Source organism: Azolla caroliniana, unplaced genomic scaffold, assembly GCF_043228905.1.
Source record: "Azolla caroliniana isolate FFs.n. ecotype wild unplaced genomic scaffold, voAzoCaro1.0.p SCAF_7, whole genome shotgun sequence".
In the NCBI taxonomy this organism is placed as follows: domain Eukaryota; kingdom Viridiplantae; phylum Streptophyta; class Polypodiopsida; order Salviniales; family Salviniaceae; genus Azolla; species Azolla caroliniana.
In genome coordinates this window covers 1,922,980-1,994,687 of record NW_028230442.1, presented here as the reverse complement: position 1 = coordinate 1,994,687, position 71,708 = coordinate 1,922,980, and the positions used below count along the sequence as shown (strand labels likewise).

The window sequence follows — 71,708 nt, the reverse complement described above, 5'->3', positions numbered from 1 at the left end:
ATGCATGCATATGCCAAACCGTTGTCCAACACCTTTGTTTCCATCCGTGCCGCCGTGATGTACGGTTCCCCGAGTATAACCGGATGCGAGGACGTCTCCTGCACGAAGTAGTGCTGATTGATCTCGACATCGCTGATTTTCACTCGTACATTCGGGTAGGCTCCATGCAGCTCTTCTGTGGCGCGCGTTGCTGCACATATTTTCCGCCCGTGCTTGGTGTTGATCGACCACTTCCCCTTCTTGTAGAAGTCCACGGACATCAAGCTGATTTCTGAACCGTCGTCCACCAACGCCACCACCAGCTCCTGAACATTTCCGATCTTAACGGGGGTCTCCGTGGTTGCTCTGGCCCAATGTGGCCTTGAATAGTGGCTCTCCGCCAACTCGTCTTCTAGAGCCATGTCTTCTAGGTGCGTCATTCGCACCTCCACCGGCTTCTCCGGCTCCGGCTCTGTCGAAAGCCTTTTCCGCTTCACCAAGTCCACGATGGAGTCATGGAACTCCTTATGTGGCCTTGAATAGTGGCTCTCTGCCAACTCGTCTTCTAGAGCCATGTCTTCCAGGTGCGTCATTCGCACCTCCACTGGCTTCTCCGGCTCCAGCTCTATCGAAAGCCTTTTCCTCTTCACCAAGTCCACGATGGAGTCGTGGAACTCCTTCTTCGCGATTCCGAGCACTTCCCTCAGTGACAGCTCCACTTTGTTGTCGAGGATACGTTCCTTGAGGACCTTTCGCAGGTCCGTGGTCCTCTCGATCTCCGTGCTCAATCGATACCTAGCCCTCTTGGCTTTATCTCGTGCTCCGGTCGTACCGGCATCATTCTGCTTTTGTCTGAACCGGGTCTCATACCGTTGTGAGGGTTCGGCCCCTCCGGTCTTACCCGCACGCTTGTCCTCCACCAGAACCTTGTTGTTTTGGCAAGCGGCTTCAACGAAGCCCGTCTTCTCTTCGACCGGCTCACTCCACCCAGTTGCCTCCCGGACCCGTCTTTCCGCGCAGTCCGCTTCCTCTTTCCTCAGTCGTACGCCGGCAAGGCCTTCCAACATCAACGGCCAGAATCCTTCTTCCGGACTTCATCACTTCCGACCCGGATTCCAGCCGACGCCGAGTAGTAGACGGTCTCCGCTTGGCGAGCCGCCGCTTCTTCCATCAGTCGTTTCATACCCCCTTGTCCAACATTCAGATCCAGGGCCCTTCAGGTCTCGCTAGCGTTCACCCGACCGTTCCATAGGTACACCACATTAGCTCTTATCGCTTCGGTGAAGTCCCCGCAATCCTTTCGAGCGTGGCCGACCGCATCGCACCACAAGCACCGGTTCCCAGCCGTAGGCCTTCAATCACGGACTTGTTCGCCGCCGTCCCTCCGTGCTTGTGCAATCTGGAGGTCCCTCACCATCTGAGTCAGCTCCTCCAGAGCCGCTCCTCCGGACGAGCCTTTGACCATGTTGGTCGAAGTCAAGCCGGTCTCGAGCCAGTCTTGGGTCTCTTCCCTTCACGCCGGTGGGGTTACCTCGACCTTCCTTGTCGAAACAGAACCCGCCCCCGTGAAGCCTTTATCGACCCACTCACGCCGTTTGTCAAAACGGCCGCAGACTCTCTTTGCCACGACCCAGTCGGTTGTTAGGCCGTCATCAGTCTCCAGCAGGAAGCTCACTTGCTCCCGGTCCCTTACGTCCACTGATTTAACGAACAATAGGACACGACTTGTGTTCAATACGGTCCAGTCCAACGCCGAAAGACGTGCAAAGCGTTCTCCTCTGTCTTCTCCCCTTTCCGGGGGTCTCCACCCATTCCATGAACTCCCACTTCGATAGCCGAAGCACGTCATCAAGCCCGTATTTTTCAAGGAGCCGACCTTCAAACTCTTCCTGGGTCTGACTCTCAGCCCGTACCTCAAGCACCTCCCCATGGATGCCCGGCATCACCACCCGAGGGAATCCGGCCAGTCGCCTGTCCTCCAGGATGTCCTTCATCACCATTTCGGCTCGGTAAGCCTCCAAATAGTTTGTGGCGTCCTTCCCACCGAACCGGCCTATCGTGTCGACGAATACTTCAATAGCCCTATCGAGGGCACCTGTGCCTTCGCGTGCACTCACTATCCGATCCATAGTCGAAGCCATGGCTTCTGCAAGATCCGACCCTCTCATCTTTCTATTCCTCTACCGCCTGTTCACGTCGGGTTCACCAAATATGTCGCGTTGTTACGCGCGTGCGTGGAGAACGAGGCGGGACCACGAGGGCCTTGGACCGAGAAATAACCGAATCAAAAGAGGGGAAGGAAACTACCGATGTACTTCACACGCGCACAAACACACAGATTCACAGGAGTTGCAACTAACTCTGAACAATGGAGACAGAACGAATGTATATGTATATATAAATCAAGGAGTTACAACCGGCAAGCCGGCGAGTGATAGGCTCCGACGCCTGCACACATGCACACACACACGCACGCACGCACAAAACGTGAGATGGAGACTCTGCCGGAAGCACTCGAGCGTCCCGCGGAGCAGAGTTAGCCTCCCGAAAACTTGCACAGAACGACTATGGAGAAGACAGAGGAGAAGAGCTCGGTTCCAGTCCGGCAGCACTTCCTCCTCCACAAAAACGCGATACCCTTTTTACTATACCTCTCCCTCTCTTTTATAGCCCAAGGAGGGAGGCCGTTACCACCTGTTACATCATGTTTATTCCCTGTCCTTTCGGACAGGGATACGCCTCAATTTTCTCACTAATGAATGCGTGCTACCTAGGATTTCACCTTAGCCTACTTGTACCTATCTACGTACTATACAACAAAACTTGTGCCCACGTGTAAGGGCCGGTTTACACACATTATACCCTGTTTCCACCTAGGGATGGTTTTCTCCACGACAACACGGCACCACGATGGCTCACAAATCAATGAACCCTAGGCCACAAAAAGAAGAAAATAGAAGGTTTTCTGCACAATACAGAAACCAATCTTCAGCCTCTAACCCTCCTCGCTCTCGTCGCTCTCCTCACTCACCTTACTCTCCATCATACCACAGAGCCCACGTTCGCTATAGCCAGCAAACCTCACCCACTCCCCACGAGTCTCACCCACCTACAATGTCGATGCCGATCACTATTTCTACCGCCTTGCGTAGATGGCTCGCCGAAAAGTGAGTGGATGGATACATCAAAGTCGCTAAGGCACCTGCTGATCCTAAAGCCTTGGACATTGCTAGGAAACTCAATATAGACATGGTCACCAACAAATCCATCTGGAAGAAGCTCGACTTGTCATCACTTGGAGAAAGACATTTCGACATCCCTCCTGCGGAAACCTTGCAGAGGTATTTCAGGGCATATTCAGCGTCTGCCAAAGCATACAGGACGAAGGACATCCCCGACCCCTTCTTTCGCGAAATAGCCAAGTTCTTGTTGGAGGTAGGATGTGTGCATGTAAATGCCTATGGGATGCCAAAGCAGAAGGTAGGCATCATCATTGATACCTTCGAAGGGCACGCGGTCGATTGGGGGGTAATTACGGGACCAACGTTACGGGAAGGCCTGCACGCATATCAAGGCGGCAAAAAGCTAAGGCCAATCATACAACAGTATCTAACGATACTGTTTCCACCCCGTTGTCGCGTTGTTACGCGCGTGCGTGGAGAAGGGCGGAACCACGGGGGTCTTGGACTAAGGAGAAGGGGAGAAGGAATAGGACTTCGGAATGGAGCTTAGCACAAGAAGAGAAAGAATGAACAAGAGGAAGATGGAGGCCAAATGCTCAACAAGATATATTAGAACCGAAAACCGATTACAAAATGGCGGCCGCGTAGGCCGCACCAAACGACACAAGAAACCCTAACTAAGGAACCCTAAACGAAACCCTAACCCTAAAACGAAATGGTATACCTCACTCACACTCAAAAATAAGGCAACCCCCACAATGGTGCTCTTCCTCTCCCTTTATAGCACAAGGAGGGAAGACCGTTACATAAAAGGGTGCTACAAAATATCCCCTTTCAATCAATGGGGATATTTCCCTTGATTTTAGGGGAGGTGGGAAGGATGGGTCTTAACTCCCACTTCTACACGAACTACTATGTACCTATCTCTCTCTCTCACGTGGATGTGCGCGCAAAAGCACATCACCTTTACACTTTACAAATCCTAAGGTGCATTTCTAGCACCATACTTATCACTATCGATAAATAGAAATACAACATGTTGATGTGCAACGTTGCACATCGCGGGTTTGCTTGCTTCGCTCGGTTTTCCGCCTATGGACGAAAATCTTCACGACATCCGCCCCCACCTAACCGCACATCCACCGGTATGTGCCAAAAGGGGAACAAAACGAGAGATTTTCGGCCAAGGCGGCCAACCGAGCCCTTGACAACCTCGTGGGCTTGCCCGGCTTCGTCTTCCACTTCGAGCAAGTCCACCCCGTCCACACGAACCACCGTCGCCTTCCGGCCCACCATCTCCGCCGAATGGTCTCGAACCGTCGGCTCCATCCGATCCGCCACACTTGACGACGTTCGCCGAGTCGTTGCCTCCACCCGATCCGCCACGTCCACCGTGTTTCCTCGAACCACCGACTACACTCGGACCGCCATATCCGATGCCCGCGCTTTCCTCCCCGTTCGGTCCTCCCGAACGCCGTTGCCGACCCTTTGTCCGCCTCGCATATCCTCCGGATCCGCCTTTTTCGTGCCGCGCACCTCGTCGTGCCGACTCTTCTCGCTCCGCGCTTGCCTTCCGTAGGCTTTCCCCGTACGTCGGTGTCGTCCTCCGAATGCGTGCTCGTGCTTCGGTCCTTCAATGACCCCATCACGCATTTTTCGCCTTCCCCTTGCTTGCCGTGCTCTCTCGCCGTAGAGCATACCATCGTTCCCGTGCTCGTTGCTTGGCCCTCATGCGGCCGTATTGCACGTTTCGCATTCCGCTCCTCTTCGCGTACCCTTTCGGAAAGGTACCCTTCTTCCCCGACCTCCGTTTCGCTCGGAGGAACACCCTCTTGGCCCTCTTGGCCCGCTCGACCGCACACATCCTTCGTGATGTCGTGTTCGTTCCTTTGGGCGCATACATCTTCGTTCACCGCGACCTCCCGTATGCCTCTCTCGGTGCCTTCATCCGTTGTGGCCTTCGTCCCCTCGCCTCCACCGTCCGCCACTCTTGGTCTCACGTCGGCACTCGCGCCGACCGCCGGAGTCTCTATAGCCGGTGTGGAGGATCCCTCTCGGGTCTTATCTTCGTGGCCGCCGGTCTTAGCCTCTCCGTAGGCCACCTCTTCCCACCAATCTTCCCTAGCATCGTGCCGGGTCTCGTCGTCGCCGCCTTCCTCCTCGTATTCGCCTCTCGAAGGCGTGATCCGACCGTCATCTTCAGTCGCTCGATGTGGCTCCTTCGTAGGCATGCTTGTGTCTTGGCCCTCCAGCGGCCGTATTGCATGCATCTCGTCTCGCTCTTCCGCCGTAGACCCGACCTCCGTGTCGGTCTTCTCCTCCTTTGTCGCCGTAGCCCGTTCCGACACGGGCTCGCCGTCTTGGACCCACCCGTCCACCATCTCGTACCGGATATCCGTTCCGGTAACCTCGTACGCTCCGGCCTCTGACTCCTCGCCGCCACCCGCCGTTTCTCCGATCTTATGTTGATCCGCAACCGCCGTAGTCTCTAGAGTGGGTATGGAGGGTCTCGTTTGTTTCCGTTTTTCCCCCGAACCATGGTCGTCGTGCCCGGTTAGCCTCCATCTCGCGCTTACCGGCTCCCATCGTAACCGTAACCGTAACCGGCCAATCGGTCTCGCCGGCTTCCTTCGGTTTGGGCCCGGTTCGCCGGCCCTTACTCTCTTCTTCTTCCGTGCCGTATTCCGGTCGGGTCGGTTCCCGACTCTCTCCTCGTTTCCGCTCCGGTCCTCTCCGTCGGACCCACCGTATACGCCCATTCCGGGCCCCGCATACTCGTCTTCGTATGCGCTCTCTCCGGGCCTCACCTCCTCACGGTCACCGCCCATCTCTCCGGTCTCACGTTGGCATTCGAGCACAACCGCTGAAGTCTCCGGCCCCGGCGTCAAGGGGTCTTGCCTCCGTCCGCTCCAATCTTCCTTCTCGTTTCCGTTGCCCGCCTTGCCGCCGTCACCTCCCGTCGCACTAAGCCTCATGCCGGCACTCGGGCCGGCCATTGGAGCCTCTAGGATTGGTGTGGGTAAGGACCCGGCACCGCCGCTTGTTGTCTCCGTAGCCGCTTTCGTTCGGACGTCGTTGTCCGCGGCTCCCCCATCTCCGATTCCGTAAGCCTCTAGTATGCTTGCCACCACCTCTTCTTCGCCGTTCTCCGCATCATTTTGTTTGCCCGCCTTGCCGCCGCCACCGCCCGTCGTTCTAGGTCTCGTGCCGGCACTCGGGCCGACCGCCGAAGCCTCTAGGGCCGGTGTGTGGAAGGTCGCGGCACCACCGCTCGCCTCCTCTCCGCTCGATGTTTGGGCCACCGTGCCCCGAATCTTCCGCCCACTTTCGAAGTGGCGCTCTCCGCTTTGTAGTCACCGGCCTCATCCTTGGCCGTCCATTCGCCGCAAGACGAGAGGGTTGCTCGCTCCGCACCCTCTCCCATGTCGTCGTCGTTTCGGTTGCCCGCCTTGCCGCCGCCACCGTCCGTCACTCTAGGCCTCTCGCCGGCTCTCGGGCCGGGTGCCGGAGTCTCTAGGACCGGTGTGTGGAAGGTCGCGACACCACCACTCCTCTCGTCCGTAGCCACCTCCATTCGGACATCGTCGTCCGTGGCTACCCCGTCTTCGGTTTCGCAAGCATCGAGTATGCTTGCCGCCGCCTCTTCTTCGCCGGTCTCGTCCTTATCTCGGTTGTCCGCCTTGCCGCCGCCACCGTCCGTAGCTCCAGGTCTCGTGCCGGCACTCGGGCCGACCGCCGAAGCCTCTAGGGCCGGTGTGTGGAAGGTCGCGACACCGACGCTCGTCTCCTCTTCCTCCTCCATTTCGCAAGCCTCGAGTATGCTCGCGAAATCCTCGTAGAACGTTTCGGGCAACCGCGTCCCGAAACTTCCGCCCACTCTCGAAGTGGCGTCCATCGCTCCGTAGATATCGGCCTCGTCCATGGCCGTTCTTTTTCCCCGAGATGAGACGGTCGCTTGCTCCGCACCTTCTCTCGTGTCGACGCCGTGGTCGCCCGCCTTGCCACCGCCACCGCCTTTCACCATAGGTCTTACGCGGGCACTCGGGCCGGCCACCGTGATCTCCAGGAATGACGCGTGTAAGGTCGCGGGACCGCCGCTCGTCGATGTAATGTCCGTAGCCACCTCCGCTCGGACGTCGTTGTCCGTGGCTACCCCGCCTCCATATATGCAAGCATCGGTTATGCTTGCCGCCGCCTCTTCCGCGGTCTCCTTACCGTTGTCTCGGTTGCCCGCCTTGCCGCCGCCACCGTGCTTTTCCCTCGGTCTCACGCGGGCGCTCGGGCCGGCCGCCGGGGTCTCTTGAACCGGTGCGTGGAAGGTTGCGGTACCGCCGCTTGTCTCCTCCGTACTCGATGATTCGGGCCACCATGTCCCGAATCCGCCATATCCGCTCGAATCGGCGATCGCCGCCTCACCGTCCCCGACCTCGTCCTCGGTCGTTCTTTTCCCCCATGTCGAGAGGGCGGCTCGCTCCGCACCCTCTCCCGTGGTACCGATGTACCATTCTCTTTCGGCCTCCGCATAGGCCCCGTCCTCCATGTGTGAGGAAGCTCCTTCCTCCGCGTCCTCCGATCCGCTCGGGCCCGACCCCGCAATAAGCCATTCTTCGACTTCGATTTTCGCCATTACGAGCCCGCACGCCTCCCGTATTAGCGCTTGTAGGTCGAGCCCCTCCAAACCGGTTCGCGATGAGCTCTCGTCCGGCGGCATGGCGTAGTCGGTCGTCGCTCTCTCTTCTCCCCAGCTCGCGGGCCGTGTTGTGGCCGACCGCCTCGCCTCATGTTGCCGACACACCCATTCCACTTCGGGCCACTCCTCGGTGAGACCATGCGCCCCATAATCGTCTTGAAGCTCGAACATGATGTCCATCCTCTCCTCATGATGGACCGTCTCCAAAAATAGGAGGACTTTGTCCGGCCCCACCGATCTTCGTTCCCACTCCGAGAGTTGAGAGAAACGACGCTCGAACTCTCGGAATGCCTCTATTGCGCTCCGATGGCGCCTCGCCGACGCCATCCACCGATCGAACTCTCGCCGACCTCTTACCTCCGATTCCGCGCACCCGTATGCCTCCATTAGAGCCCCTTCAAAGGACTCCCACGATTCGTGAGCTTCTTGGAGCTCCTTGACCTCCTCGTACTTTGATGCGGCCGCCGCTCGACGAAAGAACTCTAGCCTCGTCGCTTCGTCCACGCCCATCCCCGTCATTTCCGCATCGTAGGCTCTCAAAAATTTTGGGACCTCCTTCCCATCGAACCGGCCGACTAGACGGACCACCCTTTCGACCGCTTGTTGAGCCGCCTCTCGCCTCGCCCTCTTCCGTCCGGCGTCCATCAAGATCTTTGTCATCATCTCCTCGAAGTCGAAGCCTTCCTCCATCTCTTTCTCCCTTGCCGCCCTTCACGTCGGGTTCACCAAAGATGTCGCGTTGTTACGCGCGTGCGTGGAGAAGGGCGGAACCACGGGGGTCTTGGACTAAGGAGAAGGGGAGAAGGAATAGGACTTCGGAATGGAGCTTAGCACAAGAAGAGAAAGAATGAACAAGAGGAAGATGGAGGCCAAATGCTCAACAAGATATATTAGAACCGAAAACCGATTACAAAATGGCGGCCGCGTAGGCCGCACCAAACGACACAAGAAACCCTAACTAAGGAACCCTAAACGAAACCCTAACCCTAAAACGAAATGGTATACCTCACTCACACTCAAAAATAAGGCAACCCCCACAATGGTGCTCTTCCTCTCCCTTTATAGCACAAGGAGGGAAGACCGTTACATAAAAGGGTGCTACAAAATATCCCCTTTCAATCAATGGGGATATTTCCCTTGATTTTAGGGGAGGTGGGAAGGATGGGTCTTAACTCCCACTTCTACACGAACTACTATGTACCTATCTCTCTCTCTCACGTGGATGTGCGCGCAAAAGCACATCACCTTTACACTTTACAAATCCTAAGGTGCATTTCTAGCACCATACTTATCACTATCGATAAATAGAAATACAACATGTTGATGTGCAACGTTGCACATCGCGGGTTTGCTTGTTTCGCTCGGTTTTCCGCCTATGGACGAAAATCTTCACGACACCGTGGTCTGCCCGCACCACAGCCCAGCAAACCCACGCCGCCACTGTTGCGAAGTTTCGCGCGCGTGTTACTTGGGCGGGACCACAGGGGGTCTTGGACTAGGGAGTACTCAAGGGATAGAGAAGACCCGAGGTTTGCTTTACGACAATACTACTTCCCGACCCCTCCCCGAGAAAGTTCTCGTTGCCCTTTGTTTTGTGAGGCCGGTGGCTCTCGTTGATCACGACTCATCGACCTTTCGAGATCACCGCACGAGCCAAGTGACCAAACGAGTACAAGCAAGATGAGCACGCAAGATGAACGCACAAGGGGACGATAACACAAACACAAATGTCGTACGTCTTTATGAGGAGGAGAGGTGCATGCACGCCCGAACGATCCCTCGTCACAAGACGTCGAACGTACGAGGAAGACACAAAACACACGCACAAAATGCTCGTACGCCTTTATGAGGAGGAGAGGTGCATGGGCACGCCCGGAACGCTCCCTCGTCACAAGATGGCCGAACGTACGAGGAAGACACAAACACACGCACAAATGCTCGTACGCCTTTATGAGGAGGAGAGGTGCATGGGCAAGCCCGAATGCTCCCTCGTCACGAGACGACCGAACGTACAAGGAAGACACAAAACACACGCACAAAATGCTCGTACACCTTTATGAGGAGGAGAGGTGCATGGGCAAGCCTGAAATGGTCCCTCGTCACGAGACGACCGAACGTACAAGGAAGACACAGACACACGCACAAAATGCTCGTACGCCTTTATGAGGAGGAGAGGTGCATGGGCACGCCCGAAACGCTCCCTCGTCACAAGACGGCCGAACGTACAAGGAAGACACAAACACACACACAAAATGCTCGTACGCCTTTATGAGGAGGAGAGGTGCATGCGCAAGCCCGAATGCTCCCTTGTCACGAGACGACCGAACGTACAAGGAAGACACAGACACACGCACAAAATGCTCGTACGCCTTTATGAGGAGGAGAGGTGCATGGGCAAGCCCGAAACGCTCCCTCGTCACAAGACGACCGAACGTACAAGGAAGACACAAACACAAAAAGACGGAGAGAAAGAAACACGAATGATATCGACCAAAGAGATAAAAAACGTGTTCGATTCCAACGCAAGAGGACCCTTTATAAAGTAGGGTTTGATTACAATGGCAACTTATAGTTAACCACAAGCTCAATCAAAACATAAATACTAAATGCCCTTAGAGACAAGAGCAAATCCGAACACGGCGAAGATGAACACACGAGCACCACCAAAATGCCAATCCCAACGAACCACGACCACCCGAACGGCGAGCACATGGGCTCGCAACGATGAACAGGGCGGAGCAACGTCGAACCAACGAAGCTTGGGCTCAAGAGCACTTTGAGTGCCGACACGAAGAAGACGAGCACGTGGCGATGGGGGGATGAAGGGGTATGAGATGAAGAGAAGTGGTGAATAAGAAGATGAAGAGCTCCGAAAGAAAATTGGCGATAGTCTCCTCCTCCCAAAACGTCCTCCCGAATGAGCCCCCCTCGACCTCCTTTTATAGGAAAAAAAGAAGGGGGGGTCGCCAATTTTGTCTTCAATGAAAAAGGAATAAAATCATTGCATTGTAAGACTAGATTTGAACCGTGCACCTCTAGCTGGTAGTCAATGTGACTATCCACTAGCCCACTAACTCTCTTTTATGTAAAATATAATTCTATCTCTATAAATTCTTAGCCTATCTCTCCTCTACATTTTATCTCTCTTCTCTCTTACTTTTTCCAGGGGCTTCTATGCATCCTTTCCACCCTTTCTTTTCCCTTTTATTTTGCATATGCACAACTAATCGCTTTTGTGTGCACATGCACATTTATTACCCCCCCCCTTTCGCCGGTTTTTCCCACTCTCGAGCACGGCACATCACAACACCGCCACGTTCCGCGAAACGGAGGTTAGCGGAGTTGGTTACCATGGAATGGGAAGATGAACCCCAATCTTCCCAGCCCAACACGCGGACAACACAGGGAGAACGGTCGGCGAGCAGGGAGGAAGCTCCGCAGGAGCAGGACGCCGAGCAACGCCAGGAAAGCCCAAGGCCGAAATGACGTAGGCTGGACAGGAAAGATGGGCGCGGATTAGTCAAACACATAATCACGAACGCCGACACGACCGCCTTGGTCGACAATTCCGCAACTACGGAGCCCAACACCACTTTTGAAATAATCCGGGAACCATGGCCGATCATTACGGCTCAGTCACAACGGGGGAAAGGAGTGTTTACGGCGGAAAGCAAGGTCTTGAAGTATCCGGACATTCCAGACACAGGCCATGAGTTTGGCACACTTTTACAGTTCGGAACTACTTACGAACTCATGGAATTTTTGGCAACACAACAAATAAAGGTCTCACAACAGATGGCCGAGGAGCACGTGGAACAACAAATGATTGAACGTGCGCGAACAAGAATGGCGGAAAGCGAGGATGAGGGGCCGCTGGCCAAAGTAGGCAGACAACGTAACGTCGATATACGCCAAATGGGAATTGAACTACCCCGATTAAACGCGACCCTCGTCAAGGTTCATAAGGAACTAGCTAAGGTCAGTATCGGAGCCAAAGATGTGGCGATTAAAAACAAAAATGTCTGGAAGACGGTTAAACAGACCCAAGCTGAGCTACAAAAGGCCAACGAACGCATCGCGGAGTTGGAACGGAACGCAACTACGGCGCAACAAGAATCTCGACCAACAAACAACACCGCCGAGGCCCATTCCCTAAGAGAAGAGGTTGAAGCCCAAATCAACATTACCTCAAAAGCAAAAAGGGTCGTGCAGCTGGCGGAATCTAAGATTGACTGCCTGCGCTCCGAGCTCCGCCAATCCTCCGACAGAGAAAAGGACATCCGAGCCAAACGCCAAAACATAGTAAAGGCCCTCGAAGAGAAACTCGAAGCAGAGGCAGCGGCGCACACCCGCATAAAAGAAGAAAACACCAAACTATGGGAGGAAGCCCAAAAGTCCGAAACAGCGATCACAGGACTCCGGGCGTTATTGGAAAAGAAGAAAGCGTGGTACGACGAGTAGCTCGTACAGGAACAGGAGGTGCGGCATCAGGTCGAAATTCACCTAAACAATGAGATGGGCCAGTTGGACGAATTACACTCGAAGGAATCTCAGATATGGGCAGGAATGAAGAGTAATTATGAGGAAGCGGTTGCGGTCAGGAAGCAAGAAATCGAAAACCTCAAGAAAACCCTGGAAGAAGCGCAAAACCGTTGCCAAGTAATAACCGACAACGTGTGCATACTTCTTCAAACAAATCGGGAGAGGTTTACGGCGCAATTACAAGCAGCGCTAGACAAAGGCTGGATGGCGTGGGCAACACAAGCGGCGAAGTTGCATACCTACTAGGCGGACTGGGAGAACCGTAGGAAAGACGGTGGAGGTTTCTACAAACTCAATGCGGAAGGCATTGCAGCGGTACGTGAGGACCTAGCGCAGGATTATCGCACGCTCGCGGACCAGCACTCCGAGGAACTCGGGCAACTACTGGACGATTTCGGCGAAATTCAGGAAGATATGTTTCACCGAATCATGAAAGTAGGCAGCACGCGGCCAAGCGCGGAACCCATCGCGACACCAGAAAGTGATACTACCGAACATGAGGAACCTCAACCCACATTACCGGAGATAACAACTACGGCAGACAGCATGCGACAAAGAGCGGAGCCCATCGCGATACTGGAAAGTGGTACCGCCGAACAGGAGGAACCTCAGCCCAATTCACCGAAGAGGACAACTTCAGCTGGCAACACTAAGGAAGTTACGGACAAAACAGAGCCTCAGCCTACCGAGAGCCTGCAGACGGAAGAGCAAGCCACAACAGAACGGACTAAACCAGCAGAGCCCGGTCCGCCCACACAGGGAGACATTGACACCATGGAAAGCCCCACCGAGCAAGTACAAGACATTCAACCGTGCAAGGACGCGTCAACAGATACTACGTCGTCCCCGGACCAGTACATCGGAGCGGAACCAAACATCTGGGCTATTTTGGAGGAAGAATAAAGGGATGGGTTTGACGTGCCATGGCACTATCCCACAAGCATGCCAAGTGTTGTCCGCCGGAATAGTAACCGACGAATAGAAATGTAGAAGCATTATAATAGAGTAAAGCATTAAGAAACGCATGTAACAGTTCATGCGGAAAGCCTTGTGTATATAAAGGGCAGAAATCCTTTGTAAGAGGTAGCGTGTAATTTTGGTACATAGAGCGTTTTTCCTAATAGAACACTATCTTCTCTTATCTCTATGCATATTTGTGGTTTTATCTGTTGCATTCTTTGTTTCTTTGTTGCGTATTGTAAATCATAAGGGTGTAGACGTAAGTGCGGATACTAGTGCACTTCCTAAGGAGTTCATTTGTAGCCGTCTCCCTTATACGTTACTAGGATACAAGGGAGTATCTCATTACAATTTACGGTACGACAGGTTCATTCCTTAGAACACAGTCACCTTCAGGTCTACACTGAAGGACTGAGCGTAGACAGTGTTCCTAATTGTAGAAAGTAGCGTGCGGAAGCAGGTATGAAGACAGAAAAGAGGAAGGAAACACAGGTTTAATGGAGAGCTTGGACTTACACGGTATACGCGGGAGAGATAGAGAGAGAAACACAAAAAACTATATTTCACAATAATACTCAATCTCTGTACATAAGACGTGCTCAATGAGCACTTTTATACAAGTCCTAGAAGGACTGACCGAAGTACTGACAGTACTTCAATGCTCATCAAGAGCCCCTACACTAACTCCCAAATATATTCCTCACGGAATATCTTTCCTAACGACCTAACCGATCGGTCCCAACTGATCCGGTCCTCGGCTTCTTCAGCCGATCCGGCCGATGTTGAGCTTGTCTCTCAACACTCCCCCTCAAGCTCAACTAGAGGCTCTTCGGGATCCTCGGGCTCACGGCTCCGGTTCCTCCTGGCTTCACGCCTCGCTCGCGCTCCTCGACCTGTTCGTCTCCGCGTGCTTCGACCCTTCCGGTCGGCTTGCATGCTTATGCGGCCTTTATCAGCTCTTCTGTTGTTGCGGTGTCGACGCTTCTCCTGCTGCCTTTTCTTCCGCTTGGGCCTCGGTTGATTCAGCGTATCTGAATCAAACATCCGAACCGGCTCGGCTACCTCCGATCGGTTTTCGCTCTCGTCCAAGTTGGCTGTCTCCAACTCGTCTTCGGTTTTCTCCCCCTCGATGGCGTCATCTCCCCTATCCGTGGTTGGCTTCGGCTCTCTCCTTCGGCTACTCCCCTTCTGTCCGCTTTCGAACTTCTCCGCGGGTCCGTCCTCGGCTTCTTCAGCCGATCCGAAGTCGAACTCGTCAACCGACTCGATGTCGCGGTCTCCGCTCCTTTCCTGGTGCTTTGCTTGGTCGTTCGGGACTGTTCTCCCCCTCAAGTTCGGCACGTCAAGGTGACGCAATCCGAGCGCACCTGAGAATTGCCGCAACTTGTCCAGACCAAGAGGCTTGGTGAAGATGTCGGCAGCCTGCCGATCCGTCGGAACGTACTGAAGTTCGACTTCACTGGAAAGGACACGCTCACAGACGAAATGGTAGTGCACCTCAATGTGCTTGGTCCGTGCAAGGAAGACGGGGTTCTTCGCGAGTTGGATGTTGCTGAGGTTGTCGCAGTAGATCGTCGTTGGATCGGACACCTCCTCTTGCAAGTCCTTAAGTAGCCGCTTCAACCATATGGCTTCGCATGTCGCGACAGCCGCTCCTCGGTACTCAGCTTCGGTGCTCGACAGTGCAACTGTCAGCTGCTTCTTACTGCTCCACGCGATCGCGGCACTCCCGAGGGAGAACGCGTATCCAGACGTGGATCGGCGATCGGCGGTGTTGCCAGCCCAATCAGCATCGGCGTAGCCGACTAACTGCGCGGCTGCACCGGTCCGATATAGCAGTCCCCGGTCCTTAGTGCCGTTGACATACCGAAGTATACGTTGCGCACACTGAAGGTGCTCCTCGGTAGGTCGCGCCATGAACTGACTGATCACCCCGACCGGATAATTGAGGTCGGGTCGGGTGATGGTCAAGTATATGAGGCTTCCGACAATTTGTCGAAACCTCATCGGGTCGCATACCTTTCCCGTATCGGAACGAAGCTTCACGGTTCTATCCAGAGGAGTCGAGACGGTCTTACAGTCGGCCATCCCGAATTTGAAGAGCATACTCAGCACTTAGTGACGTTGGTTGATCAATATGCCTTCGGGGGTACGGATCACTTCGATCCCGAGGAAGTAATGAAGGTCCCCAGATCCTTCATGTCGAACGATGCCGCAAGCTGGAGCTTCACGCGGTCGATTTCACCTAGGTCGGCGCCGGTGATGACCAAGTCATCAACATACAGTAAAATACTAACCAGTCCGAGTCGACCTTTCCGGATGAACAGGGAAGAGTCCAATTTTGACGTGACGAAGCCCATCCGACGCAGTTGTTGCGTTATCTTCGCGTTCCAGGCACGCGGGGCTTGCTTCAGTCCGTAAAGGGACTTCTTCAGTCGGCATATTGCCGAGGAGTTCGTTCCAGAGTGAAATCCGGGGGGCTGTACCATGTACACCTGTTCCTCAAGGTCACCTTGCAGGAACACATTCTTTACATCCATCTGATGTAGGTGCCACCCCTTGGCCGCGGCTACTGCGAGCAAAACACGGACGGTCATCATTTTCGCGACCGGCGCAAACGTCTCATCATAGTCGATGTCGTGTTTCTGCGCGTAGCCCTTTGCCACTAGCCGAGCCTTGTACCGGTTGACCGAGCCATCGGTGTTGTACTTGACCTTGTACACCCACCTACACCCGATTGGTTTTACCCCTCTTGGTGCGTCAACCAGGTCCCAGGTCTCATTCTCCGCTAATGTGTGCATCTCTTCCTCCATCGCGGCGCGCCAATTCGTGTCCTTCGCCGCTTCTGCGTAGCTCTCCGGCTCACGCACTTCCGCTACACGGGTCATGTATGCATAATGATGCGCCATGTACTCGTTGTATCCGAACCGCAAAACAGGATTCTTTTGGTGGGTAGATCGGCGTAATCTCACATCAGCCGATGTCGAGGCCTTCTCGGCCGACGCGGTCTTCACCTTTAAAGACCCGTCACCGGTTCCCTCGGAGTCGGACTCGCGTCGGTCTGACTCGTTCCTATCCGTGCCGGAATCCGACACCTTCTTCTTCCCTTTCTCTTTGCGCGTAAGCCGTCTCCTCGGCTTCCTGCGCGGGGAATGCACGGTCGAGTCTCCACTACTCGCCGGCTCTTCATTGGACTGGTCGTACCGACTCAGTCGTCCAATCGGTCCACTTAACCGGAGTGAAATCGGACACTCTTCGCGGGTCTCGATTTCGGGCTCATCCGGAGGCATCTCGGCCTCGCTGGCCTCATCGTCAGGTCTCGTATTGGAGTCGGGGTTCCGAGGCGAGGGCAGGTACCAGGACGCGGACTCGTCAAACACAACGTCGCGGCTGACACGCACTTGTTTGGTGCGAGGGTTATAGCACTTATAACCCTTCTGCTCGTCCGAGTAACCGACCAAGATGCACTTCTCGGCCTTTGCGTCCAGCTTCCTCCTTTTCTCCTTCGGTACATGCACATACGCAATGCTACCGAACACCCTCAAGTGTCGCAAGTTCGGCTTCGTTCCGAAATATAGCTTGTGCGCCGACACTTTGTCTCCAATCCGGTTCTGGATGTATACCACGGTCCTTACCGCCTCGGCCCAATAGAACTTGGGCAAGCTCTTCTCCTCCAGCATTGCCCGTGCGGCTTCCACAATCGACCGATTCTTCCTCTCGGCCACGCCATTCTGCTCTGGCGTGTATCTACAACTGAATTCGCGTTGAATTCCCATTTGTTGTAGATAACCGTTGAATTGACCGGAAAAGTACTCTTTCCCGCCATCCGACCGTAGACACTTGATCTTCCGTCCCGTTTCGGATTCCCCGAATCCTTTGAGGTCCCAGAAACAGTCGAAGACTTCGCTCTTCCTCTCAATGAGGTAGATCCACGTGTGCCGCGTGTGGTCGTCGATGAAGGAGACGAAATATCGGCTCCCGCCAAGACTAACGTTTTGTGTCGGCCCCCATACATCGGAGTGTATAAGGTTGAGCTTGTTCCGGCTCCGGTTTCACTCGTTGGGAAAGGGAAGTCGGTGTTGCTTCCCGAGCTGGCAGGCTTCACAAACTTGTGCCTTTCGGCCACTAAATTTGGGCAAACCGAACACTACCTGTTTCATTTGCAGATCTTGAAGCCGCTGGTAGTTGATGTGGCCTATCCGCTTGTGCCACAAGTCGATGTCCGACTCGGTCTTTTGTCCCTTCGCGAACATTGCGGTGCCGCCATCAGTGGAGTCGAGGATGAACATCCTCCCGTCCATGCGCCCTTGCGCAATCACACGGCTTTCTTCCTCAATGAAGCACCCGAGGTGTGTAAACCGAACCTCCATCCCTTGGTCGACGATCTGTCCGACCGAGACCAAGTTCTTCGTGATTGTCGGAACGTGCAGCACGTTCTTGAGTTTCCCTTTCTGCCCGACATGGCTAAGGGGAACTTCTCCGACATTCGCGATCAAATGCGGAGTGTCGTCTCCTGTTGAGACTACTCCCGGTTGTATCGGTTTTTCAAGGTACGAGAACCACTCCTTATGGCTCGTCATGTGGTTTGACGCGCCGGAGTCTACGTACCACACCTCGTCCGATCTCGGGGTGCTTTGTTTCATTGAGTTTGCTTCGTGTCTCGTCACGAAGACAGACCCTTCTCCAGCTCTCCCGGAGTCTTTGGCGTAGTGCGATCGCTGCCGATTTCCCTTGTCGGTATGTCTGGAGCTGTTCCCGGAACCAGTTCTCTCCGAATCGGCGCGCTTCTTCCAGCACTCACTTTCCCTGTGGCCTTCCTTGCCACAGTACCAGCACTCCGCGATGGCCTTCCCTTGCCGGTTCTCATCGCTTCGACTCCCCCTGTTTCCGGAGGGTCCGGAGTTGCTGTCGGCATCACATCGGTGCCTTCTTCCTTGATCTCGTCAGCCGCTTCCATTGCGTACCGACTCGCCTCGTCCGCCACGACCACGGGGCCTTTCTCCCTTCGGGTACAACATCTTGTTGTCGGTGTGCGTCCTTGTCGACGCACCCGCGTGGTTCTCCTCTACCAGGAGCATCGACTGTAAGTCGAAAAAGGACGGCGTATTCTCCCGGGTACACACAGCCATTCGGAACGCTCCGAACTTCGACGCCAAACCTCCGAGACAGATCTGGACCATCTCGCTCTCCTCGACATTCACCTCTATGGAGGCGAGGGAGTCGCAGATATCCTTGATCTTCGAGGTATAGTCCACCACCGACAAGTCGCGTTGTCGTAGGTTGCTCAACTCCTGTCGGAGCTGAAGCTTCCTGGCTGTGGTGCTCGCGGCGAAAATCTTCCTCAGATTTTCCCACGCACCCTTCGGCGTCTTTGCATCCCGAACATAGCTCAATAGTTGTTCGCCCACACACGACGCGAAGCAGTATAGTACCCTGCTCGTTGATTGCTCCCACGACGGAAAGTCTCTGTGTGTCGATTCGGGTGCCGCGTCATTAGCTCCTTCAACATAACTCCAGTAGCCATGCCCGAGCAGGTACTGGTGCATCTTGTAGGACCAAGACGCGTAGTTGGTTCTGTCGAGCTTCTCTGTTGGAAGCAAGCTCGCCATGCCTCTATCCATCGTTTTTCTTGTTCTTCTTCGTCAAGCTGTGTCGGCTGCAGAGAGGTTCTGAACCCTCGCGCTCTGATACCATGTAGAAAGTAGCGTGCGGAAGCAGGTATGAAGTTTATACAGAACAGAGGAAGGAAACACAGGTTTAATGGAGAGCTTGGACTTACACGGTATACGCGGGAGAGACAGAGAGAGAAACACAAAAAACTATATTTCACAATAATACTCAATCTCTGTACATAAGACGTGCTCAATGAGCACTTTTATACAAGTCCTAGAAGGACTGACCGAAGTACTGACAGTACTTCAATGCTCATCAAGAGCCCCTACACTAACTCCCAAATATATTCCTCACAGAATATCTTTCCTAACGACCTAACCGATCGGTCCCAACCGATCCGGTCCTCGGCTTCTTCAGCCGATCTGGCCGATGTTGAGCTTGTCCCTCAACACTAATCAGTAACAATAGGGCTTGTCCGAGTTCCTTCATCTGAGTTCTTTCTACAATGTCTCTATCGACTTCGAAGGAGACCTTCTTGCCGACTATTTTTTGTTGGTTCCTGCTCAGAGAGAATCAAGTCTTCATTGAAGACTACATCACTACTCCGGATCAATTTCCGGTTCTCTGGGTCCCACATCCTGTAGCTAAATTCCCCATCGGTTCCATAACCGAGAAATATGCATTTCGTTGCATGGGGTGCCAACTTGGTCCTTTTCTCCTTGGGGATGAATGCATAGTCTTCACATCCAAATATATGGAGCCTATCATAGGTCGACTATTTGCCTGACCATAGTGCATGTGGCACTTCGAGCTTGGTTGCTTTTGACGGTGATAGATTTATCAAATAAATTGCCTTCTACAATGCCTCAGCCCAAAACTCCAGGTTTAGTCCAACTTGTTGGAGCATTGACGTCACCCTCTCTTGGATCGTTCGGTTGATCCTTTATGCCACTCCATTCTGCATGGGTGTGTATAGAATGTTCTTTTGATGTTGTATTCCTTTGTCAAACGGGTACTGTTTGAAGGCTCTAGAGGTGTATTCTCCACCGTTGTTGGATCAGAGTGTCTTCACTCTGTGTTCCGACTGGTTCTCCACTTCAGCTATCCACCGAGTGAAGACCTCCAGTTGCTTCGTCTTTCGACCTAATCGAATAGGCCCAAACTTTCCATGTACAATCATCTACAAATGTGATGAAGTACCGGGAGTCACCTAGTGATCTCTCAGGCATAGGCCCACATATATTTGTGTGCACGAGCTCTAGGGGTTGTCGTATCATCTCGTAATAGAGAGAGTGCAGACTTCGAGTAAGTTTCCCGTAGCGATAATGCTCGCAGAAGTCCGTCTTTGCCAGGAGTTTCAGGATGTCGTCGACCGCCATTAGCCAATCTAGTCCGGCTTGCGACATATGGCCGAATCGTCCATGCCATAAGTTCGGGTCGATCGTTTCAGCGACATTCATGCCCCCTTCTAGATTGATCGTCATTAGTGGGTACAATTTCTTGTACTTGTGTCTGTTTCCAATCTTTAGGTTCCCTCCGTTGATCATCCATGCCAACTCACTAAGAGTCGTTCTGTACCCGTCTTCGGCTAACATGCCGATGGAAAGCAAACTCCTTTCTAGTGCAGGTACATGTCGGACTTGGTGCAGGACAATTGTATTGTCGTTCGACAATTGAATTGGTACTTCGCCTACTCCGATGATTCTACATTCCTGCCCATTGCCTAGTCGGATTATGCCGTTGGCGCCGACCGAATAGTTCAAAAACCATTCGATGTTAGGTATCATGTGAAATGTGGCACCGGAGTCCAGTAACCATGTGTGTGCATCTTGCGCATTGTCGAGGACTTCTCTGATCATGGAGTCCTCTAGAGAGAGGATTTCCCCTAATCGGGAATCAGCAACATTAATTTGGTTGCCGACTGGAGACTGGTTCGAGTCGGATCGTCCTCGATTCCGCTCGGATCACCGACCACTCTCTTTCCTCTTGATCGACTAGCAAACGGAAACGTTGTGACCGGCTTTTCTGCAATGGGTGCAAAAATCGACTAGTCGACTGGTTCTCGAATTCGTCCGATGTCGATCTCCCCTCATTTTTGACCAATTGGTATTCCGACCAGTTCTGTCGGCTTGTTCTCTCGATCGACTGAATCAGTGTCGCGTTGCTACGCGCGTGCGTGGAGAAGGGCGGGACCACGGGGGTCTTGGACTAAGGAGTAGATGAGAAGGAATCGGACATGGAATGGAAGCTTTGCTCAAGAAGAAGAAGAATGAACAAGAGATTAGATCGAACAAGAGGAAGATGGAGACAAGATGATCAACAAGATATATTAAAACGAAATGAACGATTACAAAATGGTGGCCGCATAGGCCGCACCAAACGACTACTCGAAACCCTAACCGACGAAGATGAAGATAAAGATAAAGATAAAGAAACCCTAACCCTAACCCTAACGCTCGACCTATGTGGTATACCTCGCACACTCAAAATAGGCAACCCCCACAATGGTGCCTTCCCTCTCCTTTTATAGCACAAGGAGGGAAGACCGTTTACAAAAGTGAGACTAAAATATCCCCTTTCATTCAAAGGGGATATTTGCCTTGATTTGGGGAGGGTGAGATTGATGGCCCCTTAACTCCCACCTCCACACAAACAACTAGGTACCTATGTACCGCATAGTACCTCTCTCTCTCTCGCACGTGGATGTGCGCATAAGACCACATCACCTTTATACCTTAGGGATCCTATGGGGCATTTCTAGCACCATACACTTTACCCTTATTACTATTACAAATACATTATGTACGTGTGCAATGTTGCACATCGCTCTTTGGCTCTCGTTGCTCGGGTTTCCACTTGTGGACGAAAATCTTCACGACATCGATCAATCGGCTCAGTCGAGTGGTGGGCTTTTGCCTAGTCGTCGATGGTGAGTCCCATCGATTTTTGCCGAATATCCTCAATGAGGATTTGACCAATTTTTTCGTCCAAGTTCAGCCTAGGGTTGTTGTTGGCAAAGGTCGTGCAGAATACCTCCCAGTTCGCCGGCAAGCTCGATAGGAGGGCAAGGGCTTTCACTTCTTCTTCGAAGTTAATCCCTTGGGAGGAGAGTTCAAACAACACCCGACTGAATGTGTTGATGTGGGATGTGCCTGGATCTGTTTCTCTCATCTTCATGTTGAACAACTATCTGATCAATATCAATTTCGAAGATGAGGACTTCTTTTCATACACAGCCTGCAACTTCTCCATAACGAGAATGTTGTTGTCTCCTTGGCCATGCTAAAGTAGACGTTTTCGGCCAGATGCATTTGGATGGTGGAGCGCGCTATGTCGAAGCAGGTTTTTCACTATGGATCTCCATTCTTCGTCTGTCATCGAAGCAGGTTTTTCACTATGTCGAATGGCTTCGACCCGTCTTCTGATGATCAACACATCCTACATCATCTCCTTCCACAAGGCAAAGTTTTTGTAATCGAACTTTCGGATTTCAACTCCGGTTCCAAATGTTGAAGCCATGTTCACTAGAAGTGAGATTTACTGACCTGGTCTTTTCTTTCAGTTGATTTTTTCTTCTTCTTGATTTTTTGCTTCGTCATTGTTGAACAACAAGTCACTCTGATACCGGTTGTGGGAAATATGTGTTCGAATAGATGCGCGGAAATGTGAGGACTTGCAAGTAGATGTGTACAGCAAACAACACAGATATGCAACACAAGAAGAAAACAATAAATCGACAGAGATTAGAGATTTAATGGAGGTTCTCGTTATTCTATAACTCTCTCTCTCTCTACAAGACTCTAGATACAAGAAGATGCGGTCGTTACAGTTTTAGGTTAGAGCTTATATACTAAGCCCTAACTATTTGGATGTGTTCACACTAGGATACAAAGTGGAAGGAGTCGGCCTTTTATGCCAACAATTATCTCACCTTCACGAGAGAGGAACTTTGTGGGTTCCTTGAGAGAACAAGGACCCTTTCATGGAGAGCCTTGGGGAGGAGTTGCCCTTGTGTCGATCATGAGAAAGAGAGATTTTGTGGGTTCCACAAGAGAATGGATTTCTTCTTGAGGAGAACCCTTACGAGAGGCTTCCCTTCTCTTGAGCCTTTGTGGAGGACACAATAAAACCCCTAGTTTGTATATCAAACATCGGAATTTGGATGTTTAATATAAGAAACATATATGTATAATAGAATAAATAGAGATCAGTAGAACGATGCAGATATAAAGATCCACAATTATAGGAAGAGGTTGGGGAGGTGTTAGATAGATTGGTGACATCCAACGGGATTGAGCACTAATCATATCACATTAACCCTAAACCCAAAATATTGGGTAATCCTCCTCTTGTATTGGCTTTGATGATTTTCTCCTTTTCTGAAATTCACAAACATGAATGTTCATACATGGTTCTTTTCTAGACTTATTTAGTTAGTTTTTTAACTCATGATTGACAATTATAAAATTTGACATTTACTAGCCAAAGTGACACAATTTCGATGAACTATTAATCCCCACAACCCTAATGCACAAGCCATAACAAGAGGAAAAAAAACCCTCAAACCCTATCCTAGCTAATTGCCCCATAGGAAGTCCCCCTCCCCCTAAAAGAGAAAGCAAAAAATGTTGTGTAAGTCTCATATTGTATTGGCTAGTGGTTTTTCTCCCTTTTCTAAAGTTCGCAAATATGTTTTTTCCATACATGGTGCTTTTCTTGACTTATTTAGTTGTTTTTTAAACTTATGCTTGACAATTATGAAATTTGACATTACTAGCCAAAGTGAGACTTGAACCTACAACTCAGGTGAACTAACTAAAACTTGACATTAGTATTCTTTATTTTTGCCACTATACAACTTTTGTTGCCATTTTCATTGTCCTCCTGAAATAACATAAATCCATGCATTCTTGTAGTTTTCTCCATATGAACCCATAACTTAATGACACTAGATTCTATCCTTTGAGGTACCTGACTTTATCACATTTTCTTCCATTCACGAATGTGACATTAGGACAACCACCCCATTCTAATTAATACAACTTTAGATATGTGCCAAAAGGTGGGCGGGCAATGTTGGCCTCATAATCTTCTCTTTCCTAATAGTTCAATCTCTTCCTTTCTTTAATTTGTCTTCCCCAAGCTCCTCATTTTTTAGCTCCTATTTTTCCACTTCTTGATTCTCCACCAAACCACCCTCAAGTAAAGGGCTTGAGAAGGACATGAGCCTTGAACGACATCCCATATCATTACTATGGACTTCAAGTCATACTTGGTACTTGCACGCACTCATTACAAGAGTTTGTTTACCACAAGTTTATAGTGTGTAATAGTGGAATGACCCCTCAATGAGGTTAGTTGGGCCTCATATTTATAAGTAGACCCTATGCCCTTAGGTAAGTTCAGACTTGGCCCTTAAGGGTCGTCTCTATCAATAGGATTAAAAGTAATCCTCCCTTCTTTGCAATTTCTATTAACCCTCACACTCTTATCATTGTGTGTAGAAAACTATGGTAAAAACTACTATGGGATGAGTTATGGTTATTCCCATAACACTCATCCACCCCCATCATCATCATACTATAATATCCCTAGATCCTCCACTTGCATCCCCATTTGTTCCCCCATGCCCCATCCTCTCCATAGTTGTAAAATGCTTTGAAGTATTCTTTATGTAATCTAAATTATAGAACAACCATTTTAAAATGTTTAACATATTCTATATGTTGGGAAGAAGGACAATATTAAATTGGGTGGCAGTTGATGAGGCATTTTGCGGCGAATGTTGGTACTTGGTTGAACTTTAATCAATCATCTAGGGATGTTAAGGAATAAGTTTTGAAATCAATAAGAGGTGGTAGTTAATGTTCCAATAGATAAGTAACGCTTGTAATAGGGTTTTGCTTTTTTCTTTTAATTCAAACCATGCATGGTACGGGGCATTCTCTTCTTTTAATGTCTTGATTGGAGCAAGAGCTTATACATCTAATGAATCATTCTTAGCATATGTAATAGTTTCGGAGGGAAATTTCCAATGGGTCTCTATGGAGGATGACCTTCTCAATGTACTAGAGTTGAAGCCTATTAGGGTGGCTGCAAATACAGGGACGGTATGTATTATTGATCCCCATCCTAAAAATGTAAACCCTTTGTGGGATATTTGGGTTTGTGTGGAGTTAGAGTGGGGTTCAGCGTAATGGTGGTGGAGAGATGTTAATGGTAAGATGGTTTCTTTCTTTGACTACTCTATAAAATTAGGTAGGGAATTCCAATGAAGGAGGAATCCAAATATGTTGATCGCAACTAAGGTATGGTTAAGTAATATTATTCCTATGCATTCAGCATTTGCGTTTTGGAAATAGTTGTGGACTTTGCAGATTCCTCGCAAAACCATTACATTTAAATGGTTATGTATCCACTATGCACTCCCAGTCTTGGAATGGATGCATAGGGAAGAGGGAATTTCAAAACTTGCTCTTTTTGTAGGTTTCATTTGGAATCAATGCAACATGCCTTATGGAATTATATGGATGCATGTTCTGTTTGGAAACGTATGTTGCGCATGGACCTAATGTGATTACATGGGGAAATGACTTTTGGATGGATGTAAATGTGGATAAGCATAATTAGGAAAGGGGAAAGATATTATTTACCCTTCAAACTAGGGGAAGGCAAGTGAAGGACATACCATATTCAAGCTCAAATCGGTTGAATGTGGATGCCACAATATGGGCTACGATATCATCAGTGGTTCTGTGGAATATTTGGATAGATCGATGCAAAATTGTGTTTCAACAAATAAAGCAAAATCTTGTTCATTGTGTGAAAGAAATTTGATTGAAGCTTATTTCAATTTTAAAAGGTCAATATGACTCCTCCACTGGTAATGAAGATACCATTTTTTTGAAACAACAATCCTTTAAAGGCAAGTGAAGGATTTGTTTGTCTTTGTGGAGAGAAATGACAAAATGGTTTGGCAATATGTACCCCCTCGATGCTTGTTTCCTGCATAGGTGGAGTTTGGTTTCAATTATGACATAGTGGGGGAATACCTTTTCTTTGTGTCTTACCCTCCACTAGATTGTAACATTATATGCTTTGTATACGCTTATTGGATTGGTAATGGAAACTATGATGTTGTTTTGTTTTGTTTTTTTTAAAGTTTAACATATTCTATGCATTTAATGTCAAGATCGAACATTCAAAGACAAGAATTTGTATTACGTGAAAACCAAGATGGCAAGGGTGTTGAAAATTGGTGTTGAACTAGAGTAGTTCAACACTAAGCAAATCTTCCACTTATATAATGTACATGGGATCACACATGGTCGCCACTTGGCATATTACGTGCTTTGTGCTACTTGGCGAATATGCAAACATGTCAGAATCATATGGGGGGAAAGCAAAAATATCCAAAAGTCACATAAAAGCAAAAAAGTGTTTTCCGGTTGGATGCAAGATATACCCTACTTGAGACAAGATCACTTCCCATTGAGATTATGGCCATGCAAAAGGGTTGTTGACTATAAACTTCAGGTTCAAGAAATTTCCGCACATTGACTTCCTAGAATCATATAGGTTCAAAAATCACATAAAAGCAAAAAATGGTTACACAATGGCTCATGATGCATTAATAGATTCCTTTGTGAATGAAGCATTTTTGCAATGAAAATGTATCATGGCATGGGAAAAATGGGGACGCTCACGCGTCACACATTATATTATATATGTTGCTTCTAATTACAAAATCATATTCCTCACGAACTAGGAAACCACACATATCAATATATTATGTTAAAACCCATCCCTTTGTTTGTCATCTGAACCATTGCTTCCATGAGACGTAGCTCACACTCACTACAATGTGAGTTGCGACTTTGGGCTGACACAAGTAATGAGAGTGGCCAACTATCCACACTTTGCCCTAAATAAGTTTGAGAGTCTAAGTATCACACTTTGATACAATGATCTGCCTTTGATCACATTTGATTATGCTTTCCACATATCTTCAACCAAACCCAATCCTTGCACGAATTTCTCTCAGTGCATATTCGATTCATTAGTAAAGTTTACCCTAGTGGTAAGTTGTTACACTACAAGCACTACGTCTTGGGTTCAAAACCTAATTTTCTCACCTCTCTATTACTTCATAGATATCTCTTGCTTCACTAGATGCCATTGTGGAATGTAGGGATTCAACCCATGTCCATCTGTCTAAAACAAACACCGTTGTCAAAATGGAGCTGAGGTGATATGCTTTCGAAACACACACTTATCAAATATGGAACCGAAGTGTAGATGGTTATGGCACCATATGTCTGAAACATATATGTTGTGATGTGTGGACAGTTGAGGTGGTATGCTTTCGAAACACACACTTATCAAATATGAAACCGAAGTGTAGATGGTTATGGCACTATTTGTCCGAAACATATATGTTGTCAGAACAGACCGAAACCTTGGACACCACTACCGAAATATGCTTCCGAAACATGCACATATGAATGTGTTTCTTGGTATGTGAATGTTTGTGGAGTAAGAAGCATATGATCAAAATCCTTTTCCATGGGTGCACACATTTTGGCTTGGCCAATTATGCTCTGTTTATGACCATGAGTAAAAGAACAATGAAAAAGATTCGAGCTATGGTGGATTAATAAAGGGTAGTGAAACAGAAGATAAGAACCGAAGGAGAGGTTATGGCTCTGCTCTGTTTCTCCCCTGTTCCATTCAATACCTTATTATTCACTTCTATTTCATCATCGTCGTCGTCGTCGTCATCATTCAATTTTATCCCAAAACATAAGGTCTTATCATCATTCAAATTGATCTCAAAGCACAAGGTCTTATCATCATTCAATTTGATCACAAAGCACAAGGTTTTACCATCTGCTGTTGGACGAGTATCTACTGTCCATGCTCAACCTTATGAGAGAGCAGAATTCTCTAGTCTGTCTGATGATGACGATGATGAAGGTATGTAAGTGTATGTGTATTGTTTTTATTCATGATTTATCTACAGTTTTCAGTGTTTTTCTCAATAGCTTTAATGTACTAAGATGTGGAGTTCCTTTTCATTTTATTTAGCAAAAGGTAAGACATCAATTTTTAGTCAGTGTAGTATCATCTGTAGTTGGAAAACTGAACCACAAAAACATGCGTTCTAAACAGCATAGATTGGTCACCATGTATATTTTACTTCCTTTTGATTGTGATTATGGTTTAGGGTTTAATCTCAAGAACTCTTTGAATGAATGGTTATTGGTTTGCCTATGATTTAGGAACTAGGTTTTGGAGTTTTGTCTCCTTGAATCTTTGAATGACTATTTTTGGTTGCAATTTAGGGGTTCAGGGTTTTATCTCAAGGATTCTGCTTTTGGCCGTGGACATTAATATATCATCGTCATCATCATCAATTAGTAGGGCTAAAATCCTAGAATTACTTGGGTTCATTATCCTAACAGATTTTCAACATTTTCCTTTCATTTTTTAAGCGGGGTTTGGGAGTCTAATGGAATTTGACAACAAGCATGGGGTTTTCAATCTTAGTCAAAATATAGTTGCTCTGCTTTTGTTTAGGGTTATTTGTTTAGGGTTTAGGTTTTTTTATTTCATAAATGAAGAGGACACTGCAATTGATATAAAAATTCTTTAAAATTATTTGGTATCAATAGTCAAATATATCATCGGCATTTTGGATTTTTTTTCTATTCATGATCAGAATTGTGCTCATATTTGTTTTGTTTCTTGAGCTGGGGTTTTCCTGGATTCACAGGATCAACTCATCTAATGATCCATAGAAATGAAGGAAAAGCAAGAGTAATATTATTGTCTACAATGTAGGAACTAGAAACCAAAGAAGTATATTATAGTTCAATGTTATCCCCCATTACAACATATGTTACGAGGGGTTTATGGAGTGAACACCTTTTAAGAAAACATTCGACTAAAAAAAGATATTGAATGATTCTGATACCTGTTACCATTCCACTTATTTATGCACTTGTGACTAGAGGAAGTTTGATAATTTACTATGTATTTGAAGGCAGGAGATATTTTTATTTTGGCCAATGTTTGCTCTCTACATTTTGTATTCTGGTCATAGCAATGTCTAAATTTTTTGATTTGTTGTGTAGTGAGCTTCGATGCAATACCATCACTTCCTCCTTCGAAAGGGCGTCTCGAGATAATAATTGACAACGATATAATCAAAAGATTGGATTTATCTCCTGCCCACACAGTCTTGAGAGACTATGTCCATCAAATAAGTAAGAGAAAGCATTAAAATGAACTTGGCTATTTTTGTCTATCTTTGAGTCCCTCTTTATTATAATTAAGACAAGCTCTTTTGAGGATTAAATATGATTAGGGAATTGAAGCTTGTGTTGGTTCTCATTGCAGGGGTTTGTCATTGAATTTCAGGTGAAAATACATATACAAGTGAACTGACAAAAGACCCAAAGGAGCTTTTGCAACAAACAATTGGATTTACTATAAAATACGAGCGTGAAGATCCACATGATATGCGTGAACTTTCAGAGATACCCGATATAAGGTTGTGGTTTGTCAGGCTCGATGGTGCATATCCTTGGCTTCCGATTGTATTAGATTGGAGAGGGGGGGAACTCGCTCGGTATGCAGCTATGTTAGTGCCACATGAGGTTTGTTTCCAAGAATCTATGTTACCTTAAAAAGATTTCAAGTGTTCCTACATGTGTATTTATGATTTTTCTTAAAACATCTTAAAGCACAATTGTTTCTTATTTGCATTTTAAAATTTAATCATGAAGGTCCCAAAACTCACAATAAATTCATACTTAATACATCCCAATTTCCAACTACATACTAGATGCATCCCAAGTGCATCATCCAAGTATATCCTCAATACATTTCTTTTGTCATGCTCATAAAATTTTTGCCTTTAAAATGGTGACAAGTTAAAAGAGGGTCTCTGTTGCTAACCCTATCTCCTCTGACAATCTCTTCTAAATTCTCGAATGCATACCTATTTCCCTCGTATCAGTTTTTATTTTCAAAGTCATGGACACCTTGAGAATCTCTCCTCTTGTATTTGTGACATTCTATATATTTCTTATGATTATACCGAAAAAAAATTTAACCTGACATACGGAAGATTGGAAGAACCCAGATAGATAACTTAAAGCAAAGATGGAGCATTTGACATTCTTAGCAGCATAATATCAAAATGATGTTTGCTTGCTTTTTCAAGAGTCACAAGATGTTGAATTATTAGTGTTAGTACTAGGTAAATGCATCCATTTTCCTATCACATTTTGGAACTTGCTTTAGTGTTATAGAAAATATATATAAGTTTTATTTGGAATTTTTAATCCATAGGCATAGATATGGATCCACTGCATAGACAGAATATCTTTGCATCTGTAATATATGCAACATATATGGATGTCATACAATTGAGAATAGCAGCAATAATGCTAATGCTCAGATAGGCTTGCTTATTATGTAAATTAATTAAATTTTGCAAACTATTTACTTAGGAAAGCATGGGTGTAGAGTATGAAAGGATTTGTGGTAATTTTTATTTTATTTTTTCTGACAGATGAACAAGAAAATGGGTATTGTTTTTAACCCAGAGGCACTTGAATTGTTTGCCATGGGCAAACTATTTACAGTTTATTCATGGCTAGAAGCAATGAATGTGAGTAAAGCCGATGTTCGAGTTAATGACATGTTGCAGATTCTTGGGTTTAAAGTGGAAGAAGAGCTTTTCGAGGTTTTGAAAACACCATAAGTATGCTTTAAAATTAAAGTATTTCACATTAGCATGTATAACATAGCAATCAAATGGGTTTTTATCTCCATTTTGCTATTACTTGGCATACGTAACAAAACTTGCTGGAGATGAGTCACTGAAAGTAACAATGTAAAAAGAAACGTTACAGGCAGAAGAAGCCTGTATTTATTTGTCATATGAATATATACATATTTGCAAAGCTTTTAGTGTTCATATGCATAATCATAAAGAAATGTGGTTTTAAATATCCTTATCATGATAATTTCCGAGCCATTATCAATTGGTTTGTGTTAGTCCGAGCAATTGTTCTTCATGAGACTTGCAATTTGTTAAAATGCCAGTCCAAGCAACTATTATCCCAGAGATATTTGGATGTTTTTGCATGCTCTATTGATTAAGCAATTGCTTGAAGTGCTACGTCCTCGGAGAGGGTATGTTTCTTTTGTTTTTTTCTCTCTTTTGCCTTTTGCTACACTAGTGGAGATGCGAGTTTGGAAAATATAACATTCTCGCCTATATCTAGCACAATTTATCCATGAATTTCCACTATTTGAGTGGGGCTCACTACTGAGGATCATCAGACTTTGCATGGACAAAGAGACAATAATGATCTAATGTCATCTACACAAGGCTCAACATATTGAATTCCAAACTCTCTTTTTAACAAATTAAATGAGAGCGTGGATTTAACTGTATAATGTGTCCTCTCATCATGAGAAACCAATGTGAGTGACAGAAACTAGGTGAAAATAGTCAGATTGAAATTATTGTATCTTCGTATCCCTTGTAAACACTTTTGATTTGTGTTGAAGTAGAAAAAGTAGATAGAATGCCAGATCTAAAACATTGAAGGAAACCATATAAACGTACAACTTGGAAAATTTCATCTCCTTAATGAAGGAACACATATGAAGATTTGAAAAACCTCCTATTTGGTGTCAGAAGTGGGATTTGAACCCACGCTCTCTTTCGAGAACCAGAACTTGAGTCTGGCGCCTTAGACCACTCGGCCATCCTGACACAAGCGTAAAGAAGGGATTCATTCTAATACTATTCACTTTATATCACAACATACAAAAATCGTAATACAAAGATTCTTTGTTATTTTTAACAATCAGCAACTGCTCGGTTTGAACCGAACCGAACCTCGAAACCGCGGCTTAACGGTTTCAAGGGTTCGGTCTCGGTTCAGTTTCAATAGTCAAAAATTGCGATTTAACCAGTTTAACGGTTTTTTATTTTATTTTTTAAATTTTAAAAATTTGTTTTTAAACAATCTTTTTATTTTTAGATCTTATTCACACATTTTAGGAACATCTTTAAATTTTTAAAATAATGAAATATCATAAATTTTAAAAAAATAAAATATTATAAATTTTTAATTTTTAAATTTGACCTAAGTTAAAACCGGCACCGAACCACAAAACCGTGGTTTTAACGGTTTGAAATTTGTTTAACGGTTTCGTGGTTCGGTTCGGTTCAGTTCGAGTTTCAAACAAATTTTATGGTTCGGTTTTGACCTTCTCAAACCAGACCAAACCATTGCCAATTGTTAGTTATTTTCTCACCATTGTTGGTCATATACAATGGCACCATGCTTATGCTTGAGGACACACTACATAACAAACACCTCATATTCATGAATCGTGATTTACATCATTTGTAAAGGAAAGCACCGCAATAAATGTTCAAACTAGAAACTCTTTGGAAAATAGATTTGCTTATATCTATCGCGTGAAGGTACAGCTTTGAATTTACATCTCTTTTTTTCCCCAAAAAAACTCCTGAGTCCTTCCATTAGTTGAATTCACAACTTGGAATCCCTTTGGACGAAACCCTACAATTTTGACTTAGGTAGAAGTATATTGCAATTGTCATGAGATGTATGGTTGAAATCATGTGACTAACTAATTGGTGGATGCAAATTTTAAGCATCGGTACATTTTTTAATTTAGATTTTTGGTGAACTAGTGGTTCTCAATTTTGTTAGAGCAAATCTCAATTACTAGACAAGACATTACATGCTACAACGTAACCTTCTTCACATAAAAAGAATTCAAGTAGAGGTATATGATGTTTACAAACTGTTTTTGACTCATATGGCAAGAACTTTAGGTAATGTTTCATACCAATATACTTTCCTATGGTATTTAGATTTTTATGCATTTGTGGTTGGAATGTGATGATGCTTACTTTTCCTATCTTTAGATTGTTTGGTAGATGACATTGAAAGCATCATTTCTAATATAACTTACCTTATTAGGGGAAGTGGTGAAGCATGTGCTTTTGCAATACCAAGTTTGTGGGTTTGAGTTCCAAGCAATCAATTCTACTATTCTAAATGAAGAGGCATGGAGATGATGTGTGAGGTGGCATATATTGTAAAATATGTTCAATTAGGTTAAAATGCCATAAACCTCGTGGTCATGAGTTAAACCTTAAGAGTCTCGTATTAGTTGGGATATATTTTAGGAAATTGGTAAATTCACAGTTTTTTCCATATTTTCACAGTTTTTTTGGGGGGATGGAATCTAGCTATCATTTGTAATCATATTTCTGAACTCAAAAAAAAAACTGTGAAAATACAGAAAAAACTGTGAATTTACCAAGTCCTTCATTATTTTATATTCTCTATACCATGGCACCATATTTCTCCTTAAATATTCGACTTCATTTTTTGCAACCACTAGTTAAAAACAATAACATTGCCTAACTTAGTCAATGCCAACAACGATGCAATTTTTGAATGATCAATGCCCAAATTAGTGAAAGAGATCATCATATTTCTACTCTCTATAATTAACATTGTTCACAACAAAATAAGATTGTTAACAATATATTATTGCGAATCAAATGCTAACAATAACCAACGAACATAATTTTAGATTATTAAAAGAATGGTTAAGGGTGCTTAACCACACTTACGAACCCCTTGAGCGAAGGACGAGAGATGAACATAAAATACCAACAGTGTCCAATACTAGCGAATATTACCTTATGTTATACCTTGGATGGTTATATGATCAGATATGAAAGAAGACAACTTAAGCTCACTAATATAGTTTCGACAACGTCTCTTTTTCTTTTAGTAGCAGTTTTATTACTAGTGGGAAACCTCAAATTGAGGTGAAAACCCACAAAGAATAAAGAAAAATATACAAGTGTCGATTAGACACTAAAGAGCTTAAAAGCACTCAAAGTAAAGATTGTCAATTTGCAGTGTGACGTCTCTAAGTTGCAGACAATAAAATAGAGCTTGCTTGAGGGATTGTTTAAAGAAGCTAACTTTAGGCAGTTGGTTTCGATCAAAGACCTTATTATTGCGGGTTGTCTAAATGGTCCACAATGCCCAAAATCGTGTCCATTGGAGAAAATAGGCATTGTTGGATAGGGCGCACGGAATTTGTCCAAATATCCAAAAGTGTTTACCAAACCTTCGGCCATGAAATCTGTGATAAAGAGATGCACTTAGTCTTTGTACAAATGTTGTAGTGAATGAGCAAGTCCATAATAAGTGCGGGACTGTTTCCAATCATCCACCACATCTTGCACAATGAGGTGTGGCCATCAATCTCTTTTGCATATTCGACCCAGTTGGGAGCACAACCAATAGGCATTTCCATAGGAATACCCATTGCTTAAGTGGAAGGAAGACCAGAGCTCCATAAGCTTGTAAGCCTGTTTTTCCACCAAGTCTGCGTTTTGTGTAGGTTCCATAATGCATTTGCATGTCCGTGAAACCATGGGACGGGTTGCAACAACATATACACTGAATGTGTTGTAATGTTATGCATTGGAATAACAATGTTCCCTTTTTGTAACATCCAATCTTGCATCCTGCGATCTCCATCTAGAGGTGGCACAAGTACTAAGGAAAGTACCAACTCTATGACTTGATTCCAGATAACACGATGATGTGGCACAAGACTATAACGACATGTCATGTCATTGAAGTGCAATAAGTAACCCTGGTCATTTACCACATCTACAATTGATTTCAGCCCCTTCTTTGCTAAAAAAATAAGCTTTCCTAGGCTCTTGTTCAGCTAGTGACTGTGGGAATATAGCACTCTAGTGTAAGCTTTTGAGGCGCAAAGAGTTCCCTGATTCTGAATTCCTACCTCTCCATTTTATGTGGTGCAATACTTCTTTCTAGTGCTTTAGAAGCTTTGAGCTAAACAGACAACCTTTGATGTGCCCGTCAAGCTTTCCAAACACTACATCCCAATGGTTAGTATCCCATGAGCCAAATAACTTGGTTTGCAAGTGATCAAACATATCAGATAGCATTCTTGCCCAAGGCAATGTTTTTTTAGCAAATTTTGGCAATAAAGTAGCTTTTGTAGCCAACATATGCAAATGCAAATTAAGAATATTTTGACGACGTCTCTAGATGTTGTCATGAAGTGGATCACTAGTCCCCTTTATATGTATGTATGTCCTAACACTTAAGGCTCCTAGTTTCCAAACCATGACATGTTCCCACATGTCGTAGGTTCTTATGGGTTTGTCCCTAGTCCTATGATAAACTAATTTCCCAATTATCTTACCCTTAAACCATCAAAATTCGATTTAGAATGGGTCATTAATCTTATGCTTATAACATATATAGACTTCAACATAAGTAACTTTATTATGTCTCTATCTCTTTGGCACCAACATATCTTCTTTATGAGAAACTCACCTTATTGCGGGAAATAGCAACGACCAACCAACCTAATCTAATATCTCTTAATTACATTATTTGTCAGAGATTCATCAGCCTCATGAAGTGTGCTAAAAAACAATACATGAATGTGGAGAGAAAGACTAGAAGATGGTCAAACAAATGATGCATGTGTGTGTGTGTGTGTGTGTCTACCACACTATCTCATAGGGGGGGCCCAATACCGAAAACTTTATCTTTGTAATGGACAACTCTTACCAATAAAATAACATATCCTATTATGCTCTCTGATCACGTTTGTCTGTTAAGCTATTTCCCTAAAAGATTAACATGATAGACTAAACTACGAGAAAGATATTCAAACAAATTGTTTTTTTTGGTAGACGACTGGCGTGATAATTCACATACGATTTTAACCAATCTTTTTTCCGAAAAAGGATAATCTAAGCTGTGTGGCATTACAAGCGACAAAGGGGGGGTCGAGTGGGTGAGTAGTAATGGTGTTTATGGACATGATTCGAGTGGAAACAACCATATGAGAAGAGCACATGAGATCTAGCATCAATTCTTCTATGTAAGAGAGTTTAAGGGTTATCGACAAGGCTCTCAACCTGAACGACACAATCAGATAGATCTTCTTCTTCTTCTTCTTCTTTGACTCATATATGGATGGAGGAGAGAGCACACGAGATCTAGCATCAAGTCTTCTGTAAGGGTTTAGGGGGTTATCGACAAGGCTCAACCTTATCGGCACGACGAGATAGATCGTCTTCTTCTTCTTATTGGACTCATTCATATATGGAGGGATAGCTTATACAAGGAGGTGCTTTTGGGAGGGATATCTATGATAAATATATATATATTTATATATTTATGTATTTATTTTTAGGATTTATTGATATTTATTTTATTCTTCTAAAACACCGACCTGCAAAGAAGAAACGATAGGGTAAAATAAAGTATTGCAACAAGAAGCCAGAAGAAGAAGAAGAAGAAGAAGCAGAAAAGCTTGAATGGACCAGACAGGAGTTTCTCTGGTGTGTGTGATCTGATCGAACCCATCATCGATTCACGAAGCCTCCGCCTTCGCTGCTCAGAACCCACTTAGGGCTACCCTCTGTGTTGTGATATGTACATTCTCTCCCTCTCAAGAACCTCCCTGTTGTCGTATATTCCTCACAGAAGCTTTCTAGGGTTCCCATGAACATGGCTGGCTATGGATTCCTCCAAGCTTCGGAAGAAGCTCCTCTGCCACAACAGATCGATGATATGTCAGGTACTTCTTCGCACGTTCTTTTGAGTAGCGAGTCTGTGATGAATCTCTGCGTTCAGCAAATTGAAGGGAAACAATTCTCTTTTGATGCAGAGAAGGATGGAAGTTTGACCTCTGAGAGGGTTTTCTGTGTCGATAAACTTTCTTCTTCGTCAGAAAGAAAACTACAGGAAAACGTGGGGATAAATGGATCGTTGGATTCCGGCTCACTAGAAAGAAAAACGCATGAAGTTCTGGGGTCTAGCAGTGGACTCGATTCTGGTTGTTCTGAAAAAAAATTACATGGAAATTTGGGGATAAATGGAGTGTTTAATCCTGAAGACCAAATGCATGGAAATAGTGGGACAAATGAAGTTTCTTATCCCTATTCTCAGATAGATAGGATGGGTCTTCATGGATCTGTTACAGGTTTGGCAACTGAACCTCAATCTACCCCAGCCTTTTGCGTAGAGAGTGAGAAACCTTTTACTAATGGAGCTTTTGATATTGCTCCCTGTAATGGTGGGATTGGCAAAGATTCTAGCAAAGGTCCAGATGCTATCGGTGGTTGTATTGGTGAAGATTTTTGCAAAGATACCAAGGTTATGAATGGTGGTATCAGTGAAGGTTTTGGCAGAGACCCCATGGATAGCAACGGTGGAGGTATCTGTGGAGATCCTGGCAACGATTGCAAGGGTATGATTAGTAGTGATATTGGTGGAGTTTCACTTGAGGAATCTTCAATCCCTCAAATCGAGGAACCTAGAGCATGTTCAAAATATGTTGAAAGTGGATCAGAAAAGAAGAGAAGAAGCAGATGGGAGCCTCGTGATAATGAAGCCACCGAGACGCAAGAAGAATCATCTGGTCAGTCAGGAGGCAAGAAAAGATCCCGATGGGCTCCTCAAGAGTCTAATCCCATCATAGGTCAAGTTCAGTTACCTGATTTTTTCAAAGATCTCACTGGTGGAGGTGATCTTGATCCTGAGGTTCAGGCTATGAATTTGAGGCTTTTAGATATAAACCAACGGCTTCAAACTGGACAAGTTCTTGAAGAGAGAGAAGATGGAATGAGGTCTCCATCACCCGAACCGATCTATGATAACATGGGTATCAGGATTAACACGAGAGAGTATCGAGCCAGAGAACAGCTGACAAGAGAGAGACAAGAGCTGATTTGTGAGCTTATAAAGAAAAACCCTGCTTTCAAGGCCCCAGCTGATTATAGGCCTCCTAAGCTAAGCAAGAAGCTATATATACCTATGAAAGAGTATCCAGGATACAATTTTATTGGTTTGATTATTGGTCCAAGAGGAAATACTCAAAAGAGAATGCAAAAAGAGACAGGCGCAAAGATCGTGATAAGAGGGAAAGGATCTATCAAGGAAGGTAGATCTCAACAAAAGAAAGATTTTGGGGCCGATTGTGGAGAAAATGATGATCTTCATGTTTATGTGGAAGCAGATAATGCAACCTCTTTAGAACAAGCAGTGAGCATGGTGGAGAAGCTATTGTCACCCGTTGATGAGTTACAAAACGAGCATAAGAAAGCTCAATTGAGAGAACTTGCTGCTCTCAATGGCACCATGTGTGAGAATGAGATATGCCGCCTCTGTGGTGAACCTGGCCATCGTCACTACATGTGTCCTTCAAAAAACTCTACTTTCAAAAGTGATGTTTCATGTAGGATTTGTGGTGATGGAGGCCACCCTACTATAGATTGCCCTGTGAAGAATTCCACAGGTGCTAGTAAGATGGATGATGAATATGCTAGCTTTTTAGCTGAGGTGGGTGGTGGTCAGAAAGCCATCACAAGCTCAACTAACCCACAGAATGTGACTCAAGGGCAAACACCTTATCAAAGCAATCCAAATGCACCAGTAGGAGGATCTTCCTCAGCCATAACACCTTTTAGACCTGGACTAGGATCTATGAGCCAACCTCATCCTAGCAAAGAGATAGATGAGGCCAACTTATATGTCGGTTACCTACCTCTATCTGTAGATGACCAAGGTCTTATCAATTTGTTCTCGCCGTTTGGCAAGATAGAGGATTACAAGCTGATTAAGGATCGGGTCACGGGGTGGAGTAAAGGGTATGGATTTGTTAAATTTTCGGATGCAGGAGCAGCAGCACAAGCGGTTACTCATATGAATGGGTATAGATTAGATGGGAAAGTTCTTGCAGTTAGAGTTGCCGGAAGGCCCCCTCCCCCGCTTCCTCCTCAAGCAACTCCATTCCAAAACAATAATACTATTGGATATTCACCTCATAGCAACCAACAGCCACCACCTATGATGTCTGGCAATCTGATGAGTTCACCTCCCCCTTGGAGTATTATGCCTCAAGCTCCTCCGAATCCCTATGGTCCTCCTCCTCCTCCTCCTCCTGGTAATAACTACTTCGCAAACCCTCCCCCTCCTGGTGCTCAACAAGGTGTTTTATACCCTTATCCCTCAGGTTTTATAGGCAATCAACCACCACCATCAGGTTATATGGGTGGTCCTATTCAAGGACCGCCCACAAATGTGAATATGAATGTGAATCCTAATATTCCTCCAGTTCCTGGAATGATGCCGACATTAACAAATGGAATTTCTCCTGAAATTCCTCAATATTCTCAAGGGATTCCCCAATATTCTCAAGAGATTCCTCAATATTCACAAGACTACTATGGTGTGCCCCCACCTCCACCTCCACCTCCACCTTCTTCTTCAACACCTTCAGCGGGTGTGCAACAACGAGGCGATGTCGTGGAAACAGAGTATGAGAAGTTCATGTCTGAAATGAGGCATTGATTTTTAAGGTATGCTGATGGTTGGAATGATTTTAGTTATGAATCATGATGGTGGGATGATTTTAAGGTATGAATGCTGCTGATGGTGCAAATTATTTAAGGTGCAAATCATGATGATGATGGCGGTATTAAATGTGAAAGCTTATTATTAATCCAAAAGGGACCATGACTTTTTTTGTGGTTATTTTTAGAAGATGCTTGTGTCGAGTCCAAGAGTATTGATTGAGAGTTCATGTCTGAGATGTGAGTGCAAGGTATGATGGAGATGTTAATGATTACAACGACGACGATGACAGTGTTATTAATCAAAAACAGACCATGACTTTTAGTACTTATTTTTAATGATGCTTGTGGAGTCAAGGTTTGAGTCTGCAATGATGCAATGATTATAAGGTAAAATGCAAAATCTGAAAGCTTATTAATCCTAAATGAATCCTGAAGTTGTAGCAGTTATGGTTTAAAAAGATGCTTGTGGATTGTTGGAATGCAATGTGCATTTATGCAATGAGACAATAATATTGAGGTATGATGATGAGATTAAAGGTGAAGTTTAGTAAATTCTAATACAAATGGGACCATGACCTTGGAAACCTATATTATTGAAGTGTGGATGAAATTGGTAGTGTAAGCAAAGGATTTGTTATAAGATTATTAGAGAATATTTATTACTAAGCGAAATGCAGCAGGAATCGGTCAGATGGTTGGTTGCTCATGGGTTAAGGTCTGCAACTGTTTTAGAACTCAATGGATGAATTCTTTGAGATGGTTTTGAATTGATATTGTTTTAACTTGGCAGTTATGTTTTTGAATTCAATAGGAATGCAATCCTGGAAAATTTTTAGGCTCATCTGTTGTGAGTTTTTGCCACTTATAGGTTTTGCAATCATGGTCGATTCCCAGTAAGAGTGAATTCTTGAATTTCATCTTCAAGCTATTGCGAAATATTTTCTATATATTGAATACTCATGTTTTATTGTTTATTATCTGAGTTCAGATAAGATGCAATGATGTGATTCTTATTAGGTTTTGAAAGGGATGATGAGGTTTGGTTGCTACTTTAAAATACATGGGCAAAACATCTTGTGAGCAGGCGAATTGGTATGGTATCTTGATTTTCTTGACCTAGAAACAAATGTCATTGCTAATTCTAATTAGAATGTGTAGCAATTTCTACCCTCCAAATTTTGGGTTTCACCTATTATGAGGATTTTTTTGAATATGAATAAGACCAATAACTGCTTCTACTAGGTTTTGAGCCGGGATTTGACAACCGATGAATTGTTCAGAATTTAAGCCAAGGAGCATATTACAAATATAAGTGAATGTGATCATTGTGCTATTCATGGCAAACTGGGTGTGAATAATATGTGTGAAAGGTGGAGGAATAGGGTTATGTGTGCCAAATCACGCATATGGTATATATGGTGATAGAGAATTACATGTGATGAATGTACGTTGGATGTTGCCATGGCAATGTCCCAAACTGTATTTTGGCTTATTATTGTGTGCTCTATCGTTCCCATTTTCCGCTAAACTCAATTCTCAACCAAAATGTTTTTTGTGGTGGCTTGTTTCCATTGAGAGCGAGATTGGCTTGTTTGATGGTTGATGAACCAATCTCAATCTAAATTTGTACCTCAACTTTGATATCAAGAAAATTGAGAGGAGCAAAAAGCCTTTATTAGGGAGAAAAGATAGTGACAAGCGTGAAGAGGGTGGATGGCAATTACCACTTCTAGTAACAACTTGGGTCCAATTATACGACTCTTTGCATACCACAAAAACAATACACACTTTCCAACCTACTTGACGTAGGAATGATGGGAGTATAGAATAACCAGGTTAATGAGATGAGAGAAGAGGAAAAGGCTCAAGAACAAGTGTGCAATGTGGCATAAGATAAGTTTTGGGTTGTTCACCATAATGGTTAAGCATGGTTCAAGCTGAAATCATTGGTAACTTGGTTGTGTACTCAAATTGAGATGTTGCTATCTTAATGTGATGCAAGATGTCATTGATACAATGTGTTTTATTGACTTCCAACATAGACGACCTGCCTTAAGCGTAACCTTGTGGTGTTACACTCAAACTAAGATTGAGTTGCATTGCTTGAAAGTTGCATTAAAGTGACCATAATTTATTGGGTCAATGGTCTTGGGTATTTTTAAGAGGTTGGTCATGGTGACAATTCCCAACACATTGTCTCCTTTACAATGGAGAATGGGTTTCATGATTACGTTGAAAGGTGAATTCATAGAAAGGACAATGTATTATAAAAAAATGGCATCAAGAAGAGAGTAGTTGAACCTTTTAGGCCTTTTAGCCTATTTGTGAACCATCAAACAAACCGAGCCTTTTCACCTTATGGGTTATATTGAAGTCCAAATTTGCTTGAATTAGTGACTCCATTTGTGGGTAGAGAAACTAGAGCTCTAAACCTCATTAAGCCTAGCACATGCCTTCAACTAACAGGGATTGGTAGGCCAAATAATCTCTTTAACACACTTGTTGTCATTATAAGTTTCACATTTTGCATCTTGTCATAGAACATATATCACTATTTTGCTTTGGCAAATAATGAGACCAATTTGAATCACAAGACACCCTAGTAAAACTATATTAATCTCATGTTTGAATTGTGTATTTAAACAACCTAAGTTTGATATCTTCTTGCTCAAAGACCTAGGTTCCTTTTCAAACCACCCAATTCTATTGACGTTAAATTTGGTTTTACTTATGCATAGGGTGTTTTCTCATGCATATATTGACGTTAAGAGTATTTTAGTATTTCACCCTACTATTATTTAAACCGAGAGGCTACCATGCACATAAAAACTTTTGAGAGATGGTCTTTGTCCTAGACTAGACTTTCTTGTCCTTGAAAGGCATCATAAGTAAGCTAAAGTAAAACGCATAACCTTAATCTTTCTTCTTCTTCAAGTGAGAGCTTCTATTTCGTCCTTGAATTTAAAACCGGCGTTTCATCTTGTTGGACTCGTAGGCCATGATAGTGTAATAAAATCGATCATGTTATGTCTCCATGTGACTGACATCGTTTCGCTTTACATGTGTGTGGATCTATAATTCAACACTCCGAGGACGGTATATAAAATACAACGGATCGATCGATAGACCTACTGATGTGTTTGTTGACAGATATATGGAATCGATCCATGTGTGAGCATGGATCGATCCACGTTGTCGATACATCGATTGATCCACATGTAAGCATGTTGATCCATCCATCCATGTGAGAGCATATAGAATGATCGATCGATCCATGTGGGAGCATATAAAATGATTGATCAATCCATGTTGTCGATAGATTGACTGATCCACATGTAAGCATGTCAATCCATCCATCCATCCATGTGAGAGCATATAGAATGATCGATCAATCGGTTCACGTGTGAGCAAATCTATCGATGGATGGACGAGAGAGCAAATGAGCCCAAAGGGTATCTATATATATATATATATATTATGCATTTTGAAGGATGTAATGTGTCTATACATAATATATACATAGATATCAAAACACCTCTTGGAAATTGAAAAGCTACAAATGTAAATAAGCAGAAATAGACGGACACACATGTATATATATCTATGTATCTGATGATTCTTTGCCTCTCTCTGTCTTTCTCTGTCTCTCTCATTCTTCTTCTTCTTCTGCGTCTGCGTCTGCTTCGGCTTCTGTTTCTTGGGACCAACCGGCCTCCTGTTCTTTCCTTCTTCTTCTTCTTCTTCATCTTCTTCATCTTCTTCTTCTTGGGATCAAATCCTCTCTCTCTCTCTCTCTCTCTCGACGTTTCCTGTGTCTGCGTTTCTGCTCACGAAAACCCTAAAGCTTCTGCCATCGCCATTTGTACATGTAACCCATACGGACATACAGAAAACGTATACTCATAAATCATCTCTCCCGATCATTTCCCTAGAAAAATATACAGGTATATACATACATACATACATACATACATACAAACAGAGGCGGAATTGCACAGAAGCACAAGAAGGTTAGATAAGACAAGCTCTAATGGCAGAGCCATTGTCGCCGAGAACCCTGACGCAGCTGTATGTGAAGGCAGATCCACCCCCAGATCTTAATAAGAACACCTCATGGTTCCAATACCCGGGTGTGTGGACCTCCTACATCCTCCTCATCTTCCTCGCATGGCTCATCGTCCTCTCCCTATTCCGCTGCAATGCCGGCTCTGCCTGGTCACTCGTCCATCTCATCCATTTCTCCGTAAGTCCATCCACTCTCCTTCCCCTTTCATGTTTTTATTCTTTCCCTCCATCTCTGCTTGTCTCCCTCATCAAAATCTTTGAACGCATCCCCATCTCTATATCGAGTTTGTTCGCATTTTGTCGACGTTCTCAGATATTTCTCTCGAGTTTTTCGCTTTGTCTTCTTTCTTTGTATTTTAATGTTTGCTTTCTCATTAACTCCGTCAGCGTCTCTGAAAAGACGTCGACCGATTATTGATCTATTTTAGTTTCTGATTCTGTCTTGTTTAATTATTCATCTATCTTAGTTTCTGATTCTGTCTTGTTTAATTATTGATCTTTTTTAGTTTCTGATTCTGTCTTGTTTAATCTGCACCACTTTTACATGTTTGCTGTTATTCCTGCGTCCGTTTTCTACTGTTTTCTGCTCATTCTTTGTTCTATTTACCGTTTCTTTTTCAAGGTCACGTAACTTCATTCATTTTTCTGTTTTAAGCATGTCTATGTTTTAAGGATCGCCTCTTTTAATGTCTCCGACTTGCAATTATTGTGTTTTGATTCTGCTTTCTGTATTAAACGTTTCATTCTGTTTCTGATTCCTGTGCTTGAGTGATCTCGATTGATCTCTCTCTCAAAGGTAATTTTGGGATCGGATTTTCAGCTGTGTTTTGAGTTCTCTTACAAGTTTCTATTCGTGTGTCTTGTTTTATGTGTGAAAACTCTTAAAGCGTCTCATTTAATCACTGAATTTCAATTTCTGTTTGTTTTGTATGTAGCCTAGAATCCAAGTAAATTGAGATCAAACAAATATTCTTTTATTTCTTCAGATTTTCTGTTTGTGTCTTTGTTCTGTTTCTGTTTTCAATCTATAGCTTTGCAGGCATTATAGCATGTATAAACATCTATATTTTTAAGATCATATGATGCTTATATTAACTCATCTAGTTTTCTATTATTGATTCTTGTACGATCATTTATAATTTGGAAGGTTGTAACTCACATTCTTTTCCAAACATGTATGTTTCTTAAGAACATCATACATTGCATGCCTTACATGATATCTACAATTCTCAAGAAAATGGCCATCCTTGATGGCTTCATCGTTATGGAACTACATAGGTAGATATATACTGTGCACAAATTACTTTTCTGATGTCGAGTCATTTGTTCAAGCACCAACATTTACCCAATTTTGGGATAAGCAAAGGGTCTATCGGATTTCCATTTGCCAATGGAGATTAATTATTCTAGGGAACATGAAATTTTTTATTACATGAAACTGTTATTCAGGGATACAGATACAGTATTTTATGCTAGTGTCCTTACTGGTGTTTGTTTTTGGGTTCTTGAACTCTATGATAGAATATGAAATGTTCTTTCTAAATATGGGTGAAAGCTACACCCAAGTTCTTTATTTCCTAAACTACCATTTGTCCATCCCTCTCAAGTAGTGAAAGCATCGCCTCTATTACCAGGAGCACCCAAGTTCTTTATTATATTCACTTCGTTTCGGGGTAGATTTCCCAATTAATTGCATGTATTTCTGATGCATTGCAAGGTCCAATGTTTCTAATAAAGGCCGTGTGATTAAGATGAACATTGTTTTTGAAGCATAGTATCGTTTAGTTACATAAAGATATGATGAATATCAGTTCCTCTTGAAGATATGTTGCTAAAAGTTTAATGTATCACATGACTGGACTAACATGACCTCAATCCATAAATAACTGATTTTTTTTGTCATCCCAAATGTCTGTTAAGTTTCCTATGTTATTCTAAACGGACTTGATCCAAGCCGGAAGAAAATGAATTGACCAAAATTTATTTACAAAGGTATAGCATATTTGGGAAAATTAAATAAACTTAGGGGCATTTGCTGAAATATGTGAAAAACTTCAATACAGTCTCGATTTTTACCCTTAGATCACGATTGAATTATCATTATCTGGACTGCAATTGTATTCCACAGATTACATATTGGGCTTTTCACTGGAAAAAAGGCACCCCTTTTGCTGAAGATCAGGGAATATATAACAAGCTGACCTGGTGGGAACAAATGGACAATGGGCGACAACTAACTCGCAACAGGAAATTTCTTACTGTTCTGCCTGTAGTCTTGTAAGTATATTTTCCAAGTAGGTCAATTTATTAAAATGCTACACTATGTCATTCTTCCATGCACTCACACGCCCATCATTCCCAATTTTGCCACAATAAAATTCCAAGAAAGAATGTCATTAATGTTTAAACAAATACCTAACAATCAAGCTTGCACCTTGCAAGCAACAATGATTTGTTTTTATTTTGGAGTCTCAATCTGAAACTGTTTAAGTAAATTGAAACTTAAAACAAAACCAGACGACAATGTTGTTCTAAATCTTAAACTAGACTTTTTTCATATAAGACATTTAAGCTACGTTTTCAAGCTTTGATAAACTTTTAAAGGATTACAATTTCAAACTGAGCAGAACTGTTTTAAATTTTGGGGCTTTAACCAAATTCAATTGTACAATATCTACTAGGTCATAATTTCTTGGTTCAATTTTGGCTGCCACTGGACCATTGCTGACTGCTTACCGCAAATCGCACCGCTGCATAGGCCATCATTGAATCATGATTGTATTAATGTTTAATAGTGGCATTTCACAAAGTATAGTAAAAATAATGGGGCATTTTGTGCTTTTAATTATATAGTTTTCTTTTTTATGTTGTGTCATTCCCACCCCACCTGTAGGTTAATTGGATATAAAGTATCCATTTCTGATGTGTTTTTTTTATTTCATGAAATTTTACACAGATACTTGATCGCTTGCCACACAACAAATTATGGAAGTCCCTGGCTCTTTCTAAACACAGTAGCTGTTTTTATTCTAGTGATTGCTAAGTTTCCTAACATGCACAAAGTAAGAATTTTTGGGATCAATTCTGACTATCCAACTTAAGTTCTTTGTAGAGAAAAAGGAATACACAAAGACAATACTATCAGAAGGTTTTCTTAGTCCTGTGGATAAGGTATACTGCATCTTTAGTTAATGGTTCTTGTATAGCATTCAGCTGTCAATAATAGAACTGGTTTGTGTTTTGAGTCATTCCCATTGTTTCAATGTGGACGTTAAAATGGTAAGTGTTTGTCTCATATACTTCATGTGGCATGATTTATCATGTAGCTTATTGAAGGTGTATACTAAAGGTTTGTTATTGAACAGAATTGACTTTTTGTACACTTGATTCATTATGTCAACAGAGATGGGACATCCATGATATTTATTAAATCAAACAACTCTTTTTGGTTCTAATTTATACCTTCATGTCACATTATTTGCCTTTAAAATGTTCTCTTTATAAGCATGCATGCATTTCAGATAAAATATTGTTGAATGTTTAAGGTCTCTGTAGGTTTACAATTACTCTCTAAACCAAACCACCACCACCCCCCAACTGAATGCACTACTAATTCATTGGGATATATCATTCCATGTGTGGAAATTGATATTCAATCTGCCACATTATGTAGATGACACAGTTAGCTATATCTTTCATGAAGATACTTTGAAATGTTGCCAATCTCAAGTGAAAATAAAGATTCAACCTCTTAACTAATTGGAAATATTCTCTCTTTCTATTTCACATTATTTTCAAGATGCAAACCTGGTTTTTTTAGGCTTTTCTATAGTTTGATCAAATACGCAGCAATGTGTTTCACATTATTTTCTTACGTAAGAAATGTTTTAAACATGACCATTGATATGCACACACCTCTTTGTCTTTGGTGTATTATTGTAATCTTGTTCTTGTCTCATAAATGGTTTGTTAAATCCTTGCTCCTTAATTTCCCTCATCTAAAAGTAGTTGGCTTACATTCATAACATGGCAAATTGCACATCCATCAAGCCTACATGATAGTACAAAATTCTCATCTACATCACACTATTACTGTGGTTCGATCTCTCAGCACTGATTGTATGAAGACATCATTGAATTTCTCTACTCTCTGTGCATGTGACATACACAAGTGCGGAGTTGTATATATATGAGGGTAGGTATTTCAACTTCATAAGTTACCACATTCTAGAACTTACCAAAAAGTCTATATAGTATATATATTATGTTAAGATGTTTGATACCCTTTTACGCTCAATAGATATATATGAATGAAACATGGCGAGCTTTTTCAAGGATCCACACAAAAACTATTTATTTATATATATACATATATAATGTGATGTGTGCAGCTCTAAATAAACCCTTTGAATGCATATGGAAAGGAAGGATGTCCTTTAGGGCCTTTCTGTTATTTATATTTACAAATACAAAATAGAAAAGTTGTTCTCCTTTTGAATAGTCAAGGCATTGAAGGTAAAAAGAGCTATCTATTCAACACACATTCATTCCGGTATTGGCCCTCTTCTCCCCCCATTGGATTGGATTGGATAGCAATTGTTCAACACTTAATACGAATCAATGGCAATTGAGCCATTGCCCATGTCTTGATCCTGACCATTTTGGAGAAAATCCTCTTGACCTGACCTGACCTGACCTAGCCTGCCATGGCTTTGCAAAGACCATCACCAACAATGCCCTCTACCCAGAGGATTATTTGAGCCAAGATACTTGGCTCTTATCGTCAAGTAAAAGATCCATAGGAATGGATGTGAGTGGACCAATGAGCAGCGAAAAACAATGGTGCTAATCATTCTGAGATAGCGTCCATTGTTGGTTCTTCTTTGTCTACAGTAATGTTAGGAGAAACCTTAGAACTGACAAGGGAATGATGTATCGACCATAAACATTAGCTAAAAACAAAAGAGAATGCATACTCCTGGTGAGCAGAGCCCATACAAAATAATGTGTGCGTGCGTGTATGTGCGCGTGCATAGACCAGATCATAAACAAAAGATTACATGCGTCTATGGTTTGGATTACAACCTTCTGAAGACAAACACGATGGCTTACTTAATCAGGACTAATAAAAAGAGAACGAAACCGGAGATCCAAATGATATAAGCAAAAGAAATTACATATTTATATATATATATATATATCCATTCATAGCTTTCTTGGAGAGCATAGAAGAACACAAATGGTATACAGAAGGATACAAAAACTCCTAATAACATTAAGAGATGTTCAAAGAAGGAATGATTTCACCATCTATTGATGCTACAAGAAGAGGCATAGGAGTTCAACGAGCAGATTCCATTAATTGAAGTATAAAAGTCCGACAGTAATATATAGTTAATTCAACAACATCCTCCGTTATTGAGTTTCACTAAAAACGTTGAGCTCATTTCTCTGTATGCTTCCCCTCCTCCTTAAAACAACAGTACAATAATGTTTAGAATCTAGATTGATATAAAGAGATGAAACAAAACATGTGCAAAACTTTCTGTTTATCTCTGTATGAAGATCCGTGGGCTTCCTACTTCTTCTTCTTCTTCTTCTTCTTCTTGATTGGCCACTCAGAAAAAAACAAGACAATCAAATGGAAGGAGAAAAGCTTAAATCTAAGTGGATCTTCCGAATCAATCAATCAATATCTGCAGTGTAACCTTTTGAGATTCGCAGTAATGCATGCCATTATATGCACTGTGAATCATCATCATACGTTCATGTTTTGTTTTGCGTGGCGACAACAGACTTATCCCTTATTCATCAGAACAGCCGATAACTAGAGTATCTTAAATTTTTCTGTAATGCAACCTATTTTGCATATACAGAAAATGGAATACCTTGAATAATCCATTTGAACTGTCTAATTTAGACAAGCCTCATAGGAAAGTATAGACAGCAATCCATGTCCATGGTGAGAGAGAGAGAGAGTGATGATGTTAATGAACGAAGGATTTATGGTCGAACATTGTTACAACCAGAAGGGGGACCTCTGAAGGTGAAATCGGGGGATGTATTCGACGGAACAATGGAGGAATTCGAAGGATTAATGGAGTTGTTAGAGTAAATATTAGAGTTTGTGTTGGACGATCTGTTGAAGAGAGATGTGGTTGTGGAAGAGATGAAAGGCGGAGAGTAGGAAGGAAAGGGAGCAGGAGAGAAAGATGGAGGAGAAAGAAACGGTGAAGGTGACCATGGTGGAAGAGACCAGTTCAAATTAGCAGATGAATTTGGATCCGATGCAAGAGGAAGAGATGGAAATGACTGTGGATTGTGTTGATCATGTACAGGTATCATCGCCATAGCCGTGGATCGACTCTGTGAAAACAAGCTCTCCATAGCCATTGCCATAGATCGATTCTGCAAAGGCATACCCGTAGATAGATTCTGTGAACCTATATTTGGTATAGCCATTGAAGGATTTTGTAAATGCATAGCTATGCATTGGTTCAATGCAGAAGAAGTCTCCATGGATTGACTGTGTGAAGGCATAGGAGCCATAGGCATGGAAAAATTCTGCATAATCGTGGTTCGATTGTGTGACGGTTTATTCGCCACAGCCAATGAATGATTCTGAACAGGTATCGGCACAACTGAAGAAGAATGCTGTGAGGAAATGGTCGACATACTAGACACAGAATTATGATTCTGTACATGCATATTTGGCGTAGACATGGAATGATTTGGGGCAGTCGTAGATTGTATTTGAGGAGGCACTACCATAGCCATGCTCATGCCTGTCTGCATATTACTATTATTACTAATTTTCACATCATTAACTGTCGAAATTCCATGGTCCTGAGCATGATTCTGAAAGCTCTCCTTGAGACCATCATGACCGTTGGGCAACGCATGGTTTCCTGCAGAATCTGTCTCCAAAGACTGAAGCTTGGGAGAAGAGGAAGAAAGAATAGAATCCAACGGATTGGCCCAGGTATTGTCTCCTGGCGTTAAAGCAGGCAGAGGAGAAAGGAGATGTGGCGATAGCATGGGTAGACTTTGGGGAAAACTAGGGTTGGTATTAGGATTTCCAATCTGTGACACATTGTTAGAGAGATTATACGCAGAATTGGAGGTTAGTGAGGAAGGAGGGGGAAGATAAGGTAGTTGATATTGTGGTTGCGGTTGTGGTTTCAAGAAAGTAGCCGAAGAATTCATAGCAGAAGAAGGTTGATGAAGAAAAGCTTGTTGCTGCTGCTGCTGATGCTGATGATGATGATGGAAAAGAACGTTTTGATGTTGCTGCTGAAGAAGATGATCGAGCTTCTGTTGTTGATCGATCTGATTTTGGTGTTGTTGATCGATCTGGTTTGGTTGAGGAAGATGAAGTTGATTTCTGTTGAAATCTGCACGAAGAGGAGGAGGAGCAATGCGTTGCAGTCGAGAAGGAGGCCGGGCGTGGTTCGCAGAGATATACTGCAGGGAATGGGAAGGAGAGGTGGAGGAAGATGGCGATGGCGATGGTGAAGAAGGAGAAGGAGAAACAGAAGCAGACGGAGTAGAAGAAGAAGAAGAAGAAGCAGCAGAACCTGCAGTCGCAGAAGCAAAAGGCGAAGACGAAGACGGCAAAGGCGAAGACGAATGTGTACCTGTGAGTTCTTGAACTACACGACGGAAGCTACTTGGATCTGCGTTTACGACCTTGGCCACAGGTCGAGAGGTAGCGGAAGGGGCAGGGACAGGTGCAGGTGCAGAGAAGGAAGGAGCGGAAGCAGAGAAAGACGAAGACGAAGGATGGAGATGGTGATGGTTATGGTTATGGTTATGGTTATGGTGATGGTTATGGTGTGGAGGAGGAGAAGCAGAGACACGCTTGAGCAGGGATGGAGCGGAGGAGGAGGGATGGGATGGCGATGGCGAACAGGAGGAGGAAGGAGATGGAGAGGAAGAAGACGAAGAAGAAGTGGAAGGCTTGCTTATCTTTGCAGACGAGGATTTGTTGATGGAAAGCCTGCGATCGTGAAACTCCATCGCTGTGCCAGCAGCCATGGAAGGAGGGGAAAACCCTAATATCAATCAGACAGACAGAATGAAGCGAAAAAAAGCAGCAGCTTCAAGAGAGACGAAGAAATGAAGAAGGAAAGCTTTCTTCCTTCGTCCTTCTTCTTCTTCTTCTTCTTCTTCTTCTTCTTCTTCCTTCTTCTGCTTCTTCTTCTGTTTCTGCTTCTGCTTTCTGCTTTCTGCTACTGCTTCTTCTTCTTCTTCTTCTTCTTCTTCTTCTTCTGCGCTGCTTCTGCTTTCTGCTTTTTGCTTTCGGCTTTCGGCTTTTTTGCGTTTTGCGTTTTCTTCTTCTCGTATTTTGAACCTCCTCTTCTCACGCACACACAGACAGCCAAGCTCCCCCTCCTCTGTCTCGCTGACGTGGCAAGGGCTACCGGCTGACCGGAGGATGACCTGTCACAACCCCCTCGCTTTGTTTCTTCTTTCCCTTGTTCCTTTCTCTCTCTCGTTGTTTTTCTTTTCTTACTGTTTTTGTTTCTGCTGGAGGGGGTGAGTCCCAGCTGACGTGGCTCGATGACGTGCCAAGCCAAACTTCGCACGTGTTGCCCCCTCACCTCCCCACAACACTGACACACCACGTCATATCGCCTCACAACACTATCTCACCCACTCGTGTGTGTGTTTGTGTGTGTGTGTGGGGGGGGGGGGGGGGGGGGGGCGGGGGGGCCTTGGACCCTGCCCTACAGTCCGAAACACGGACCGCCTCGTAAAGGCGTGACCCGACACGTAAGTCTTCGGGGGTGAAAGATGCCCCACAATAGAACCTCTCTCACACCAAGCTCATAAAGACGTGAACGTCCCCCTCCCCCCGACACATAAGTGTGCGGGTGTAAACGATGCCCCACGATAGAACCTTTCCTCTGATCGCATAACATATCTTTCATCCCCTCGATACCTGATTGCTTGCATGTCGCTCATTTCGATGGCTTGTAAGGCTACATTTGGCTTTCTTGATGGAAGCTCGTATTCATTAGATGCAACGTCACTTGTCATAGCTTGTCTCTACCGTGACATTGCATGCTACCTACCAATCAACAGATAAATAATTCGGTTAACCCTACCTTTGCATTATTTGGTTTCTTATATGTTGTAGCATCTAAATGTGTCATTGTTTGTGTAGACCATAATCGTGCCTTGGGGTCGGCATCATTGTCTCAATGTATGTTGTGCATTGATTGTGAGAGAGAGAGAGGGAGAGAGAGAGAGAGAGAGACAAAACACACGGTAGCACAGTGGGTAAGGGTGTTTGGTAGAGGCTATAAGGTTGTGCTTTTGATGCAAGTATATACATATGAGAGAGAGAGAGAGATGACTAGATGGATTAAGTTCAAATGCTAAGGATGTTGCGTGAAGTCAAGAATGGCAAGCATTCTATCACTACATTTTATAGTGGACACAAGTAATCGGATGCATATTTTACGTATACTAGAGATGTAAACCCAGGCACATTCTACATTAAACTATCACTTACCACGTAGCTACAATCATAATACAGAGGAATCCTAAAAGCCATCATCAGTAGAAGATACAAATCACAATGAATGGTTGAGAATAAGTGGATGTATCATTTGCCTTATCACTCCCTTGAGAAGCAATCATTTGGACAGTTGGACATAGCATCGAACAGTTGCCTGAATTGAATAAGGGTATGGTATATTTTGGTTTGGTTTTTGTCCATTGTCCTTGTAGCCTACACAATATTTGTTTTTTGTCTAATGTCTTTTGTGAACGTATTCTCATGTCTTTTCAACTCTAGGTGATCTAAAACAAAGCCTTAGTATTATATTCTTATGTATATGATTCAATGCATGATTGGGTCACTCCACGAAAATGATATGTTGGGAAGGAACTCTATTTTAGTAAGCACTTATAATAGTTCCCCTGTCCTAAATTGTTATCATTGGTCAAAATTGGAATCCACAATCTGATACCACCTCCTTCAACTCAAGTGCTCTAAATATCACAAATGTAAACACTTGAGCCGCAACATCCACAAAAAGTGGAAACACCATATACACCCCTCCTGCTATGTTCTTTAAGTTGTTCACTTCGTGACAATGATATGCTCCTCACTGGCAAGAGCACATCCAAATCAAGCAATTATTACATTTTGCCTATCATTGGATCATTATACAATCTTGAATATACAATGAAAATAACAATAGAGACGATTATGTCACGCCAATTGCATTCATCGTTTCTGGTTCCTTTTTGCCTTTGATTGGATTAGTTCCATCATATAATTTTGTTTCACACTAGGATAGCTCTTATTACATAATACAAAGTGTAATACCTATTTTTCTCATCAAAATTTAGATGGAATTTACAAGAATATATTATTGTTCATCATCGTTTTTGTCAACGAAAACTTTTGCATGTTTCTCTTACGCTAGTTTCAATACAATGTGCAAGCATGGATGTTTGAATAATATATGCCCTTTCTCTTCTACTTGTATATGTAATAGCAAACTATATGTTGCATCATTGCAGAATTCAAATGGCCCTCCTAAAATGTGTTCCCAAACCCATTGTTTGTTGTTTCGTGCAAGGTGGAAGTTAACTCCATTGTCTCGAGTTTTGTTCACTTACCATACATTCCTCTAGGTTTCTCATAATTGATTGCTTCCATTCTAAGGTAGAAACATCGCGTAACTAGATAGAGTTTCATAATGGAAAATGCAAATGTCTAGAATGAAAGTCATAATGACATAATACAAAATAACACGATAACATGCCATGCATAAAAATGGTCACTCAATGTATTAAATTTTAAGAAAACTTTGGGACGCACACTTTATTTTGCCTACACAATCCCCCACGAGATTTGTACATTTTCGCATCAATATGCTTCACATCTTTTAACTCCTTATTGGGTTACATAGTCATAAACTCATGATATTAACACAATCTTACCAATGAAGTTCCTTGTGATGGGTTTTTGTAGATTGAATGGTAAACAAGAAATAAGTATCATGGTAGGTGATTGAAATTTCATGGTACAAGCATTAAGAACCAAATGCATGTATGAGGGTTTCACTTATGTATACCTTATGGAACACATCTATACGTAACTTCTAAAACCATCAAGTGGTCATATCATTTTCCTTGTCAAATACATTTGAATATTCCACCAAACTTGTTATGGGTACAATACACACAAGAATGTGTTTGATGATGGATGTAAGTTGCTTATGTTGTGTAACCAATCCACGGATCACGAACAATGTTCTATTATCGGGATATTCACACTTCTAATATTCTTTTGGTTTACCACAACTTTGTCATTGAACTACATGAACATTAAGTAACCCAACTAATTACTAGATATTATACCACAAACAACGTGCAACATTTAAGTCAATCCACCATCAAGAAGAGGTTCAAACATGTATTTAACTTTCCATAAGCTTCTTTTGAACTTCATTTAGTACAAGTACACATTTCGTGCATAACAAACACATTCATGCTTTCAACATACAATAAACCGTATAGCTCAACACACACAAGATTTGTTCTTCTATATTTAGGGCCTAGGCCAAAGGATTTTAGGTGTATATGTGAGTGACACTTTCCCCAAACCATAAAATAGATCGAAATGCAAGTGAAGAAAAAAACTAAAGACAGCTCCTTGTTGTCGAACACCATCCAATTGGTTAAAGTTATAGGAATGGTTCCACCACAATGAGAGTTTTCACCAACCTTGCTTCACTGATATTAGAGTTACGAGATGCTCACAAGCAACAACTAAACATTCTTTCACTTTTTATTGGGTGAATTAGGCTTAATGGCATCCAATGAAAAGCCTAGCACATAAATGTTGGGAATACAACCCTATGTGAAAATGTCTCAAAAGTGATAGATTTTATGTGGGAATCAAAGCATTATCACATGATGGCCCACATATCTGGTCAAATTTGAATATATTGAACTAAATCTATTGCTACATCAACAAATGAAACTATGTTTTATATGTAGGTCTCAAGACACCAAGAAAGCTTTCATACTCCTTGGAAATGTTTGTTTGTTTGTGGTTTGGGCCACAAGTCATGGAAGTCGTGTGTGGAGAGACTTTTATGATTGCCAATTACACAATACCACGTTTTCGAAATCTATTGGAAATAATGCCAATTATCCTAGGGTTATGATATAATTGTGCCCCTACTAGAGATAAATGAGATGGTGTGTTTTTTTGTTTTTTTTTTTTGTAGAAAGAGAAACCCACTCATTATAGATCACTATGAGGAGTCAGGACGTGTTCTCTCACGCACTTTATGGGAGCTCCTTATCAACATGTAATAATTTAAGCACTTTAATTTCGTAACACACAACAAAGATTTCCTTCCTTCGTTGAATGGGTCGAAGTTCACTCACTTCATTCTCGTAAATAAATATTTATGCATTCCGAGAATATTACTCTACTTTCTAACTCTGCCATCGAAGGCACTACTTAACTTGTAAGGCACAGTAACTTTGGATTGGTTAGTAAGCTAAGTCTAGTGCAAATTAGTGATCTAGATCCCAAAAACCCATTTCCTTCTTCAAGCAAAAGTGGCACCGACATCATTCAAGTTCACAAACGCACAAGATGTGTTTAATAATGAATGTTGTTCGGTATAATCTCACAAAAGGTGAAGAGATCAAAATCCATACAATCTTGGAAGGTTCACTAAAATGGCAGTAAGATCTTTGACCTTGTGGGGTTGTAATATTTATAAATTGAACCAAAACAATTCCAATTAAATGTATGAAATTTCGACATATATTAAGCCATACAAACATCTACATGCGATATTTGACAAAATTCCCTATTATTTGAGGCATCTATAATAGAGTAGCGACTAGCTTCTGATTTTAATACTCGAGAATTCAAAATACAACATAGCCAATTGTTTTGTAGATGTGAATAGAGATAAAAATTGGCAAAGTGAGAGACAAAAAAAAATCGTCCTAAATTGGGAAGAAATGCACTTAACTGCGAGCTTCACCATAACTAAATTGAGCACCTATATTTGGAATAACATCAAAATAAAAGAAACGGGAAATTTTCAAAAAGAATTTGGAGAAACAAAATATGTACTTTTAAAAATGGAAAATAATACTAATTAGAACAAAACAATTAAGATTTCTGAAAATGTAGCGTAATAGAAAAGAAAAATAATTTTTAAAAAAACAAACTGTCTTTGTTGAAATGTTGAAATGCGTTTCGCAGAGCAGATTGTATGGCAGCGTGGTGAACCCAGAGGTGACGTGGCATCCCCACCATCGCTGACGTGGTGGGGTCTGGGACGACGTGGCCTTACCCGGAGAGGCTTATTATTTAACTCCTTGTGCCGACGTGGAGCTCGTCCTGACATGGCACGGGCGCCATTCCAGCATGGCGCATCTCCCGAGCATTCTATTATCGCCAGGTGGCAAGCTGGAGGGGGCATAACCGGCCACAGCCGGTGGCAGGGACATCCGGATGATCCGGAGAATCTGACGGTCTCCATCGCCCCTTTGACGGTTGACCAGCCGTCAGATTGGCGCGGCACTTTCCAGTCAAAGCATGGCCTTTGACCGTCACTTTAATTGCACACCCACACATACTTTCGCAATTCCCAATGAATTAACATTAAAAATATGTATATATATAATATATATATATCGTGAACGTACTAATTGAGCTCCAGTTTTTAATGATAAATTGATTTTTTTAATTCACAATTATTATCACTACATTGAAAAACAAATGATTTCTTTTACATTATAAATTTATTTATAAATTATACCAATCTAAAATTATGGATTATCTGAGTATTAGTCTTTAGATGCTTATTAAATAATTTTTACATTTTATATTATATTGATTAAATCATTTTAATTATATGTATTTTGAATTTGTTCATATATTAAGGCATCATTAGACAAACATATACACACACACAACACCCCTTCATCTAGAAATCCACACCATGGGCCCTTGAGGCACCCCCCCCCCCCCATCATACACACATACATCACGACCCGTGCCATCACAAGTGGCATGACTAGGGTTTATCTTCGATTGACTAAAGAAGGAGCTCGTTAGAGGGAGTTTGTCTCTGACTGATCAATGAGCTCCCCAAGCGTTTTGTCACCAAGGGTTTCACTCATACGGACCAAGTACCTCACCAACAATCTCTTGATACATGGTTGGTATACACATTCATTCACAAAGCCCTCTCGAACATCTTCTATGCAGCATCAATAGTCACAATACAATAACACCCCTCACCCCCCCCTTGGTTTTGAAAAGCTGCATTCTTTGTCAGAATGGAAATTCGCCTTTTTTTCCCCTCTTCCTTTAATCATGTATTTATACAGCCGAAACTGAAATCTTCGTTCGTACAGGGAAATATCCGTTTCACAAATGTAACATTGACCCGAACTTTTTCTTTTCGTTGGTAGTGTGACCAGAAGTTCTTATTCCACTCGTGCATGGGACAGTAAAAAATCAACTTGCAATCGAAGTAAGTTTCATTTAACTAGGCCTCTTTGCTTTTTGTCTTACGAGCAATATATAAAAGGAAGGTTGGTATACATATAATTTTAGCATGGCAAGATGGTGAGATAGATATAAGTGGGAGGGAGATGTGAAAGCATACCTTTTGAGCTTCTTGTCTTATGTGTGATTAGCATTAGGAATACTGTGACGTGGTCTTGGCATAAGGCTTATTGTTGATTATTGATATAATTGAGATAAATCAATATTTTCCTATAGCTACTGAGCTTCATTTAGGTTGACCATGTTCACCGGATGCTTCAAGCTCCAACTTCAACACTTGTTTTTTTTACATCTTATTGTTTTTGCATGAATGAGCTACAGGAGAGAGAAAACATAGTTGTTGCTATTCACAAGGAAGGCGTAAAGGATTGTTGCAGTGTGCACTTGCTTGATGTTCGTTTAGACGAAAGAATTCAAATTCATGAAGTTTGACCATCAAGTGCTAGTTTGGAATAGTGGTCTTAATTTCACCCGTCATTGTCTGGTCCGCTATTATGTGGCAATTATGTATCTAACCAATATGATGTCCATAACATTATCATTTGTATGTAGGACATAGTAGAGTTAATTTACAACTTTACAACCCTAAGATAATTTTCTAATCAAGTGACACCCATAACAGAATTTCACCCAATTAGTGTGCCTTTCGCCATTTAATAATCCCCTCGAAATTTTAAATTCAGAACTATTAATGTTATATTTTCCTTGCATACAACTTGTCTTTGTTTCCGTAGTTCTCTCCCTAAATACATTTTTGCTTATGTTTTCATCAGTTTTGTGTGGCTATTGTGTTGATAATATTTCGTCTTTTAATTGAGACTTAGTTTAACTATGTAAATTAAAATCTACCACTTCGACTCATGTTTATCACATGATGTGGGGATAGGTGACATGCAGAATGCACATTGGCGTCATTGCTTTTGTCATTTCCAACAATGAAAATAATCATTGAGCTTGCATTATTGGACATGATATCCATTCATCTTGCTCAATGGTCCATGTAAGCGAACATGGGGGTAAGCATTGCATGCTGATGCTATTATTACGTAATTGAATTTTCCGAGGGATCATTATTCATGTATTTCATCCCCAACATTGTAGTCCATGATTAGAAGCATGGTGTTATTCAAGACACAACATTGATTGATTGAACAATAGCGTTGTTCCAAGACCAATGTGTCAAGGATTTTTAGTTTAAGACATGGGATTGCGTTGAAACAACAAACCCATCCAAATGCCTCTTTAATTGTCATCATACCCTTTTGTTTTATCTCATTTGGATGAAATGAATCTCGTTAGTTCTCATTTTTCACATATTTTAATGCACTTTCTAACATCTCTTACAATTAGTTTATGGGATGCATATATCCATTATTTTAAACTCTTATAACGCGAGGCACATATGTTAGTTTTTTGTCTTCCCTCAATAATTCGATCAAACTGTTAGAATGACAAGTTACCTGCCAAAGCATAATATGAAACAATTGCTTTTATACATCATCCTCACCATTACACTCAACTAAATTATTGATCATAAGTACACAAGCTTACCTTATTAAATATGGAAATGTAATCGATGACACACTCAAACATGACATGTAGTTGTAAAGCTTTTGTGTTGTAGCCTTAAGGTTACGAAATTAAGTTTAATGATAGGTTTGCCTCTTCTTCCATCATAAGATTCTTCAATTTTGTTTCAAATCATTGAGCTCACAAAATGCTCTAAAAGATGGCTTTACGTATCACTTTCCACAAATCAAGGTTAAAAAACAATACCATTGCCCTATGAAACATGAAGTAATCAAGCCGTGAATATTAGCAAAGATGCTTATGATTGAGTTTTTCACAAAGATATAGCTTGTTGCTCACTTCACATATATCCTTAATTATCATAAGTTGATGTCTAGGTTCACGTCCAATTGACATGCTCCCATTTGTCGTCATTCACGTGTGCGGGTTTCTACTAAAGAAACGAGATTGTGTTTGACAATTGCAAGCATTCAAGGGTGTGAGTTTCTTCGTATGAAAACTTAGTATATTTTACACTTTGATTGATACCAATAGAGGACATTTGGTAAAAACTCGTGTTAACTCACGTGTGCTAGTTATTATTTTCTCATTTCTTAGGGTTCCTTGTACTTCCACATAAGTTACCTCACACCCCATGTGACACAATAGTGGAGTCAATATTTTAGAAAGGGATCTAACATTCTATTTGTTGTATTGGAGAAATGAAAAAAAAGAACTGAACAACGTAATAGTTGTAGAGGGGCATGTGGATTGGGGTCACAAGAATTCCTCGATGATAACACATGTACATGACCAAGAAAGTGAAACAACAAGTGTAGTTGAGGTGCATCGTAGCAAATGTGCGTGAGGTGAGAGTTTGAAGCCAAAATCAAGAGTTCCATTTTGTGCTTACAAATGTAGTTGTTTTTGCTATTATTTTATCATTGGGGTTTGGATTAGGCCCTAGGATTTTATTACATCGCACTTGAATAATACGTTGTTGACATTTTCTAGATTTGGCTACTCAAATCTTGTTACAAAACTTATGCACTTCAATCAAGCTTTGAAGAATCAATAGATTTTGAGAAACATAAAATGCCTTTAAAGTATGGAGTTGCTCAACATTTTTTATAATCATTAGTCCACTTACTCGATGGAGAGAGAAAAAACGTAGCAAACCAATTAGAACCAAGGTGGTTTTGTGAGTATATGACACAATTGCACACATAGATTGAGCCTACAATTGCTATCAACTGTCTCTATATAGTGTAATAGAGCTGATTTATGGTCTATGAATGTCCCTTTGCATGGCATGTGCAATATATTGGATGATTTGTGAATTGTGTCATGTTCCTTTGTATGTATTTATGGGCTACAATTCGTGACCATCATAATGAAGGGGCCATTATACTAGCCTTATTTGTACCATAGCATTCCTAGGATATCACAGGTTAACATTCATATGAAAGATGTTACATGTTTGGATAAGTATGAGGAGAGTGGGCACCAATACATGGAAGAGTTCCACTACAAACACAAGTTGCCTTAGTGAGGATAAGAGTCGACAATTTACAAAAGATTAAGGATTACAAGTGTGAGCATGGGATAGAAGGACCCAATGATTTAGTACAAATAATTACAATTAGCTTCTTTTTTAAGTTAGAGATTATAGCTTTTGTTTACTTTCATGTATGGCCAAGGTTTCTAGCTTTGTTTTCGTAGTACTCGTCTTGTATATTTATCACTTTCTCCATTCGTTTTGTTGTGTTTATGTCAATATAGGGATGTGTCTCAACACCACTTATCCCTCGTAAAAGTAAGTGGCTACATGTGCTCATATGTACCGAGTGATGGCTAAACTATTTCTACAAATAAATTTGTTTAGTATAACACGTGAAGAGGCCATTTCCATGCTTTTTTATTATTAAATCAACAAGGTATTCTGGGTATACCTAATGAAGCAAGGGCTAAGTACAAAACAGGTGAAAAGCCCAAAGGGGCTTTCCTACTTTTTAGATTAATCAAGGATTGAAAAACTAAGACCAATCTCATATTCATGCTAGGATTAGGAAAATGAAGGCAATAATGTAATAAATGTTAGAGGTCATTATAAGCGGCAAAGTAAATTTTACCAGCTCTATTTCGACACGAAGGTAACTCTTGGATTAACACTAAATTATCTAACACTGGATAATGACAGTAAACTAAACAAACATGCTATTTATTTGATTAAAGTGATTGGCGGGACGGTTTAAGCTACCATCGCACAACTTTGTGTCATTATAGCTTTTGACCGAAATTCCCATCTTTTGCTCCCCGTATGTTAGGCAACTTGTTGCATATTAAATAATAAATAGTGGGATCATTGGGACACTTCGAGAGGTATCTCCAAGGCACATACAATAGAATCATAGTTTGAAGTCATTACGTTGATATCAAGAATAATAAGAAAAGGCAAAAGAAAATACTCTTAAGTTTTAACTAAACTTAATAACATGACTACCTAATGGCATTTCCAATATCAAGAATAATAAGAAAAGGCAAAAGAAAATACTCTTAAGTTTTAACTAAACTTAATAACATGACTACCTAATGGCATTTCCCTTTGGGCAGATTGAAAAACATAATAGGGGACAACTCAAGAAACTACAAAAGAGTTATGGTATAGGAAAACAACGATATATCACTTGCTTTGGTTATGCCAAATGACTTTACATTGAAAGAACATACATGCATAGCTGTTTTATATGAGAGAAATGTCAAATACATCAATCAAAGCTATGCCAATACACATTTATTTACAACCAAACAATCAAGGAGCCGTTCAGCATACATGCGTTGCACATAATATTCATTAGTGGCGTGAACCATCTAAGTGAGGGTGAAATGCAAAGAACTTGCAACATGTAATGTACAAAATGTAAAATATGCAAGCATGAACAAACACGACAAATAACTAACACAAATGCACATGCACGATCTTGAATGAACATACACGCTAGTTAAGTTTATTATGTATCTAGACCATGTGTATAGTGTGCCAATATTAAGTTCATGATTTATTGAAGTGAACATGGTAGAATGTGAATAACAATAGGGTATAATGTGAAAACATGACATCATTTGTTGAATTCATATGTTTTGTTCATTTTCAAATTTGCCACCTTTTTTTTCTCTATTATTTCAGTGATGTGGATGGCTAGAGACAAGCAATTTTATATATTCCAACAAGATGTTGACAATTCTTCAAAGTACACGACTTATGACCATGGAATTATTGCGATATACAACCGTTTAACCGAATGCACACATGTAGAAGACGCCAAGGCGAGTTACGTGACGTGCCAATTATGGAGGAACTTCAAGAGCAAAAAGATGTGCAATTTGCACGGAAGTAAGATGCATTGTATGCTTACAAAGATCTCGTGGGCTGATACCATAACCATAAAAAATCTTGCACAAAGCACATGTAGAAGAGAAGCCTGTTGAGCCGAGTGCGTGCGTATGTACGAATGCAGAAGCAGAGGGGCGAGGAGGTCACACGACACATGATGTAGAGAGCAACTGGATGCGTAGCTTGGGAGTAAGACACACACACACACGCACGCACGCAAACACACACACACACACACACACACACACACACGACAATGTATGGGTTTGCAAGTTGAGTTGTATTGTAGAGGCAATACCTTGACAACACCAATGACACGTTATTCAACAGTGGCACACACATATGCACGCACATACACATATATACATACATATATGTCCGTGTTAGTTGTAATATGTTTGCGAGCACGGGTCCTGGCAAAACACTAGGATAGACAGTTACATGCAATGCACACAGTGCACAGTCCGGTCACGGGAAGAGTTCCATTCGGGTCGAAAAGTAGGGCTTCTATGGACGGGCGGGCGGACAAAAGACGACCCTACGGGACCACAAGCGAGCCAGCTATTGGAGGCCTCTCGAGTCTTGCTTCACAAATTTGAAATCCTCTTGAATGCCCCTCCCTATATGCAGCTTCTCTTACTTACCAACCCTAACCCTAACCCTAACCCTAACCCTAACCCTAACCCTATACTCACCCTGACCCTTTACCTTCGGTGCACATACAACAAAACGTCCAATTATTAGTTTTGGTGTGGATCCTTCCCATAACGGATCAGCTCCTGCATCCTCAGATTTCCTGATTGGAAGCTGCCAAGCACCAGGTTTGCATTTCTGATTTCTACTATTTTTCTGAGATTTTGCTCTCGTTGTCTGAAACAACCAGCATTTTTTTTGTTCTCTACCCTTCGAAGATGATCAATTCTCCTCCATTGAAGGTAAAAGGCTTGCAGAACTGGTTTTAAGAGAAGCTCTCTCTAACTTCTAGCAGAGAATCTTGCTTTTCCTTTCTGTAAGGTTTGCATGGCAAGTTCCATCATTTGATGCCTGTGCAAAACTAGAGCTAATTTATGTACCTGTGTTTTGCGTATTTACGCTCTGTGGTTTTGCGGATTGCCTTATGTAGTAGGTTTGCTAATTACTTCCTGTGGTTCGCTACTTTACATCCCATGGTTTGCTAATTACCTTCTGTCGTTTGCTTGCTACCTTCTCTGGTTTGCAATCTCCTCTAGTTTCCTAATTATCTTCCATTGTTTGCTAATTGCTTCTCCTATGGTTTGCTTATTATTTCTCCCGTGGTTCACTAATTATATTATCCATGGTGGTTTTCTGATTGACCTTATGTACTTTTGCTGTCACACAAGATATATCATTTTCTTTCTGTTTAACTGCTCACAGTTAATTTACTGCTTATAGCTATCTTCTTCATTTTATAACTCTCACTTGATCTCTCTTGTTGGCCAAAATGTGTCCTCCTATGTTTCTTTGGCTGACCACTTACTTCAGTGGCTTTTTCTTTTGGCAAATCCCCTGGTGTTTGATCGAAAGTGCACGCAGCACATTCGTCTTCACAGCACACCCACACCCTCCTGCATTCCTTGCACATTATAGCTTTATCCTTTTTATTTCCCTGTAGTCTAGAGCTGTTATTAATTTTTCCCTGACCTTTTCTTTAGATATGGTCAGCCCTTACCATGTGACTTGACCTTCATTGCTCTTCCTTTTCCTCTTCTATTCTTCATGCAGTCTTGGCTTTGTCCAGATGCCAAGTCATCCGAAGACTTGACTTTGTCTCACACTTATTCTCTCATCTTCCACACCCACACCACATCACAAAACCGCCTGGTCAAATGGCCTGACCACTTTTTACTGCCATTCTCTACCCTCGTTGACCTGTACCAGTTATTTGTCCTGGGAGAAAACATGTGTGGCAAACCACACCATTACTAACCTACAACACCACCTGTAGGTAGCTGATCAGTTTGCGAATCTCACTGGCGAGCAGGTCCATGCCACTATTGCAAAACTCTGGACAAAGAACATTCAAATGTGCAAACACAAATTCTATACGTGGATTAAGAAAACTACAAGCTTGTTGGCAAGATGGTTTATTTCCTATGTCTAGATGAAGTCAATGCAATATCGCCCGAGATCGAGGTTCGGTCACATGTTGAAATTCGGAAGTTGTTTGACATCCTAGATGAAATCTGCGCTGTGTTCATGAATGAGTTACAATTGTTCCCGAACTCAAAAGAAGAGGAAGGCTCACCTCTTGATGCGTATAAGACCTGTATTATGACGTGATTGGGTCATAGTGAGAAATTAGTGGCCAAAAGTTGTAGGATTTTAGATAGATTTAAGGAATGCTAAGAAAAGGGAGGCATGTTCATCAGGAAGGAAGGGATATATACATATATATACACAAACACACATATTTAGGAACTAATTCAATGGGTGAAAGTATGCGAACGCAGATATTGTATGTATGAGCTTCACTTGAACCCTTAGAAAAAGCAAAACTTTTGCTAAACCACGCTGGTCAAATCTGAGTAGGTACATTGAACTGGGTTCCCATGCATGATAAAAAATTAGTTCTTTTTTGAATTAAGGTTAACTGCAATAGTTAAATGCAAAATATCAAAATGGCTGTCACCTCCTGTTATAACTGGATGAGGGGCTCAGAGATTAGAATGTACAAAGGATATGAAGCTGAAAAACGGCCATCCCAAGTGACTGTAGAGAAATGACTAAGTGCCTATTTTCCATAAATAGGGATTATGGAAACAGGAGACTACACAAACGTAAAACCACTTGGTTTCCAACCTTTTAGTGCAATACTAAACCTAAATGCTTAAAGTTAAGTACTGATTCTGTTTTAATGACTTGTGTCTATCTTTGATACGTTGCCTATATTTTCAGCAGTCACAATAAACAAGCAAGCTTTTGAGTCCTGTGTGTAGAGCCATTATTTCTGTGATAGCTGATGGGGTTTCCAGATGTTTCTGTGGCTTTTGTTATGACTTTATGATGGAAATTCCTCATGATACCTAATTATATAAGAATAATTCAGGGCTTTGTCAGTCTCAAGCATGCATCTTATGAAACAAAATTCTCCCCCTGATCTGAAGCAGCACTCTCTTGTAATTGCTGACCATTCAAATTCATTTAATGTTAAATATTGAGGACTCAACAATACATGTTCTTCATTCCTATAGTGTACAAAACTGGCAAGGATAGAAAATGCAAAAGTGGAATCATTGAAGGAAGAAGGAACCTCTTCATGTGTTAGTGATAGAAAGTGCCACATTTTGTCTGTCATATATGGCTGATCCCTTGTGGTGTCTTTAAAATTCTGAAGTTGGTTGTCTGTATAAGGCTTGATATGTTAGGTAGAGTCATTCATGATAAGGTGGACCTGCATCGTGTGGATGATAGCTTTGTCCTTGAGAATGAGTTCAATGGAGATGATTTAGATCCTATAATAAAGGACTAATAGGACAGGTATACTGAAGTTGACGTCCAATGACAAACTACGAAAGTATATAATTATATTGAAAGAAGTAATGATAAAATGAGGTGCAACAAAAGTAGATATATTACACTATTTATTTTCATCTGCATGATTAAACAATGCATGGAGGTTGATGATTTTGCTAGGACACTAGATTCGGATTGGTGTGGACAAAGACAAATGCAGACAAATGCCAGTTTATCTTCCAGTAAACTCTTGTGAATACAGACAGCTTAGTCTGGTATCCATGAGGATTGTGTCTATATCTCTAATAGATTATTGGGAATGAACGAAATTGAAAAGGGAGGTAACAGTAACAAATAAACTTTGATCACCATTGCAAGGCGTGTCTGCATGTAGAGCATGAATGAAAACTTTTATCTTTTCATGAATGGAAATAAAAGTCATGTTGCCGCTGGGAAATGTTAGAGGGAATCAATGGAACTTCCTTTATTTCTAGCTCACATTCAGAGTGATATTTTTTGCAAGAGTTGGAGGTCAAATTCTTCAGCCACTTTAGGCATACAATTTTTAACTACTTGCTATCACAATTATTGTACAAAGGGACCAATCTAATTCTTTCCTACACAGCCAAACATGTGGCATTTCTTGATTACTAGCTGACCATTTTAGCTTGGGCCATTTTGTGGGCGCAGTCTAACATAATGCATTCAAGACTCAAGTTATGTATGGAATACAACTTCAGTCGTCTCATGCATAACCACTGTCATGAAAAGGATTTAGCAAATATTATTGTATAGTAGATATATACTCTTCTGAAGATGAATAGGATGGCATTTAAACAATGGATGAAACGTTTGATTGAGTGTGATGTATATTGTGAACTATTTATGACTGAATGCATGTTACCAACAATTTGTTCATGAAGGGGTTGCAAATATTATATGTTGAGGTGTATTGTTTTTGATCAATCTTGTACATGTTTTTGGTTTCTCAAAAGCTTGGTTTTGGATCCATCGAGGAACTGCATATGGATTGATAGATGTTTCATTTAGATTGAAATACTAGTATGAGTTCTCATGCCACAATCAAACTCTACGACTGTGCACTCGAATAGACTAATAGAAACAGTAAAAAAAAACTATTAATATTGAGCAGTTTGGGGATACAATCTTGTAAGCGTGCACCTAAAAGGTTTTATAACCATACCAGCCAATGACTTCGAAATGTATCTATTAATTTGTGTTTGAATTTTTGTTTTTATACAATGTCAATCGAGGTATGGATTTAAAAAAACCTGGATACCAAATGTAACCAAATTGAATTGGATAACATATGCATGAACTGTTGTCCGGGACCGAAGGCAGTCATGCCACATCAGCAGGGATTGCCCTTCCTGATCAATCGTGTAGTGCCACATCAGTGGTAGATCGCCCCGTATGGGCCAATGACGTTGTGCCACATCAACGTGGATTTAAATTTTAATAAAAATAGGGATGGACAAAAGTATCTGCTGTTTTTGCTTCATTGGTCATGGGTTCAAAACCCTAAACCATCATCATATTACTCTTGTGTTAACGGGAATCTTCCCCGTTTTTTTCCATGTACCTGTGTAAAGTGTTTACACTTCTCTGTGATTTCTTTCTCCTGTCTTTGTACAGCTATGTCACGTTTCTTTGTTGTTTTTTCTCTGACCTATGTTGTAATTTGATTTTTTCTGATACAGGAAGGATTTCACAAAGAACCTTCTACAAGGTATGGCTTCAATCCCCCCCTCTCTTTCTTTACACACAGATGACTATTACAGATGACTATTATGTGTAAAGTTTTTTCAAGAGTTATAGGTGATGATTTATTAGTATTTAGGGAGCCAACTATAGTGCAGAAGAATAACATCAAATTATTGACATACTATTAGGATCTTTAATCTAGACTTACATAAAATTGAACCTCTCTTTCTCTCTCTCCCCTTCCACACTCATTGTCTACTACCTCGTCTCTAAATGTGTCGAATATCAAGTTGCCTTGTATGAATCATTCTCATACTCAGTTAAATTTGGAGTTATCACACTCTTGTGAGGTACATGCATTTGTTGTCATACGTAACCTCTATTGTCTTGTCTTCTATCAAGTTGTTGTGTACGAGTCCTTGCATATCAAGTTGTGTTGTATAAATCTATAAATCTATAAATCCTTGTATTGAATATCAAGTTACATCATTGTGATTCGATGTATTTGTCCAGTGATTTTTGTACATTGACCACCTCTGTGTTCTAAACAGCTACTATAGTATTGTTTAAAACCACTGCTTTAATTTAAAGATAGTTCATGAGCATAAATCAATGTAAATGTACCTGTGTACAGAAAACCTGTTTACTTATTGTGAATTTAGGCATGGAAGAAACAGGAAAGACTGTAGAAAAATCAGAACAACCAGAGAAGATCCCTTTGAGTTGCGTGAAGTATGTTGATGCTATATGGTTTTGCTATTGTAAGTGATTATATCTTGTTGTCAACAGTCCGCAGAGATTCTTGGTTTTGAAAGTTAATTTTATAATCTAATAAATCTTTGTCAATTTGCAGCACCCTTTCATCAAGTGAAAGAGTATTATAGGGAAGGTGTATTTGACAACTGCAGAAGTAAATGGGCCAGTCTTTTTGATTGCTTTAATTTGAAAACATTGCCAGAATCAAGAGCACAGGTAACACCACATCAAAATGTCTCCAAATGATTGTAGAAAGCACAACAATATTGAAAGTCTTTCTCTTGGTTCTATACTCCATCTTGGTTTAGTCCGCCCATCAATGATAGAAACATGAGTGGTTCATGTTTATATATGTAGCTTTTGTTAGATACCATTTTGGATGCGTAGGAACACCGTAAATGTAGAGTGTATTTTTTTTTGATAGATAGATATTTTTGAGCGTCCATAGAGAGGCCAATATTGACCCATAGGACCTAAGTACAAAAGTTATCTTGATGTGTGCCTAGTTCCTAAGAAGGGATATTCATACTTTGAAGCACCAAGTCTCGGTGTGTGAATAAGGCATACACATGAGCTCAACCTTCTAGGTGTTCTCTTTAATATGATACTCAAGTCATCACCCCCTCTCAATACATCATCATAGCTTTCACGAATTGCACTATATGCAAAGCATGTAAAATGCAAGTGACATTCATCCACTACTAGCCCTTCCTTGGATACCTTACATGTCTTTATATTTGTCTGATTTTGATGCCATAATGCAACTTCAATACCTAAGTTTTGTGATCGAATGCGGAGTGTTAGGGCTCTATGAGAATTAATACGCATGTTAGTAATGAGGTAAGGTTGAATACGATCAATAGGCCTTCTTGCCCTATATAGAACCCAACATTCAGGATTGATGTTTGCAATGTAATAAATGAGGTGGCCCCAGCAAGGATTGAACTCACGACCTTTTGCGTGTAAAGCAAATGTGATAACCACTACACCATGGGACCTTGATGTTTCCCTTGAGTTGCTATGTATATTATTGCATTCATTCTAATATCTTTATAACATGAATATTTACACACCATCGTACCGATTGTAGTTGATTTGCTCTTTTATCCACTCAATTATATTTGCTCATTTCTGAGCACCCTGACACGAAATTTGTAATCTTATCACCCTGTGCATATTTGTAGTTTGAACACTATGATTGCCAAAACACAAACAAATTATGATTGTTGCATGGCTGTGTGAAAGAAAATGTTACAAAATCCTTTTTTACTCAGCACAGTTTTGTTCCTTTTGAGTGCTGATGTGCACACTGTCTGCAGGAAATCCTCCGATCCCGACAAGAAGAAAAGCTGAAGGCTCATATTTGGAAATTTAGAAGTCAAGAGGAAGCTTCAGAAGCATGGAATCTAAGGTTTGGACATCTGAAGGATGATTAATCAATCATGGTTTTCCTGAGGCATTTTGTATCATTAGAAGGAGAGGTCATCATGTAGGGAAATGACACTTTTTTGCATTAATTGTTCATTCATGAAAGGATGTATCATATAAACCTACCCTTTGGGGTAATATGATGAATAAAAGTCAGGATTAATCAAATACATTAAAAGGAGTATTCGAGTATTATATGGTTCAGAAATTATGTTGGCATTTCATGTTTGAAGTAAATGTATCATCACATTCGTTGGGTATTCTGGTTGTTTGTGTGTGAGAACAAAAGCCTTGCTGATAGAGAATACAACACTGTTGAATGTTGTTCCATTGGTGGTAGCAACGGCAACAAATCAAGCCTTGTATTAGATGGAGGTTGATACCAACATTGGCGCAATCCATGCTGCTTTTATATGATTCATTACAGAGTTAATGCTTTATGTTAGTAGCTGTAAGAGATAAAGGTGAATGCAAATGGATAAGAAAGAATATGCATTCAAATAGAGCTACATTGTTTTGGTTACAGATTCATGTGATGTAACCTCGTCAAAGGCAACCCTAGTTTGAGTTATTTCCAAATGCATCAGTAGTGAGGCTAATGCAATTAGAAGCCTTGCTAAAGAAAGCTATAAAATGCAGGCATTCATAATTTTTTTCGTGAGTCTTGATGTTTTGCACTATCTCTATCCTATTCTAGAATTCCTTGTATAATGGATGTAGAGAGTTGGTGTGTTGTACTCTTATCTCATCGTCCCTTCAATACTATTTTGAACCTAGAGTGACCCAAACTCTATTTATCGTCCCTTGTATATTTCTAGAATTAGATCTTTCTCAGAAAAGGGTTCTAAAGATTTGTGCATGCAATCTTTCGTATGGCTGACGTTAAAAACAATTTGGTGGACATGGAAGAATGTTAACAAGCATGTGTATGTCCATATCTGCATTCAATTAACTAAATGTTATGAATCTTGTTAATCAGTAAAATTAATCAAGTGGTTTACTGAAGAGAATAATTGCCATGGCATTTAGAGATCCCAACAATTATGCTCCCATACTTTACTTCATTATGGTTAGTTCCAATGAAAGTGGGTTTATCCCTTCTTCTGACCACGAAGTCATGCATTTGGATGCTACATATAGAATTCCATATGTAATCATTGACACGGGCCAAACAGCGTCTTGTCCATTGTTTAATTCTTTAAACTTGATATGTGTTACAGTTGTTCTAAAACATTTACTTCTCCCAAGGTAGACTTGGTTTTTGTGGCAAAGAGCAATGGTTTTATTACGGATGTAATAAATATATTCCCACATGATATTTG

The 71,708-nt window shown here is 42.3% G+C and overlaps 5 protein-coding genes and 2 non-coding genes across 8 annotated transcripts; 4 read left to right on the top strand and 3 right to left on the bottom strand.

The window, feature by feature from the left end:
- The first annotated feature begins 27,472 nt into the window (after positions 1–27,472).
- LOC147861489 (protein CHLORORESPIRATORY REDUCTION 6, chloroplastic-like) lies at positions 27,473–30,941 on the top strand. Its single transcript, XM_087323110.1, has 4 exons — positions 27,473–27,942; positions 29,103–29,234; positions 29,389–29,627; positions 30,548–30,941. Exons 1-4 carry the CDS (start codon positions 27,666–27,668, stop codon positions 30,737–30,739), a joined length of 840 nt encoding a protein of 279 aa, XP_087179236.1. The 5' UTR covers positions 27,473–27,665; the 3' UTR covers positions 30,740–30,941.
- Positions 30,942–31,678: 737 nt separating this feature from the next.
- Positions 31,679–31,762, bottom strand: TRNAL-CAA (transfer RNA leucine (anticodon CAA)). The gene has a single exon. It is a non-coding gene; the product is annotated as a tRNA-Leu (tRNA).
- Positions 31,763–36,339: 4,577 nt separating this feature from the next.
- LOC147861487 (uncharacterized) lies at positions 36,340–39,999 on the top strand. The gene is made up of 2 exons (XM_087322056.1): positions 36,340–36,684; positions 36,775–39,999. Exons 1-2 carry the CDS (start codon positions 36,609–36,611, stop codon positions 39,456–39,458), a joined length of 2,760 nt encoding a protein of 919 aa, XP_087178182.1. The 5' UTR covers positions 36,340–36,608; the 3' UTR covers positions 39,459–39,999.
- Positions 40,000–43,184: 3,185 nt separating this feature from the next.
- LOC147861486 (uncharacterized) lies at positions 43,185–46,987 on the top strand. The gene is made up of 3 exons (XM_087323020.1): positions 43,185–43,706; positions 45,657–45,805; positions 46,485–46,987. Exons 1-3 carry the CDS (start codon positions 43,494–43,496, stop codon positions 46,627–46,629), a joined length of 507 nt encoding a protein of 168 aa, XP_087179146.1. The 5' UTR covers positions 43,185–43,493; the 3' UTR covers positions 46,630–46,987.
- Positions 46,988–49,399: 2,412 nt separating this feature from the next.
- LOC147861485 (uncharacterized) lies at positions 49,400–51,714 on the bottom strand. Its single transcript, XM_087322367.1, has one exon. It carries the CDS (start codon positions 51,563–51,565, stop codon positions 49,532–49,534), a length of 2,034 nt encoding a protein of 677 aa, XP_087178493.1. The 5' UTR covers positions 51,566–51,714; the 3' UTR covers positions 49,400–49,531.
- Positions 51,715–63,710: 11,996 nt separating this feature from the next.
- Positions 63,711–70,608, top strand: LOC147861483 (uncharacterized protein C227.17c-like). 2 transcript variants are annotated; one of them, XM_087322351.1, is made up of 5 exons: positions 63,726–63,824; positions 68,199–68,227; positions 68,865–68,963; positions 69,056–69,174; positions 70,278–70,608. In XM_087322351.1, exons 3-5 carry the CDS (start codon positions 68,867–68,869, stop codon positions 70,392–70,394), a joined length of 333 nt encoding a protein of 110 aa, XP_087178477.1. In that variant the 5' UTR covers positions 63,726–63,824; positions 68,199–68,227; positions 68,865–68,866; the 3' UTR covers positions 70,395–70,608. The 2 variants fall into 2 exon arrangements, with proteins under 2 accessions (XP_087178476.1, XP_087178477.1); XM_087322350.1 differs by lacking the exon at positions 68,199–68,227 and having other exon boundaries at positions 63,711–63,824.
- On the bottom strand, positions 69,884–69,956 carry TRNAV-UAC (transfer RNA valine (anticodon UAC)). The gene has a single exon. It is a non-coding gene; the product is annotated as a tRNA-Val (tRNA).
- Positions 70,609–71,708: the final 1,100 nt, after the last annotated feature.

Bases quoted from the DNA above. Each gene is read 5' to 3' on its own strand.
- LOC147861483 (XM_087322350.1), top strand. From the start codon at position 68,867: ATGGAAGAAACAGGAAAGACTGTAGAAAAATCAGAACAACCAGAGAAG. The intron at 68,964-69,055 runs GTAAGTGATTAT...GTCAATTTGCAG, and splicing joins TGCTATATGGTTTTGCTATT to CACCCTTTCATCAAGTGAAA. The intron at 69,175-70,277 runs GTAACACCACAT...CACTGTCTGCAG, and splicing joins TGCCAGAATCAAGAGCACAG to GAAATCCTCCGATCCCGACA.
- LOC147861486 (XM_087323020.1), top strand. From the start codon at position 43,494: ATGGCAGAGCCATTGTCGCCGAGAACCCTGACGCAGCTGTATGTGAAG. The intron at 43,707-45,656 runs GTAAGTCCATCC...TGTATTCCACAG, and splicing joins TCCATCTCATCCATTTCTCC to ATTACATATTGGGCTTTTCA. The intron at 45,806-46,484 runs GTAAGTATATTT...AATTTTACACAG, and splicing joins ACTGTTCTGCCTGTAGTCTT to ATACTTGATCGCTTGCCACA.
- LOC147861487 (XM_087322056.1), top strand. From the start codon at position 36,609: ATGAACATGGCTGGCTATGGATTCCTCCAAGCTTCGGAAGAAGCTCCT. The intron at 36,685-36,774 runs GTACTTCTTCGC...CTTTTGATGCAG, and splicing joins ACAGATCGATGATATGTCAG to AGAAGGATGGAAGTTTGACC.
- LOC147861489 (XM_087323110.1), top strand. From the start codon at position 27,666: ATGGCTCTGCTCTGTTTCTCCCCTGTTCCATTCAATACCTTATTATTC. The intron at 29,235-29,388 runs GTAAGAGAAAGC...ATTGAATTTCAG, and splicing joins AGACTATGTCCATCAAATAA to GTGAAAATACATATACAAGT. The intron at 29,628-30,547 runs GTTTGTTTCCAA...TTTTTCTGACAG, and splicing joins CTATGTTAGTGCCACATGAG to ATGAACAAGAAAATGGGTAT.
- LOC147861485 (XM_087322367.1), bottom strand. From the start codon at position 51,565: ATGGCTGCTGGCACAGCGATGGAGTTTCACGATCGCAGGCTTTCCATC.